At 38.6% G+C, this 60,877-nt stretch overlaps 1 protein-coding gene and 3 pseudogenes across 1 annotated transcript; 3 read left to right on the forward strand and 1 right to left on the reverse strand.

The window, feature by feature from the left end:
• The first annotated feature begins 4,211 nt into the window (after positions 1 to 4,211).
• On the forward strand, positions 4,212 to 7,935 carry LOC115432593 (uncharacterized; annotated as a pseudogene).
• Positions 7,936 to 11,826: 3,891 nt separating this feature from the next.
• Positions 11,827 to 28,648, forward strand: LOC115432594 (von Willebrand factor A domain-containing protein 7-like). The gene is made up of 17 exons (XM_030153505.1): positions 11,827 to 12,177; positions 14,069 to 14,256; positions 14,343 to 14,618; positions 16,558 to 16,651; positions 16,729 to 16,866; positions 18,308 to 18,494; positions 18,576 to 18,745; positions 18,964 to 19,076; positions 19,166 to 19,282; positions 21,118 to 21,345; positions 21,436 to 21,571; positions 21,798 to 21,941; positions 22,041 to 22,133; positions 22,223 to 22,500; positions 23,609 to 23,902; positions 25,655 to 26,139; positions 28,642 to 28,648. Exons 2-17 carry the CDS (start codon positions 14,080 to 14,082, stop codon positions 28,646 to 28,648), a joined length of 2,937 nt encoding a protein of 978 aa, XP_030009365.1. The 5' UTR covers positions 11,827 to 12,177; positions 14,069 to 14,079.
• Positions 28,649 to 33,825: 5,177 nt separating this feature from the next.
• On the forward strand, positions 33,826 to 43,491 carry LOC115433453 (von Willebrand factor A domain-containing protein 7-like; annotated as a pseudogene).
• Positions 43,492 to 46,694: 3,203 nt separating this feature from the next.
• Positions 46,695 to 60,877, reverse strand: part of LOC115432595 (coronin-6-like) — a 16,336-nt pseudogene continuing 2,153 nt past the window's right edge.

Below are 60,877 nucleotides of genomic sequence, written 5' to 3' on the forward strand. Positions count from 1 at the left end.
GGTACAGAAAGGAGCAAACAACTCCTAATTTAGTAACGTGAACTTATCAGGGGTCAGCAGAACACTAGTGTCAGCAAATGTCACCAGACAGCAAAACTGGATTTAATCAGATATGATATAAGTGAAAAACCCCCTAGACACGAGAAGAGGAAGTACTGGCGGGAACGGTGTCACAATATAACTTTCTGTATTTCCACATGTATTCAGACCCTCGCTTGGCTGCTTACCAGGGGGACTGCGTTCCACTAGGCTTGGGTCTCCAAAGATCTTTGTTCAATAAACAAGTGTGTTTACTGGAAGAACGGCTTTTTCTTGACTCTCTTTGAATTTCATCAACAGACTCAGGGGAAGAAAAGGGTGTCTTCGACAGTTTTGGGGGCTCGTCCGGGATGAAATGAAAAGAGACTCATATTCGATCCTAAAGGCGTGCAGACAAGGGAAGCACAGAAACGGGTCGACCCAAAAATCAAGGTAAGCAGAACCTGTTAAATCAAACTCTGCATTAGATAGAATGTATTCTGTGTTTCCATAGTCTGAATGTTGACCAAATTTAAAAGCCATTCGTGTTGAAATAAGAAATAGAGAAAGGTAATAAGAGAAAAAGAAAAAGCGCAATAGTGACGTTCATAACCTGGGTGTGGCCAACCCCCACCATCGTCTGACAAGGCGCGGAGGAGAAATTAAGAGAATTTCTAAAAGCAGCAAAAGCTTAAAGTCCTGAGAGCCCAAATTCACTCTCAAAAGCAACAAAAAGAGGACAGGTGGGTTTCAGTCCCAAGAGACTGGGCGCCTCCTAAATTCTGCTGTGTTTGAGTCCCTGGGGTAAGTAGTTGCTCCTAAAAGTGACTGATATTACAGAACGGTGTAACTGTGTATCATGTCGTTCAGAAATTAGAGAAAGAACATCACTAAGAGGAACCAAAATACACCAGAAAAACACACCATACTCACCAAAGGAGAAGAAGGTAAAAACTAGAGATTTTAAATAAAACAGGTTGATTGCACGGGAGGTATAACATTGTCAGTGTCTCAATTCACGGTCATCAAACAGCGTCCCACTGAGAGAAAAGAAACAGACAGAGGAAACCTAACGGTGATAACGTAATCTGTCTGAGCTGCGGAAACCTTACAGTGTCAATGAAAGTGGCCTCTCAATGAATGGGTCAGTTGCTTGGCCTTATGCATACAAACTGACTGGCTGTGATCGTGAATTGATAGGACCAGTTACTCAGCCTTATGCATACAAACTGGTTGGCTGACAAGGGGAGAAAATAACATAGCAGAGCAAAAAGCAGAACAGAGACAGGATAGAAGAGACAGAGTAAGTGATAAGATGGAAGGGGAATTTGACAAAGAAATAGATGATGATGGGTGGGGCCCCAACGGTAAATGGGTTACCTTGGGTGCACAAATAGATACGTTAGTGAAAACACAAGGGGTAGCACAAGTCAGAAAATCAAGGAAAAGACAGAACAGACAACTAGAGAAGAATTAGAGGAGTTACTGAAAGGATTAGAGAAGAAGGGTACAGACCACAGTCCACTGGAGAAGTTGTTGTAGGATCAGGTCAAGAAGTACAGAAATGAGAAGGAGAGATCAGAGGTGGAAGAGAAAAAGGTGGGGGTTATGCAGAAGAGTAAATGGAAAAAAAACAAACAAACAGAGAAGCAGAGGTGAATAGGAACAGATGGTTTACACTGGCGGTAGTGTGGCAGGGTACTGTGCACCTTCACAAGAAAACAATCAACACTGAAGAGAAGACACAGCCACCGGCCAATCCACCACCTTACACTCCACCTCCATGTTCCACAGGCTCAACCGTGACTCCTCCCTCCGGCCTCTACCCAGTCCTCACTGTCCAATCAGGTCAAGTATATGTTAACTCCACTGACATGACAGGTGATATGCAACATAACAGTAGAGAAGGAACCACACACCCGTGCACCCCACCTAGACCATTTGAAGACAGACAGATGAGAGATAAACATCCCCAGAGGGATGAACCGAGAGACAGAAGCACCTCTACACCCTATACAGGAAGAGACAAAGGCGAAGTGAGGTTCAAGGTATCAAGAGAATGGGAAGAAACCCTGGAACAGGAAGAAGAAAGGGAGAGAGAGAGAGAGAGAGAGAGAGAGAGAGAGAGAGAGAGAGAGAGAGAGAGAGAGACAAAGAGAAAGGAATGACAGAAGGCAATGAGAGGAGGACTATGACCAAGGGGTAGTATTATCAGATAGGTTTATCCAGTCTCTGACTGAGATAAGCACAAGGCTGGACAAGATGCGAGAGGACAACAGAAGGGCTGTTGAGGCAGTGAGACAGAGATATCACCTTAGGTCACAGGATAAAGCTAAAGCGCAGGGAGAGAAAAAAGGACTAGTAGAGGATGAACCAAAACCAGACCCAGAGGAAGAGGAGGAAAGTGAAGAGGGACATAAGGTTAAGGCCCATCAGTATCCTCTCCTCACCACACCTCTAGGTGATAGATATAAGCTGTTTTCATTTGGCGACATCACAGGTACAGGGTGGGGAAGCAAAATTTACAATGAACATTTAGTTGTTTTTTTTTCAGCAGGCACTATGTCAGTTGTTTTGAAACCAAACATATATTGATGTCATAATCATACATAACACTATTATCCATACCTTTTCAGAAACTTTTGCCCATATGAGTAATCAGGAAAGCAAACGTCAAAGAGTGTGTGATTTGCTGAATGCACTCGTCACACCAAAGGAGATTTCAAAAATAGTTGGAGTGTCCATAAAAACTGTTTATAATGTAAAGAAGAGAATGACTATGAGCAAAACTATTACGAGAAAGTCTGGAAGATACTATTAAAGAAGAATGGGAGAAGTTGTCACCCGAGTATTTGAGGAACACTTGCGCAAGTTTCAGGAAGCGTGTGAAGGCAGTTATTGAGAAAGAAGGAGGACACACAGAATAAAAACATTTTCCATTATGTAAATTTTCTTGTGGCAAAAAAATTCTCATGACTTTCAATAAACTAATTGATCATACACTGTCTTTCAATCCCTGCCTCAAAATATTGTAAATTTTGCTTCCCCACCCTGTATAATAGAAAAGATGCCGCCAATCACAGATGGAGGTGGTCTCTGGCTTGGCAAACTGGACGATCTGACAGCGGGACAAAATTTAGCCTTAGGGGACTACAGAGCAATCATGGCCAGATGCATAAGCAGTACAGAGTGTAGAAATATTGAAATTGAAGCCGAAACTAACAGACTACCGGACGACGTTCCCTTTACCTGGGTAGCTACCACTATTGGGAATGCCCTCCGGACTCGATGTCCTCTGCCTCCGCAGACCGCAATTCCAAAATTCACGTGGTCACATACCCAGAATCCAAGACAGTGGTTGACAGAGTGCATTGATTGGTGGGTAAGACACACAGGGCAGCATCCAGGAAATCAGGGGGTGCAGAGGGAGTGGTATGGAACAGCTGTGTTAGAAGGACTCCCTGCCAGTGTTAGTAGAACCATCAAGGATAATCCAGATTTACCGGGAGCAGACAATGCAGTCTGGGAGAGACATGTGTTACATCACCTCACAAAAGCAAAAGATGATAATGACAAAGAGAAAAAAAGAGGAGGAAGAACGTAAAACACAACTGTTAAAATTGCAACTCAGTGAGGCCAGACAGAAGGCAAGAAATAAAAGAAAAAATGACAAAACCACAGTTAAAAACATGGTAGCAAATGATTCGCCAGACCTTTACCCCATCCCACCATGGGAATCACAATATAGAGGGGGACCTCCTGGCTGTAATTTTTGCCCAGGTGCACCAGGGGGAGTCAGAGGTCAATGGAGAGGAGGACCAGGTCAAATGCCACCTAACAATACTAATGTGTGCTACTTCTGTGAGGAGCAGGGCCACTGGGTACGAGACTGTCCGCATTACAGGTGTCAGCAACAGTCCAAAGAAAGAGGGCATGGCCAGGGTCCGGCCAGACCGCCTCACAGAGCACCCAACCTGAGAGCGGCTCCAGCAGGACAGTACTACCATGAAGCCTGGGAGGAGGGAGACGCCAATCAGCAATGACACACCCCATCGAGACACCCGCGCAGCAGGAGCACGGCAGATCCAATGCTGCAAGTGACGGTTTGTGGAGAGACTGCCTTTTCTCGTTGACACAGGGGCAACACAATCAACCATGAGAGACACACCTCGTGGTGCCAGCCTGTCAGCAAAATGGCCACCATCACCGGGTTCTCAGGGGAAAGCCAGACACTGCCACTCACCCAATCGCTGTCCACTAAGGTGGGGTCACAGTCTGTGACTCATCCATACATCATCTCACCCACAGTCCTAGTCAGCCTACTGGGGAGGGACATCTTGGTGAAGCTGGGAGCCTCCATCCTTTGTAGCGCCGATGGACTCATGGTGACCCTCAAGAATGGTACTGTTTTGACATGTAATAGCACATCACATGATGGTCAATATCTCATTAGTGAACTACCTACACCCATGGCAGACATTTACTGGATATTGCTGCATCCTGAGCACACTAGTGACAATGGGATAATGTCAACATACCAACAATGGCGACCTTGGCTCGACCTCCTAGCACCTTATGTTCCTCCCCCTGATCCACCACACATGACTCTTTTTTATGACAGACAACAGGATGAATGCTATTTAGAAGAATTTCAGAATCAACTGGAGGGACATTACTGGTCAGTACATGTATCAGACATTTACATAGGAAAGGAAGGAGTTGCTGCAGAAGTTTTACTTACACCCACACAGGAGCAGTGGTATAGAATGAGGCCTGAAGCAGTCCCACACATCTCACTAGGCTTACATCCCAAACACCAAGCAAAAGAATTAGGGGAAATGGTAAAAAGGGGAACTGAAACCGCTGACTGGGTACAAACACAGCTATCTGCAGTGACATACTCACCTTCTACTAACATGTACAGAATCCATCATTCATCCACCTCAACAGGCACAGCAGAACACAATCTGACTGACAGACACCATGGTAGGGAAACAACAGACCATCCGGAAGCACAACCACTGATTGACTCGATGTCTGCATACCTGTGGTCAGAGTCTCCCACTGGTGTTGGCTTGGTAGATGTTGACCCAATTGAGTTTGTAATACGCACTGAACAACCAATTTGGATAAGGCAATATCCACACAAGCCTCAAGCCGAAGAAGGCATTAGTGACATAGTGTATGGGTTACTTGATGCAGGGGTATTAGAACCGTCTCACTCAGAATGGAACACCCCTATTTTGCCTGTGGAGAAAAAGAACACAGGCAAATACAGAATGGCTCATGATCTAAGAGCCTTCAATGACGTGCTGGTCACTCCAACTGTGCCGGTTCCAAACCCATACACTGCTCTCACTAGCCTAACATCTAAACAAACATAGTTTACTTGCATCAACTTGGCTAATGCATTTTTCTGCCTCCCCTTAGTTGACAGATGTTGAGACATCTTCTCGTTCACATTTAAAGGTCATCAGTTGAGATACACTCGCCTACCACAAGGGTTCTCCCTATCACCGGGCTTATTTAATCAAGTTCTCAAACAGCTGTTAACAGATTGCCCATTGCCAGAAGGAACTACCCTGATCCAGTATGTGGATGACCTGTTGTTGGCAGCAGAAACACAGGAGGACTGTCTTAGAGCCACAGCAACCCTCCTTGAACATCTGGCCACAAAAGGGTTCAAGGTCAGTAAATCTAAATTACAGGTCTGCCGCAAACAGGTGACCTTCCTGGGACGAGTAATCTCTCCACAGGGCGCAGGGATGTCAGCAGAACACAGGACATCCATTCTGCATTACCCCAAACCAATCAAAGTCAAAGACATGCTATCATTTTTAGGGCTCACAGGGTACAGTAGGAACTACATCCCCAACTACACCAGTGTCACACAACCACTAAGAGCAATGGTGAGAGCACAGGGCATGCGCAATCTGCAGGCAACCCTGGATTGGACGCTGGAAGCGGAGGAAACTTTCATAAAACTTAAACAGTCCTTATCCACGGCCACAACACTCGCACTCCCCGACTACTCATCACCATTCTTTTTGGATGTTTCTGATGCAGACAGCGTTACTAACGCTGTACTGTATCACACATAACCTACACACATGAGGGAGTCAACATGGCAGATGGAATGGGTATAGGAGAGCCACATGAATGCGAAGAGGTAATAACCAGAACAGGTAAAATTAGATCAGACTTACAAGCAGACCCCATCGCAGGAGCAAAACAGATTTTTACTGATGGGTGCTGCTACAGGACAGATAAAGGAGAACTGAGATCGGCCTATGCAGTAATAGAAGACAAAGAGGGAAGTTTAGTCACTCTAGAGGCCGAACCAATTACATCAGGACCACAATCAGCACAGAGAGCAGAAATCAAAGGACTTACCAGGGCACTTGAGCTAAGCAAGGGTCAAAAAGTCAACATTTACACAGACTCAGCATATGGAGCCAACGCGGTACACATAGAATTGCCACAATGGCAGAGAGCAGGATCTCTCACGGCTTCTAACAAGCCAATCAAACACGAGACAGACATCAAACAGCTAGCTGAAGCTATCATACTACCACAACAGGTAGCAGTGATAAAATGTAAGGGACATGACACTGCACAGACACCTATAGCGAAAGGTAATCGAGCTGCAGATATAGCGGCAAAAGAAGCCGCAGGATACACTCAGAAAACAGTATGCAGAGAGGGAGATGAAGATGACAACCACACTTCACTAACTCTAAAACACATAGTTCAAGAACAGGATAAAGCTTCTCCACAGGAAAACTCAGTCTGGAAAACTAGAGGAGGCACACACATGGAGGGACTGTGGAGGGGGCTGGACGGACGACCTATTCTCCCACCGGGGCTCCGGCGGGGACTGATGGAAGAGGCACATGGTGTGGGACATGTCGGCATGATCCAAACCATGAGAAACCTGGGTAATTGGTGGCATCCATATTTGAAGGACATGTGAATTGTGCATTCAGTACGATGTCAGACCAACTTTGAAACCCGAAATAGGCAGATATCCACTTGAAGGTAAAGAAAGGTAAAGAAATAGTCATTGATTATACAGATATGGTGCAGATAGTCAGGGGATACAGGTGCATACTGATGTGCATCGATACTTACACAGGATGGCCGGAAGTGTGGCCGACTAAAAAGGAAGATAGTGCGTCACTACAAAAATTCTTGATCAACCATTACATCCCCAGACACGGGTTTCCAGGGAAAATAAGATCAGATAACAGGACACATTTCAAAAACAAAGACCTGCAGAAAGTAGAAACACTTTTAGGTCTTAAACATTCATTTGGCACCGTCTATCACCCTCAGTCTCAAGGTAAAGTGGAAAGAATGAATCAGACGATCAAATAAAGATTGGCTAAAATCTGTGCACAGACAAAAATGAACTGACTTGACGCACTCCCATTAGCACTGATGTCTATCAGAACGACAGTAAATCAAAGGACGGGGTTTACCCTACATGAACTACAGACTGGTTGACTCTTCCCTGGACCAACCTCCAGACCAGTGGGAGGTGGGGAAGGACAGGAAATGACAGACAAAACCTATTTTAAAGAACTGCAAAGTCTTGTCTCAGCTTACACCCTACAGGTAGAGAACCAGTGACCGCCAGAGGAGAAACAGGAACCTCCAGTCACTGAGTGGGTCCTCCTCTGGGTCAGCAAAAGAAAGTGGTCAGAACCAAGGTGGACAGGACCATACAGAGTCGTCGAACGCACCTCACATGCAGTCCAACTCCAAGGGAAGGGGGACACCTGGTTCCATCTGACACAGTGTGCAGCAGCTGAGGAGCCCAGCAGACCACTAAAGGGGGTGGTACGAGACTTGGCAGAAAAAAGTCCTAAACCGGCTGGTTCAGAGAAAAGAGTGTCACTCCCTGAGGCAGAATAATCCCCTGACACTCTTGGGAAATTGGGTAGTCGACCTCAATTTCTGAAGAAAGAAGAGAAGACGCTCTTATCAAGCAAGTGGGGGAAGGTGAAAAGGCGCTTCCCTCCATCAAGTGGCGTGCCAAGCCACCAACCAACGAATGTGGAGGTGCTTGGACCAATCACGGGAAGAGCAGATCTATCTGTGTCTGTCTCATCACCTCAACTATCGAAGTATCGAAAAGAAAGACACAAGGGTACACCCCCCACAGTACATGATGCCCCTTATGGCAGAAAATGGCAGCTTGGCTGGAGATGAATGGACAGAGATAGAACAGGCATTTTAAGGTGATCTCTTAACAGAGATCAAAAGGGGGAATTGTGATAAAATGTATTAGTTAAAACATGATTCATATTACATTTCTATACTTCTATATTATGGTTTTACATTACTGATCTGCTGCACATGCACATGACTGCGGTATGCCTTCCTGTCAGTACTTTTTCACTTGGGTACAGAAAGGAGAAAACAACTCCTAATTTAGTAACGTGAACTTATCAGGGGTCAGCAGAACACTAGTGTCAGCAAATGTCACCAGACAGCAAAACTGGATTTAATCAGATATGATATAAGTGAAAAACCCCCTAGACACGAGAAGAGGAAGTACTGGCGGGAACAGTGTCACAGTATAACTTGCTGTATTTCCACATGTATTCAGACCCTCGCTTGGCTGCTTACCAGGTGGACTGCGTTCCACTAGGCTTGGGTCTCCAAAGATCTTTGTTCAATAAACGAGTGTGTTTACTAGAAGAACGGCTTTTTCTTGACTCTCTTTGAATTTCATCAACGGACTCGGGGGAAGACAAGGGTGTCTTCGACACTAGCCATAAGCCTGACCCTAACCCTAGCCATAACTCTAATCCTAACCCTACCCCTAACCCTAAACAAACCCTACCCCTAATCAAAACCCTGACACTTACCTTGTAAATACAAAACTAACCCTAAAACTAACCCTAACCCTAAAACTAACCATAACCCTACCCCGAACCCTAACCTAACCTAACCTAACCCTAATCCTACCCCTAGCCCTAACACAAAACTAACCCTAACCCTAATCCAAACCTTGACACTTACTTACCTTGTAAAGACACAAAAAATAAACATGCAATAAAGAATTAATGAACATGTAATAAATGTGTTATAAACATGCAATATATGTGTAATAAACATGTAATAAATGTGTTGTTAACATGTAATAAATTTGTTATTAACATGTAATTAATGTGGAATAAATGTGTAATAAACATGTAATAAATGTGTTATTGACATGTAATTAATGTGTCATAAACTTGTAATAAATGTGTAATAAACATGTAATAAGTGTGTTATTAACATGTAATAAATGTGTTATTAACATGTAAAAAAGTGTAATAAACATGTAATACACATATAATAAACATGCTATGAATGTTATTAACATATTTACATGTTATGAAAGTAAAAGAATTAATGTTAATATTAACACTTACCATGTTAATAACCCTAGCCATAACCCCAACCCTAGCCCTAGCCATAAGCCTAACCCTAGCCATAACCCTAACCCTAACCATAACCCTACCCCTCGCCATAACCCTGACCCTTACCATAACCCCAACGCTAAAACTAACCCTAGCCATAACCCTAGCCATAACCCAAACCTGAACCCTACCCTGAACACTAACCCGAGCCCTAACCCTAACCCTAGCTATAACCCTAACCCTAGCCATAACCCTAGCCCTAACCCTAACCTTAGCTCTAACCCTAAAACTAACCATAAGCATAACCCTAACCCTACCCCGAACTCAAATCCTAACCCTAGCCATAACACCAAAACTAACCCTAGCAATAACCCTAACCCCCGTCATAACCTTAACCCTACCCCTAGCCATAACCCTAACCCTAGCCCTACCCATAAGCCTAACCATAACCTTAACCCTAGCCCAAACTTAACCTTAACTCTAGCCATAAACCTAACCCTAACCCTGTTCCTAACCTAACCTAAACCCTAACCCTATCCCTAACCTAACCCAAACCCTATCTCTAGCCATAACCCTTAAACTAGCCCTAAACCTAGTCCTATCCCTAACCCTAACCCTCGAACCCTAACCCTAGCCCTAACCTTAACCTTGACCCTAACTCTAACCCTAACCCTAGCCATAACACTAACCCTAGCCCTAACCCTAAAACTAACCATAACCCTAACCCTATCCCGAACCCTAACACTAACCCCAGCCATAACACTAAAACTAACCCCAGGCATAACCCTAACCCTAGTCATAACCTTAACCCTACCCCTAGCCATAACCCTAACCTTAGCCCTACCCATAAACCTAACCCTAACTCTAACCCTGCCCATAACCCAAACCCGAACCCTACCCTGAACACTAACCCGAACACTAACCCGAGCCCTAACCCTAACCCTAGCTATAATCCTAACCCTAGCCATAACCCTAGCCCTAACCCTAACCTTAGCTCTAACCCTAAAACTAACCATAAGCATAACCCTAACCCTACCCCGAACTCAAATCCTAACCCTAGCCATAACACCAAAACTAACCCTAGCAATAACCCTAACCCCCGTCATAACCTTAACCCTACCCCTAGCCATAACCCTAACCCTAGCCCTACCCATAAGCCTAACCATAACCTTAACCCTAGCCCAAACTTAACCTTAACCCTAGCCATAAACCTAACCCCAACCCTGTTCCTAACCTAACCTAAACCCTAACCCTAACCCTATCCCTAACCTAACCCTAACCCAAACCCTATCTCTAGCCATAACCCTTAAACTAGCCCTAAACCTAGTCCTGTCCCTAACCCTAACCCTAACCCTAACCTTCGAACCCTAACCCTAGCCCTAACCTTAACCTTAACCCTAACTCTAACCCTAACCCTAGCCATAACACTAACCCTAGTCCTAACCCTAAAACTAACAATAACCCTATCCCGAACCCTAACACTAACCCCAGCCATAACACTAAAACTAACCCTAGGCATAACCCTAACCCTAGTCATAACCCTAACCCTACCCCTAGCCATAACCCTAACCTTAGCCCTACCCATAAACCTAACCCTAACTCTAACCCTGCCCTAACCCAAACCCAAATCCTACCCTTAACCTTAACCCTAGCCCTAACCCTAAAGCTGTCTTCTCTAGAAAAGTACTCGGAGAGCGCAGACCTCCACCAAGGCCGATCAGTGGGGCCCCCCTGTGGGCCCACCCCCAATCACCACCAAAATTTAATCATTTCTTCCTTGTGCCAGTATCAACATTTTCTGAAAATTTCATGAAAATCCATCCATAATTTTTTGAGTTATGTTGTAAACAAACAAACACACACGCACGTATGCAAAGCAAAGAGATCACAATACCTCCTGGCGGAGGTAATTACAGTAACACTGAGTTACTATAGAAGTGAAATACAGTAAGATTACTCTAAGTACAGTAACTTACTGGCAACACTGTTGCCAATAAAAACCCTCTTAAATGTCTAACAGTGTACATGAACCAAAGTAAGAGGATATGCTGAGGTCGGCAGTGGTTCTCAGGTGTTGTCTGCTAATTCTCCAAGAAAAAACAATGCACATGTCTATTTCCCAGAGTTATCAGCCAAATCATCAACAAATAAACAAGGAAAGCCCTCGGAGGGTGCAGACCTCTTCCAAGGCAGATCAGTGGCCCCCCATGGCCCCCCCCCACCCCCGAGCGACACCAAAATTTAATCATTTTTTCCTTGTGCCAGTATCAACATTTCCTGAAAATTTCATGAAAATCCGTCCATAACTTTTTGAGTTATCTTGCAAACACGCATGCACGCAAACACACAAAGCAAAGCGATCACAATACCTCCTGGTGGAGGTAACTAGAACATGGGTATCAGATAGCAGATGTGTTCAGATTTTTCCAGGCTTGCTGGAGCGATATATATAAAAAAACAGACCAAGTCAAACCACAACAGGAGGATCCTCACAGGTTATAAAGCAGAGGTGCACAGCCCAAAATATCCACTTCAGTATCAACACCATCCTCAGACAAGTATATTTTCTTTTTAATTAACTCTTTTTGCATTCATTTCTGACAGTTTCAGCTGATTTTTAACGACTTCAGTCAGTTCTTCCCAGGTGATTTCCAGGACTTTTTAGTCCATTTTGGTGACGTAACATTTGGGGGAAATGTGTACCTGGACAGAACTTGCAGCAGACAGTGTCCTTCAAAACTAAAAGGTAATCAAACACTTTTGTCCCTGCATGTAATACATTACTTTTATAGCACACTTTATAGTGGTGGTTGGATGGGTGTCTTATCTGGAACCTTAACACAGACGATACAAGGGAATAAAAGGTAAACACACCTGTTTAATGTACCTGATACCAGAAAACAAAATTGCAGGTATTTATTAACCTATAAAGACCAAGTGTTCCTTTCTTTTTTTTTTTTTTATACAGTTCCCAAAAGAATTAGCCTCTTTCAGATTTTTTAAGTGATTTATCATCATTTATTACAATATTATCCTCTGTCTTTAACATTTTTTCAGTGAAAATCAGGCATTTTCTTGTACTTAATTCACAGATCATGTAGATGTTCATTAAAGCTCAGATTAAAGTTGAGAGTTATTATATCAGAAACATAGAAAACTGAAGAAAAAGTGACATTTTCAGCCAAATACATTATTAACTAAACATAAAACAAGTGTCTCCATCCGTGGTCATTGATCCAACTCCATGGGTTTTACTGGTGAATCAGTGTTGTTGAAGATGACGATGTTTCCATGTTTACTACGGAGCCTCTGAACGTCCAAATGGGTCACATCTGCTGACCATGAAAAGACAATAAACTGCATTTTACACCAATTATTCACATGTATTGATAGGATTAGTGGGTCAACAGATATTCAACAGTTTAGATCAGTAGATGGTTTTAGTTGCCAGTGACTGTTCTGGTCTTTATGGGTTAAACATCATCCTTAAAAGAAATTTCAAGAATTTCAAGATTTAATTACACCTATTAAAAAAAAAAAACACTAGCAGATCTGAATTTATTTATTTACATTTTTTTCTTTTTCAAATCCACGTTAATAAATTAAGACAACAGTGAATTACACGTTTAGCTTCTGCATACTGTATGTAAAACTCATGATTTTTTACTAAGTTAACTTTTTAACATTTCTAACAGAATCAAATAAAACTGATTAAAACTGGAATGAGTCCTGGAAAAAATATTGTCATAGTGGGACCATTTTTGCTAAATAGAATAAAATAAAAGTTAGTTATTCCCACATATCAATATGTCCTTTCTGTACATGAAGGCTGCAAGGGAAGAGAAATATCCATACTGTGAAAGTATAACATACATAAAATACGACAAAATTATATTTACCCAGATGGAGTATTTAATCTTTCAGACACATTTCTGATCCAGTCAGTGAAAAAAACTAGCAAGAAGTGATAAGATTAACCCATAAAGACCCAAACATCCACCAACAAATAAAAGCATATACTGATCTCAAATGTTCAATAGCTGTTGATTCACTAATCCTATCAATGTGTTCAAATAATTCAGGTAAAAAGCAGCTTGTCATTTTTTCATGGTCATCAGCTATGACCCATTTGGACGTTCAGAGGCTCTGTAGTGAATGTAGAAACACCGTCATCTTCTACAACATTGATTCACCAGTAAAACCCATGGAGTTGGATCAGTGACAGTGGATGGAGATGCTTGTTTTTACATTCAGTTATTGATATTTTTGCTGATAGTCATTTTTTCTTCATTATTCTCTGTTTCTGATATAATACTCAACTTTAATCTTTTATGAACATCTACAAGATTGATAAATTAAACATCAGAAAATACCTAATTTTCACTGAAAAAAACATGAAATGCAGAGGACAATATGATAATGAATGGTGATAAAACACTTGAGAAAGGTTAAAATAGAAAGGAAACATCATTTGGCAACTGCCTCAAAAGTAGCACAAGGTCTTTACTGGTTAATTTCAGCATTGGTTCAACTTAACTGTGTCTGGTGTGTGTTCCTTATGCTCAGTCATGTCAGATAAACAGTGGTGAGAGTTGGTATTAATTGTCTGTCTTTCTGTTTCATTGTTGGTCAGACAGGTTGAAGAACGATGTTTGGCTCGGCTGTGTTGAGTTTCCTGCTCCTGCAGACTGGAGTCCATGCGTTTCATGTAGATAAAGATGACTCTTTGAATCATCAGGAAATTACTGAGAGTGCAATCCTAAGTGTCACTTTGCAGGCGTGCCGTTCACTGGCCCTTTCAGAGGGTCGAGACTTCAGTTTTCCAGTAAGAATGAAATTTGACCAAATGCATTTATTCCATTCTGAATGTAGTTGTACATTGTGAATAAATAAATATGTTTGTTTATACAGCCACAGCCTTATGAAGCAGCGTCTGTAGCTCAGGCCTGCAGACCTGGAATATCATCCAAGAGTTTCGCCGAAGTCATTGAGTTAATCCAAGATAAAAACGTACAAGTGGATAAAAGTCTCACATTCTTCTCCGCAAAACATCACTTTGATAATGAGCTGTTTAATGAGGGAAGGGCTCTCATCATAGAAGGATTAGGAGCTGTGAAGGCCAGTAACCGGGAGGGGAACTTTCAAGCAGCAAGAAAAAGACTGGGAAAAATCCTCCACTCTCTACAGGTACTGTATTGTTGCTTAAACTCATTTCAGGAGTTTCTAGTACAGTTGTTGCACTTGGAAACTCAATAGTCTTATTTTTCCACACTGAAAAGTCACAGTTAGAGTGACCAGGTGTTGAACTTTGGCTGAGACCACAGAGCATTTTTTTTTTAACTTTATTTTTATTTGTTTTATCAACAGACAATACAACACAGAAACTAGGGGTCACTGGTTGAACACAAAAGGTTTAAATGACATACAGTAGTAATTATGCTTTATTTTATTTATAGTCCAGCCATTTTCTCCAGCATTTTATGACGATATGTTCCTTGAGCTGTAGGTAATAAGTCAATCTTTCCACGGAGTAGATTTCCTCTATTATAGCTAGCCGAGACCACAGAGCATTTTAATTCTTGTCTCGTGTCCCCCATTTTTTTCAGAATGATTTTACCTGATTTGTTTTATAGTGTTATAATTGCTCTGTCATTTTAGAGTTGCAGAGTACTTTGCATAAATGTGATTTATATGCCAATAAGAATCTTAAAAATCAAAAAATACTGGGAAAAAAAACTTATTTGTATTCCAGTAAACAAATCAAACCTCTCTTGTGTGCAAGAGGTAGTCACAAAGCCTTGACAACTGAGGCAAAAAATGCAAAAGAAGACGTCACATAGAAAGACAGATGCTATTTTCAGTGAGTAGTTACAGCTCAGAGGTTGTTTTGTGATGTATCAAAAGAGATGTGGAAAACAGTCACATGCAGATAATGGAAGGGAGGAGGATGCCAACTCACAGTTACTCTGTGAATGTTCACCCTGTGAGTCAGATTAACCCATAAAGACCCAAATATCCACTGGCAACAAAACCATCTACTGATCTAAACTGTTTAATACCTGCTGATCCATTAATCCTATCAATACATGTGAATAATTGGTGTAAAATACAGTTTGTCATCTTTTCAGCAACAAAATATGTGATGTAACATCAGGACCCGGCAGGTCTACCTCTTAAATTCAGAATTTATGTGAACAAAGCGAAAAACCAACTTCAGTCTCCAGCTCATCATCGACACGGGTACCTCCATTGAATTTGAGATTCAATGGAGATCAGAGATAGATAGATTAGAAAGAAGAAACAACTTGGATTTTCACTAGTGTATTAACCCATAGAGACCCAAACAGCCACCGGTGACATGAACCATCTACTGATCTAAACTGTATAATACCTGTTGGATCCATTAATCCTATCAATACATGTAAATAATTGGTGTAAAATGCAGTTTGTCATCTTTTCATGGTCATCAAATATGACCCATTTGGATGTTCAGAGGCTGTGTAGTTACCATGGAAACACCATCGTCTTCTACAAGATTGATTCACCAGTAAAACCCATGGAGCTGGATCAATGACAGTGCATGGGGGTGCTTGATTTATGTTCAGTCAATGATATCTTTGCTGAAAAAGTTACTTTTTCTTAATTTTTCTCTGTTTCTGATGTAATAACCTTTGAATTGACTGAGTGTTCATGAATATCTACATTTAATATAGGACATTAAATACAGGAAAATACATTATTTATGGTGAAAAATGCAAAATGCAGAGGATAATATTATAAGTAATGGTGAAAAACCACTTTAGAAAGATTAAATAGAGAGAAAAATTCATTTGGGAATTGGCACCAAAGTAGCACTGGGTCCTTGTGGGTTAAGTGGATGGAAGCATAACTGTCACATTATATGACTGAGTGTGTCATTACCCCCTTAACTAGAAAGAGACAAAGCAAACACTGGCTCTGAGGAGGGTGTTTGGTGTCTTTAGCAGACACCAGACTGGAGGTCAAACATGAGCTTTAACCAGAGTCAATGCATGTTCAGTAAGTCTTATGTAGTCTTCCATTATGTGGTAAGACCATTTAGTGTGTGCTGTAAATATTCAACTTGTACCATTTTTGAAACCTTAAGGACTTCTACAGTCACAGCAACTGGATTGAGATGGGAAACGAACGCCCAAACACCAATCTGCTCAGAGGAGGCACCAGTATCGGTAACATAGCAGGTGAAGACTTCATATGATGTCAGTGTCATTCTGCATGAGATTAAACTGATTTCACAGAACAAAATACTTCATTTTAGATAGAGCAAGAGCGACCTGCCGGAGCTGTGATGGTGACGACTGCACAAATAACATTTTGGAAGATATCCTACGTGACAAAATCCTGACCTCAGGGTATTTTAAACTTTGGACGTTTTTTCCCAGATCGAAACCAGCAGGTAAATGTCTTTAGACTTTTCCTTTTTTCTTTATTTTAAAATTTTAGATTTTAGAAATTATTAGATAGTGGATTGCGGAAAAAATTAGCAAACAAGACCAGACAGATAAAGGGAACAGTTTTATATTGTACACTGTTATTGTTGTAGTTCTGCTTCTGTCAGCTTTTTCATTTTCTTAATCTTATAACAACCCCAAAATATTAGGACACTGTGTAAAATGTCAGTAAAAATAGAATGCAGTACAAATAGCCATATTAAACAAGTCATATTTTACTCATAATAGAACATAGAAAACATATCAAATGGTTTTTGGGTGGGAAAAGTACCATTTTAAAGAGTAAAATGAGGTAACTTTGAATTTACTGAAAGCAACACATTTCCGAAAAATATGGGACAGAGCTTTTACCACATGTGTAACAATAGTCTACAAACATCCGGGAGCTGAGGACACCACATGAATATTATCACATTCTTAAATCACACATTTCTTTTATTATTCATTTCATGATGCTCCAGATGATTTCAATCGGTGAAAGGTCTGGACTGCAGACTACTTTAGCACCTGGACTCTTCTACTACAAAACCATGTGGTTGTAATACATGTGGTTTAGCATCGTAATACACAAGGCCTTCCCCAAAAAACACATTGTCTGGATGGGAGCATGTGTGACTCTAAAACCACACATATAGTTTCCAGCAGTTTTTCCAGATGTACAAGCTGCCAGGTCCATAGGTACTAATGCACCCCCATTCCATGAAAGATGCAGGCTTTTGACCTGGATACTTAATACAGTGTCACCTGTCTGCCTGAGGAGTTCTAGAATCTGATATTCATGCTCACTGTTGTCCCCTTACTCACAGGGAGTTCTCCAGATTCTCTGAATCTGTTGATTATATGTACTGTACTGTATGTACTTGATGATATGTTCAAAGACCTTAAAGTTTTGTAGTATATATCCTAAATTGCTCCATAATTACTCACCACTTACAAATTAACCTAATTATTGCAAAATGTTCATTAGGTATTCTTTTTTTTTTTTTTTTTACTGTAACATTGTTTTCAATCTTTTGTTGCCCTTGTCCCAACTTATCCAATTTATTTCTTAAAATGGTACATTTTCTTAGTTGAAACTTTTGATGTGTTTTCAATGATCTATTGTGAAGAAAATATGGGTTTGTGAGATTTGCAAATCATTGTATTTATTTAGTTACATTTCACACAGTGTCCCAGCTTTGTGGAATTGTGTGTTGTGTATCAATAATTAGTAGTAGTAGTAAATAATTACTTTCCATGTCTGTCTACATATTACAGATTTGTCTGAACATATTTGTATGTACAAATATATAAATTAATTTTCCTACCTTATCTTTGTGTATTATCAAAACATTAACACAGAGAAAAGAAGACATCTTCTATTTTCAAGTGTCTAATGTTGAACAGGAAAATGCAGTCATGGAGGTTTTTTTGATGGAACAAGCAGAACTGAGCCCAAAGGTGGAATCAACAAGGACAAGGTGGACTCCAGCCATGGACACCTCCACTTTAAAGCAGCAGACGTGGCTATAGCTGCCACCAGTGAGCTGTTGGAGGATGTCCGAAGAGCTGCTGGAGACAGAGTGTTCCTAGAGTATGAAACATACCCTGCCTGTTCCAGTGAAGCACAGTTTTCTCTCCTGTTTGTCACTGTCTTTCTCTTCTTGTCCCTCAGGATGATGGGGATTTCCACAGGTAAACCTCTCTGTTTCTGCATCGACACAACAGGAAGTATGTGGAATGACATCGATGCAGTGAAGAATGTCACTTCCTCTATAATTAACAGTAAAGCAGGAACAGCTGAAGAGCCCTCAGTTTACATCCTTGTGCCTTTTAATGACCCAGGTAAAACATCCCATAATCCACTCTTCCTCTCATTCTACTAAACAAAATAGCAGATTACTATTTATTACTCTTGTTGTGTGTACTTAGTGGACTAATGTAATTATAATGTAAATATTCCAAATATAGTTTCAGCTATGACTTAAACCATCTTAATAACATGAAACAGAAGATAAAGAATTAAAAAAGTGTCCTTTCTCCTTTCTCCATATACATGTCAGACTTTGGTCCACTGATCAGAACTACAAATCCAACTGAATTCAAGACAAAAATTAATGCGCTAACAGCAATTGGAGGAGGAGATGCTCCAGAAATGGCTCTGTCAGGACTTCAGGTGATGTCTGTGAGGCTTCTTCAAAATCCATCCAGTAAAACACAATTACATCATAATGTTTAAAACTATCTCCACTGGTCTTCATGCAGCTGGCTCTGACTGGTGCCCCTCCCAATTCTGAGATCTTCCTCTTCACTGATGCTCCTGCTAAAGACAGACACCTGTTAAACACTGTGAATGCACTTATAGAGCGAACGAAGACAGTGGTGAGCAATGTAGCTACAGCTGATGAAGCTTAAAGAATCAGTGAATAGAAAGGAAGTGTAGTGTGATGGCACTGTGTGAAGTGTCACATTACATGTATGAGTGCAGACCAGAGTTTACACTAAGAAGCAGTTTATGTGAAACAGGACCACAAATATTCCTACCAAATATAGATAAAAGATCACCAGGACAGTTTTGCATGTTTTAGCTACAGGTGAGCTGACTAGAAGAGGGTCACTGGCCTCTGAATCTGTAAGGTTCTATTACATTACTGCATGGTTTTGTACTAACATGGAGTTTGTGCTGAAGTACTGGTTGGATTTTTATGTTAGACAGTGATCATTCTTTGACATTAGCCAACTCCATTGCATTAGTAATTATGACCCACAGATCAAAAAAATAGGACAATGTTTCATGTTTGAGTAAATCTTCTCAAATGTGGAATTAAAATAAGTAACACATGATAAGATGAACTATAAACATGGAAGACAAGAACATAGACTAACTTCACATGGCAACATGTGTGTCTTTATTAGGGCTACAGCCAACTTAGCCTAATCAGACTCATCCATTCAGTATGACTGATTCCCATTTATTCATGCATTTTTTAATAAGTGGAAATCTGAATTTCCTTTTGTGTGAATTTCAGCGATGATTTCACTTTTAATGACATGTTTTTTTTGTTTTTTGTTTTGTTTATAAAGTTAGCTACATGAGTGATGCACTCCTGTCACTAACAGCTCTGCTTTCAAACCAAAGCCTCATCCTCAACCAATTTACAGGGTTTACAATAAAGTGAATTAAGACCTGTATCACTATGGTATCAATAGGTGGAGAAGGGATTCTGATCTATAGTAGGTCCATAGAGCTCATCTTATAACAGCTGCCTTTTGGCTGACCACTCAGTTTACTTTGCCTTGTCAGTGTGAGCAAAAAAAAGTCAGCCACACTTGAGTGTTTTCTGTCAAATGGATGTGTTTTATGGCTGCAGGGACACAGTACTGCAGCACAGTGATTCCAAAGTACTGAACATAAGAGGAACAGATACATGTTTGAGACCAAATCCAATGTGGACTATTAAATAAATGAAACAGAAGACAGATGTTAAGATTCTTAAGTGTTCTGTTCAGGTCAAACCCTCCCACATTATGTTTCCTAAAACAAAACATGGTCACAGTTATGAAAGCTCCTGCTTAAAGAAAAGAAGGAAAGTCTGTTTGAGGTGAATGTTTTCTTATCTAGACTTTCCTTTCCAAAATCTACTCAATAGTACACAACACCCTCCATCCTCTCCCTTATACATAAAAATGACAATTTAGTGTAGCAAAATAACCAAATGTGCATCTCAAGTTTGGACATTGAAAAATGTGTGTAAAAAGAAAAAAGAGAAAACCAGTAAAGCACTCAGAGAGTGCAGACCTCCGCCAAGGCAGATCAGCAGCAGCACCCCCCCCCCCCCCCCCCCGTTCACCACCAAAATATAATCATTAGTTCCTTGTGCCAGTATCAACATTTCCTGAAATTGAATGAAAATCTGTCCATAACTTTCTGATTTCTCTTGCTAACAAACAAACAAACAAACCCCAATGAAACCATAACCTCCTGGTGGAAGTAATGATTCTTAAGTCATAAATTCATCCTATTTAAAGCAACTTAATGTCCGAAGAAAGGACAAACAAAACATTGGCTCTATGTTTTTATCAGGATCTTGAGGTGAGAAGTATTCAGATGGTTTCTGAAATATGAAATGTCACCACTTGACACTAAATATTACACATTGAGCCTTGATGGTGTATGGCTTATGGATCAAATCCTTGCTCATCTGTTTTCTGTCCAGGTAAATATCATGTTGACTGTTCCTATTGGCTTACGTGGACGGAGATCGACAAACCAGTATCCAACAAACCGACAAACCAGCCAGTATCGGTGGAGTCGCATGCTGTTATCGGACGACCAGCTGTTCAGAGACCTGGCTGAGGCTTCAGAAGGCCTGGCTATAGAAGTTAGCAAGAGTCAGCTCCTGGAGGCCACTAGTATTGTAGTAGAGTCTTCCAGCTCCACTTTGGTATTACTGAAATACTGTCACCGTCTATGTTTCTTTTTCTTTTCTAATTCATAAATGTTCATGTGTCACTACTCTTATTTCATCTTCTAGGTGACACTTCTGAAGGTGGCCAGGAGTTCAGGAGGAGAGTCGGGCAATTTTACATTCACAGTGGACGACTCTGTTAAAAACCCCACAATTTACATCACTGGGGGAATTGACAAGTTAACTCTCACTAGCCCCTCAGGTTATACCCTCATTAAAATGTGATATAAGTAATAGTTCAGAAGTTAATGACAAGTATTTTAAACTCAGATTCTGCTGTTACTCTGACAAACATCTCTGTGGCTTAGATGTCAAATGATGCTCTGGACATTTAATTTGCTTGCACTGACCATAATATTTGATTAGTTATGATTATTACAATAAGGTTAAATAATGGGACTCATCTCTTGACATGGCTTTCTTTAAAGGTGTGTCTCAGGAAGGTACAACAGGCCCATTAGTCACTTCATCCCAGTTTGTGGGAAACTTTCACACCCTCAGGCTGATAATGCAAGTGGGACTTTGGAAAATGACATTGGTGTCAGCAAATGCATACACTCTAAAGGTCGTAGGTGAGAGAGTCATGACTGAAAACAAAAAAATTATACATTTTGTTGTCTAACCCTAACCCTCATTCGTTGATTTTCCATCTCTAAAACTTTCTTTTTTAGGTCAGAGTCCCATCGACTTTTTCTTTACATTTGTGGAGCCATCACGAGGTCTGTTTGGGGGTTATGACACTCTAGACAACCGTCCCAGAGCAGGTGAATAAACACATATTTTATGATACAATAGTTCCATGGCATCTGACATCTGCTATGAATGTTTTTTTTTTTTTTTCTTTTTCCTGAAGGTGTCAACGGTACTCTGATGGTAACAGTAACGGGGAGTAACTCTGCCATTGTGACAGACGTCGTTCTGGTCGAATCATCAGGGCCAGGGGAGGTTAACGGCAGTGTGGAAAATCAGGACGGTAAAAAGTTCTTAGTCCATTTTGACAGGATCCCATCACAGGCGTTTGTTGTGCTTGTGAAGGGACAGATTGGGAATAGTTCTTCCAGACTGTCTTCAGTGGGATTCCAAAGACAATCAACCACCAGCCTCAAAGCATCTTCTCTGTCAATTACTGCTGTAAGCACTCACACCAAACCACCCCATTCTACTCATGCTGGGCTTACATTGAGGGGTGCACAAACCATAACACTAAGAAATAATTTATGCTGTAAGATATCAGTGACAGGACCTTCTGTGTGGAGTTTGCATGTTCTCCCCATGTTTGTGTGGGTTCTTTCTGGCTTCCTCCCACCATCCAAAGACATGCACTAATAGTTTAACCCTAACCCTAACCCTACCCCTAACACCACCTTTAACCCTAGCACTAACCTTTAACCCCAATCCTAACCGTAACCTTTAACCATAACCCTAACCCTAGACCTAGCCCTAGCCCTAACACTACCTTTAACCCTAACCCTAGATCTAACCCTACCCCTAACCCTACCCAAACCCTAACTCTCACCCTAAACCTAACCCTAGGCCTAACTCTAGCACTAACCCTACCTTTAACCCTACCCCTACCCCTAACCCTACCTTTAACCCTAACCCTTGATCTAACCCTACCCTTACCCCTAGCCTTAGCCCTAACCCTAGCACTAACCTTTACCCTAGCCATAGCCCTATCCCTAATCCTAACCCTAACTCTAGCTCTAACCCCTGATCAAATAAGTCCCATTCAGTATTGTCCAGTCTAGTCCTGTAGCTGAGACAGACCACCCTTAGACCAAGTTGAGATGATTTTCATGTTTGGCTGTGACGTTGCTCTGTGGAGAGTGTATGAGAGAACAGTAGCAAAACCAAGTCATCTGATTGGCCCAGATGGTTCTTTTGAAATTAACTGGACTCAAATAGCACTTGCCTGTTTTAATTAGTTTTGTCTTCCTCCATGGAATCCTCATTGTCATGCAACCTCCTCCACTGTGTCATTTATGCATAAAAATTAAATAATCTAGTGTTACTCTAATGACTAATTCAAACCAAACTACCATCCTATGATACAGACATCTGTTACTGTAACAGTATACATGTATATTTACTCTAGTCACACTGAGTACCACTCTGCTTGGAGGTCATGTTATTGGATTGTTAAAATAATTTTTGAGGGCTGAGAAGATGAAAATATCCTATAATGTCCTTCCTGTGCTTATTGAAAACTGAATATTTTCTGTTTTTGATCTCTGTTTAGGATGAATCAGATGGTATCATGGAACCAGGAACTACGTTTTCAGTGCCTTTCTCTGTCAGAGCCAGCGGGGCAGGAGGAACCGTCAACATCCAGGCTGTTAATGACCAGGGTTTCACTTCAACTTTCCCATCCACTTTAGTTTTGGAAAGTGGAGGCAGTACTAATGGCACAGTAAACATCACAGCTCCTGTTAACACCACATCTGGTACAGAAGTCACCCTGACCATAGAGGCCCAGACTTCTGATGGTTCAGATGCCAACTATGTTGTGTTGAGTCTCAGTGTCCTTAAAACGGTAAATACCACATACAAAAAATACAAATCTTTATTGGTATAAATGCTGGTGAAACACAAAATCCTGGGCCCTGCAGAACATGGATACAAATGTGCTAGAACTCCTTGACACATGAAATGGAGGACTTGAATGCATGACTCACATAAATTGAAGATTTTAACAAAGTATTTTAATAATGAAAAAGTGATTAACAAAAAGCGCTCTCAAGGAGGATATATCAAACTACAAACAAATCTCTAGGCTGAACAAAAAACTCTTACAGAAAAACTTGAAGCATAAACCTGATGAACATGGAAAAACCTGGTTGGCCGCTTGACATGAAGACACTGACAAATTCAGACAAACTGGCACAAGACAAAGAGAGACAGGACTATTTATACATGAGGTAGGGAACACAGGTGACAACAATCAGGGGTGGGGCTAACAATCACACTGGTGGGAAAACACACAAAGGGAGGAAGTCAGGGTCTGAAACGAGGGAAGAGATGTGTACAAAATAAAACAGGAAGTACAAGACAGGACAAAATGTGAAACTCTAACTTAACATAAAATGACTAATCAAACAAAGACAAAACACTGAAAACCAAAGACGAGACATGAAACACTAAACATTAACATGATTAACAATTTGACGAGACATGACAGTATGTTGTGAGGAACAACACTTAGAACATACAAGTAATAGGTAGTTCATCTTATTGAGCTTTGTATTGTAGAATTTACAGATGTGCATTTTCTTTAAGATAAGCTAAGACTTTATTGATCCCACCATGGGAAAATTTCACAACATTAGGACATTATTCTTACAAATGTACTTAGATTTATTTTATTTTATATTATTTGTTTAGTTTAACAAATATTACTATAGAAGATTTTTCTGATATATAATGTCTTCTCCAGACGGCCACAGATTCTCAAAAAGCTGTCACATTTTAGGTTATATCTGACACAGGAGGTTATATGTCAATACCTACTATTACTCCACTCAGTAATGTTGTTAACAAATATATTTGACAGGGCACAGAAAATTCAATTTTATAGCTGTTGTCTTGACCGGTTGTGAAATAAAAATCTTTCTTGTCTGAGACCTAGACAGGAATAATACACTGGAAAAAATTTTAAATCTTCTCAAGTGTATTTTTCTTATTTCTACTCAAAATATCTCATCAGAGTAACTTTTCAGTGAGATATAAGAACTTATTTTTAAACAACAGATCTTGAAAATCTTATTTCAGGAAATCTTACCAAGGTAATTTTCACTTGTTTCATTGGCAGATTTTTTGGCTTGAATTAAGCCAAAAAAAAAAAAAAAAAAAAAAAATCTTGAATTAAGCCCAAAAAAATCTGCCAATGGAACAAGTGAAAATTACCTTGGTAAAATTTCCTGAAATAAGATTTTCAAGATCTATTGTCTAAAGATAAGTTCTTATATCTCACTGAAAGGTTACTCTTTAGGCGATTATGTCTTATTTTAAGTGTGATGAGATATTTTGTGTAGAAATGAGAAAAATACAGTTGGTAAGATTTACATGTTTCCAGTGGATGAGACCAGGACTTCAAAAAGTGGTCTGAAGAGGGTCCTCAGGGGCTTCCACTTGGATAACAAGTTGTTCACACAACTGATTTATTCATCCAGTTTTAACTATGACACTGTCTACTTAGAAATGAAACAACAAGATAAAACAAATACTTAAGATGCAGGTATCCGTCACATTCTCTGTCAGTGGGAGTGAACTCTTCCCTCTCTCATAGGTGACTGATTTCACTCCTCCGGTTTGCAAGCTGCTCACTCTACAGTCCAACTGCTCTGACGGCTACAACTCATCCATGTGGGCGCTCACCCTCCAGGTCACAGATGGGATTAACGGTACAGGTGTGGACCGCATCAGCCTCAGACAGGGCAACGGCACCCTGAATACCACCCTGTCCCCTGGAGACAACAACACCATCGCTGTGTCTTATACTGCGTCCTGCTCTTCGCCTACGGTGGAGCTGGTGGTTGTGGATCAGGTGGGGAATGTAGACACCTGTATTTACAGTGTCATAGTCACAACCACAACCCCCATGACCACCAAACCACTGACTACAACGTCACAATCACAGACTACGACGTCACAATCACAGACTACGACGTCACAATCACAGACTACAACATCACAATCACTGACTACAACATTACAATCACAGACTACAGCATCACAATCACTGACTACAACATCACAATCACAGACTACGACGTCACAATCACAGACTACAACATCACAGTCACAGACTACAACGTCACAATCACTGACTACAACATCACAATCACAGACTACAACGTCACAATCACAGACTACAACATCACAATCACTGACTACAACGTCACAATCACTAACTACACATCATAATCACTGACTACAACATCACAATCACTGACTACAACGTCACAGTCAACCACATCTTTTTCTTCAAGGGTTGTTCAGTCATCCCTTCTTTGTTTCACCATTATGATTCTTGGTCTTGGGTTTAATTTGCCAGGTTAAGTCAGACTCCACAGAGTGTAATGTTAATGTAGGGAGGTGTTCACAGATCCAAATAGCATACATTTATATTAGTGTGAGTAAAAGGGACTAAGGTTAGACTAAGTTAACAGTAATCATTATTTAACCAAAAAACATATTTCTCATTTTTCTTTGAACTCTCATTCATTGTATGTGGGGCTATACTGCAGCCGCTATAGTATATCTTATAGTCCAGTATATCTATACATAAATCAGTATTCAGGCATATTTGGCATTTTGATCAAATACACAGGGTTCTGTATGCTAATCAAACTTTAACAAAATTTAACATTAGTTTATTTTAACTTTGAATTTTTGCTTTTCAGCTATGGGCTCTACTCAACAACTGCATACATTATTACTGATATGTTTGATGTAGTTAAATGATAAATAACATAATTGTAATAAAACCTCACAATAAATCATAAAGAAAAAGTCCAATGCATATTTACCTCCGCCAAGGAGGTTATGTTTTTGCTGGTGTTGGTTTGTCTGTCTGTCTGTCTGTCTGTCTGTGTGCAAGAAAACTCAAGAAGTTATGGACGGATTTGGATGAAAATTTCAGGAAATGTTGATACTGGCACAAGGAACAAATTATTAAAATTTGGTGGTGATGGGGGGGCACTGATCTGCCTTGGTGGAGGTCTGCGATCACCGAATGCTTCTAGTTATAAATGCTTTCTTGTACTGTTAAAATGTATTGTACTACTGAGAGATGTTTTTCATATAAGGTCTATTCTGGGTTACATAAAGGTTTGAGTCATGTTATATAATATAAATAATTTTCTATATGTGTTTCTTGGAGCTTTTATAAAATTTTAACAAATTTTTTATTATTTATTTTGTTACAGGACAGTGTGTATTGGCATTAGTTACAAAGAACAAGATGCATGCTCCAGATTTAGCAGAGAAGCCAATTTCCATGTGTTGTCCTGGACAAATGACTAACATAACAAACATCACTTAGATTACAAAGTCATAATGTACTGGAAGAAAACCATTAAACATGGCAGATATAAGAAAATCTGCTCAGATTGGATGGCTTCATCCAAATACATAGAATGGGGCTTACATTTAAAAATACACTAACTTCCCAGAACAAGAATAAGATATAAAAGACAGAACAAGAAGGAGAGAAGAACAGAAAGAGAAAAAAAAGAGCAAGAATAATAAATAGATAAATAAGCTAATCGTCCAGTTTGCAAACCTGACATAGAAAAAAGAACAAGTAAAAACTATTGAGCTAAAAACTTCAGTAGATCTAACCAAGACAGTTTATACAATACATGTGTGCACACATTTGTACAGTACTGGATTTGTTTGACCAGACTGGAGTCTTTGCCATAGACACTAGAATGCATATTAGTGTTGGCAATGCATAAAGATATAATACATTTGCTAAAGATAAAGGTGATAAAAGACATAACTGTCAGTACATCACTGAATATAAAATAAAAGAATAAGCACTCAAAAGCTGATAAAGACTTAACCCGAGCAGTGGAATCACAACTACACTTCACTTCAGTTGTGTGAATCAAGGAAAAACATGTTTCCTAAATAAAGTCCAGTCACATTTAAAGTGTTGTGACTTACCTCAAAACATTATACTGTTTATAGTGCACATATACAAATATATATTATCAACAGTGAAAACTGCTGATCCAGAAAATATGACTTTTGGTTTTCCTAAGTGTCTGTATAAGAGTTAGGCAGTGTAATGTTTGCTCATAACATAGTCAAACCTGCTGATAAAGTGTATTTTCATTTTTTTCATTTTATTATTCATTTAGACAGGGACAACGCACAAACATACATTAACCTTAAAAAGGAGAGATGTAGTGTGCCAGGTTCTGGTACTAGTGCTAATTTCCACTTGGCGTACCTGGGCAGGCTGATGTTATCATTAAAAAAACAGACGTTAATTTAAACTAAAACATTAAAAACAGTAAAAAAATAATAAAAATAAAAATGCATATTTATAACCCCATCTATGTAAAATATTCATTCACATCCAACCATTCACTCTTCTGTCCCACTGTAGTCTGTCACACACACTCTAAACATGAAGTTAGCACAGTTCAGTTTGATTGTATTTGTCATCTTTTTAATGTGCTTTTTAAAGCTTAGATTTGGGTCAAGTGTAACACCTAAATATTTAAATTCAGCTACATTCTTAATTTTTTGTCCTTCTATCAGGATGTGAGAAAAATGCTTGGGTTTATTGTGGTTTGTAAAAAACTTCGACACAGTGTAGTTCATAGATGTTTAGTAAGTAAGTGAAGTAAGTAAGTAACAGGGTATTTATACAGTGCATTTAAACCTAAGTTACAAAGTGCTGTACATGAGGGAAAAACAAGAAACAAACAAGAAGAGATCACAAAACATGCAGAGTGAGCAAGCACTTAAAATTAAAGCATAAACACTTGGGGAAAAAAAAGGAAAAAAAAGTTTAAAATGACAATTTCTAATTAATGTGAAGCTGTAGCATTGGTAATGTACTTTGATTCCTAATGCCGGTGTTTTGAGTGTTGGGATTTTTTTTTTTTTTTTTTCAACTAAATTCCTCTACATTTTAATTACGTTGTCAGTAAATGGTTCAACACTTTACCGAGGACAACTCAATGCACATGATCAAAAGGTTATATTTCCCCCTTGACCATATCCGCTTTATAGAATTTGGAAATGAAAAAGTGACTGAAAAATGTGTAGAGTAGATGAATATCTTTACAAAGAAAGTGATCTTGCTGCCAGTGCAGTTAATGATCATGTTAGTGATGATATTCTTCACCAACGACATAAAATGCATAGGACATTATAAAGTAAAGCCCTGCAGGATTTCCATTTTGTCATCTTTGGCGTCATCTATGGCATAAGGGGAAACTGCAGGTTTGTATTCTTTAATAAATACAGAAAATATATGCATACCACAGCCATGCAACCGGGGAGATGACATGGGATATTGAGTAGACAAGCTTTTCACAAATAAGAATCTTTATCAAATATTTTGTGGATTTTTAACATTCTCCAGGAATTTGTTTGTTTTTTGTTTTGCAGGTTATAAAGGAATATGAATATGCATAAATTTGGTCAGTTAAACATTCCCTCAGACCAGTTCATTTTACATAAGAGCACATACAGTCTTCTGAAGTCATTTTGTACTCATTAAAAATATCACAACATTAATACATAACCAAAGACTATGTGACAAAGACATGAACTCTGGTGCTCTTTTGACAGCAGCTTTGCAGTCCAACATGTTAATTTCCAGTGAAACAATGATCACTGACGTCACCATTTCACCAGTTTTCCAGACAGATCATTTTGCACACCATTTCAAACATTTTCTTACACATACAGTCTATGATTTAACCTGCAATAAAGACACAATAATAATTAATATTCAGTTTACACTGCATTTCCCAGAAATCCAGTGTCCTTCCTCTCATGTGACATCAGCATATGATAACTACCACTACATTATCAGAGTTTGCACATGATGTCGCAATTGTCCAATGCCCAGGATCAATTGTTTGGAAAATTTTCAGTGCTGTTTAACTATTTACAATCCTGTGTGAGCACAGATAGCACAGAAGAGAGAAAAAACATCATAATGAAGAAAGTAAGATTAATAATTTTTTTTTGTGATTAATATATGGAACAGTCATCCTAAATTTACTGAGAGTAAATCACACAGTGAAATAGAAATATCCTGGAGTTAAGTGATAGACACATGAAAACTGAGTTTCAATTTCAGTTTATTTGTAGAGCCCAATTTCACAACAAGGTTTCCTCACAGGGCTTTACAGAATTTGTTGAACATGAAAATAAGCAACAGTCAAATAAACAATCGATGAAGCAAATGGATTAGTGTCTTGGGCATCCCCCATCCTTAGACCCTCCTTCTCTACAAGGGAAAACTCAAAAAACCCAGAGGGAAAAGTTTTTGTTGGATTTAAAAATACTGACATTTAAGATACATGCAAATGAACTATACTTCATGTTGCAGCAGGACACCTGAAGGCCGCGTCCCCTTTATCTTGCGTTTGTAAATGTATTTTCCAGTTTTCTATGAATCCTACAGTCATGTGGTGTCATGTGAAACTGATCCACTGCTTTTTGGGTGGGACCTTTTTCTACTCTTGTTACTCTGTTCCATTTATGGAGGAGTTAACCTGAAGTATGGACGCTTGTTCTTTCATGTCTTCAAAGTAAAAGTCTTGGAAGTGACCGTTAAGGAGGGATCCTAGAGACTGAGAGAGTTTGAGTCCTTGGAAGGACCCTGGGCCTTGGAACAGTCCTCTGGCACATCCTGGTGATGGCAGCTTTATGTAAAGGAGTTCTTAAAGGATCCTGAGTTAACATGGAGTATGTTAAACCTGTGTGCAGCACGTGCCTGGTGAAGGAGAAAAGCTGTTATCCATGGAGCTAAGAGATGGTGATTCACCAGGTAATGGCACCAGGTAAACAAAAGGCAGAGCTGCCATGTTGTTTTAGTTCAGCTGGAAATATGTGCAGCAAGATATGAAAGTGTTTATGGACAATGGTCTTAAAACAGCATCTGTAAGAGAGGACTTACGTAATGTATGTCATTCATTCATACCACAGATTCCCACAGTAGATTTTCAATTATTATCTTATTCATCTTATTTATTTATTATCTGATATTAATCTGATGCAGAATGCATCAAAAAGTAATGATAACCACAGTTTATGGTAAAAAAATTAATATATCAGAGGCATGCAGCTGGTGGACTTTTAAAGATACTAACTCAAACTGCAATCACTACTTGCTTTGAAATATTTACATCACCCTGTTACTATAACAACACATAAGTTGTCATTCCAAGTTGGAATATATATTTTTTACCTCTTCTTATGAAATTATTTTGACAATGTGATTTGTTCTTGATACTTACAGTATGTATTCATTGTAGCTGGTAAGATGTTTTTACAGATGTACATAAATAGGAACAAAAAAAGAGGTATGAGTCTGAAAACAAAATTATTCCAACTTTATGGACAATATTATGTGTGTGACAAGTTTACAGCTGTCTGAACATACAGGTCACATTGTTGGCCTTGTTAAATAAAAAAAAAGTCCACTCACCAGAAAGAATGAAAACATACAGATTTTATGCAATGCTGACACATAATTATTATTCACCATTTATTATAATGACACATTTAAAATGAAAGGCACAATTTTCTACTTTGCGCTGCTGAAAAGTCACAATGATCTCCCTCTTGTGTGAATCTGTACCTTGAATACGTTGAATATTGTCATATCGTTCATATAAATGAAAGAAGAAACTCAGGGTTGTTGAAGAAAACCATCCATGGAGCAGGTTTCACAGAGTAACTTCCTGCAGTCACTGAGTTAACTGAACTTGTGTTCCGTGTTTCCCTTATTTCTGGGTTAACAAACTCAGAGTTTACACTAAACCTGAACAGCACCAACACATGTGTGTGTTTTCTGTTTTAGAGAGCATCATTACTGTCTGGAAAGGCCCCAACAAATAAAAATGGAGACAACAACTGCAATGCAAAATAATTCTAAAATAACTACTTAATGAACAAAAGCCACATTAAACTTCAACTAAACTTACACACAGAGATGAGGGTGAGGTCAGGGGTGTGACTGAGTGTGAGTGGTGGATGTGATGTGTGTTGAACCAGAATGCATCAAAGAATAAAGGACCAGGTGCTCTATGTGAGCCTAAGAGGAGGCTCCACCCACCAACCACAGACATGGACTCAAAATGTCCACTGTGACAAAGTGAAGTGAACATATCCTCTGGTAATTATGACACATTGGATTTGTTGTGCTGGATTAGAGCATTGTTCTTTTTCTAAATTTGTTATTTAAAATATTTATTCATCTGTCTACATATCTTGGGTTTTGTAAGAAGCAGAAAGGGCCTGTAAGTAGAACAACTAAACACTAACACTACAGCTTCAGAGTAGAATCAGATTTGTCTTGAGTTGTTTTGTTCTTTTTCTAGCTCCTGCTGGTCTGACTTGAGCTTTAGAAAGAATGCAGGGTGGCAACTAAATCGCATGCAAAGAACCAGCAGGTTTTCCTTTTGTTTTGTGTCCATGGGGGTGATCTGTATCTGTCTCTTGAGTACAAACCCAAAACAAATTCACAAGTTAAAAAAAAAAAAAAAAAAAAAAAAAATGTCACAGTTCCACATGACCATAAAGACAACAAACTGACAGATACTAAGAGCTGGTGTTCATTTTTATAGTTAAAAGTGTAGTTTGTAAGGATGTTATCCTGCCAGTGTCATCAATCTCATCTTCATCTTATTAATTCATACCAAGACAACAGGTAGAACAAGTCCAGTGTGACACACCCATAAAGCACTGCACAGGAAAATGTTGGGGCAATAAGGCAGCAGGACGCAGCAGGACGCACGGTACAGTAAAAGTTAACTTGATTTTACTCCTAATAGATTTTTTTAAATGGGAAAACATGGTCTTTCTGGTGTAAAATGATAGTTTGTCTTAATAAGCAAAGTGAAATAAACCATTGTCACTACTTCCATCAATGTGAACACATTAGCCAGAGGCAGACGGAAAACACTTGCACTGGATTTCTCATTTGAGTCTTTATAGACTGCTTTGCCTTCCTGTGTTTACTGAAGATACCTTAGGCATACTGATATAAAACATAACATAAGTATAAAAGAGTTGTTTTAGCTTCATGTTTTGTATTGTTCATCAGACATATACGAGGGCTGTTCAATAAGTTCATGGCCTCACCCAGAAATACTGAGTAAAAATCAAATGCATTGGTCCGTGTCAATGGTGATGGGATAGTGATGCTTGAACATCGATGGACCAAGTGCATTGCTGTAAATGGAGATTATGTTGAAAAACAAAATATAAATTATCAGTCCTGTGTTGTTCTGTTTTGGGTGAGGCCATGAACTTATTGAACAGCCCTCGTAGAGTGTACATGGTTTTTTACTCTTCAGGTAGAAATTCATTTAGAAAATGTCTGCTTCGAAAAATAATGATTAGACTGAATCTTGTCTGAAAATGGTGAAGGTGTTTTTAAGATGAGCATTGTCAAAGTCAGTGCAAATCTTCGCCCCTGTAGCGGTAATGATGGGCATCCTGTTCATTCCAACTCTTTCTAATTTCAAAGGTGACATGTCTTCATTCTTGTTAATAGACTCCAGCGATCTCACCAGACTGCTGAAGAACATCATCATCATGCATTATTGATACAGTGATGAAGCACATTTTATTTTTTGTTTCTTGGTGTGACAGGATGATGAACGATGGCTCTGGTTCTTTGTGCTCTACTGTGTGTTGTGCTCTTTGACACTGGAGCTCTGGGGTTTGGAATTTGCCAGGGGAATCTCAGAGTCACCAGGAGATCACAGAGCAAGCCATCTTAAATGCAACTGTTACGCGTGCCGCCATCTGGCACAGGCTGATGGGACAGTCTTCAACTTTCCTGTAAGAATGTTATTGCAGCTACTGAAAACAGCTACATCTTTTTTAGAACTGTTTCATAAATGAAGCTGCTTTTCATGTGCCTGTTTGTGTAGCCACGGCCCTTTTACTGCTTCAGCTGTTGCTGCAGCCTGTGGAGCTTCATCATCATCAAAAAGTTTCCGTCAAGCCATCATAGCCATCACCTTCACAAATGTCAGGGTAGACATTCGTCATGCCCTCAATGCCAGCTTCCACTTTGATGACGAAATGTTTGTGGGTGGAAGGAAAATCATCACAGAGGGGATTTTGGCTGTCAAAGCCAGTAACAAGCAGGGAAACTATGAGGCAGCGAGAGAAAAGCTCGGAGAGATCCTCCATCCATTACAGGTGATTATCATTGTCTTTCTACAGACAGATTGTTCAACAGGATGCATGTTTAACTCCTGGTTACTGGTCATTTTCCTGGTTACTTAAAGGACTTCTACAGCCATAGTAACTGGGTGGAACTAGGAAAGTCTCTCCCAAATGCCAATCTGATCAGATCAGACACCAACGTCGGTAACATAGCAGGTACAGATATTTTGATGTGATGTCTGTCTGCTGTGTTTTTCTTTGTCGGAAGTCTAAGCTAATTCAAATGCCTTCTGGTTTCCAATGTTGTAGCTGAAAGCAGGGCAACAATGCCGCAACTGTGATGGAGATGACTGCAGGAACAATATTTTGGACGACATCATAAATGAGGAGGTGTTGACCTCTGGGTACTTTGGCATTGTACCTGTTGTTTCAAACCAAACCAAAAGGTGAATGTCTTCCTCATCTCCAACTAAAGTAATCACACAAAGGTTTAAGACTCTGAATTCACCAATGTTTTTAAATATGGTGGAAAAAGTACTTTGGTAAGAAGAGGTATGGAATAATAATAGCAGAGGTTGTCATTTCAGTGAGAAATGTATGCGTTATTATTCCCACACAGCGATGACAGTCATGTCCTGAGGTATTATGTTTTCAAATGTCAGTCCCACTCTTGTTAATGCAATGTCTTGAGGAGATTCCTTTCACATGCACTTTGACTCAGATGAACAAAGACTTTGGAATGAATATTCAAAAGAATAAAATCACATTGACCCAACACACATTTTTAGCGAAATCATATGAGTTATAAATAACTTCATTAAGTTAATTTTGCCATGACTGACATTTCATTATGCTGTTCCGCTACATTAACTGTCATTCAGATACAACAACAAAACCTCCTGATATTATAATTTGATTAACACAACGTTCTGTGGCAATATTAACCCTCCGATATCCTGTCACCAAGGCCCGTGCCTGAGCACCAAGTGTGCCTTTTGGCACACTTGTGGAATAATGTTAAAAAAAAAAAAAAATCATACAGTTTGTTTTTAATTCTTTTACACTTTTTCTACTTCATCAACTTGAGCCATAAATAAAAATATCAATACTCAATAATTATCATCACATTTTTTAACCCTTTAAATGCCGTGTTTGTAATGTAAAAAAACCATTTTTTTGGATGCAAAAAACAAAAAAAAAAACAAAAAAAATTTTTTTTTCAATATACTACATAAAAGTGGATCACATATTATTTGATTTTTGCAGCCTGACATATGGTCAATGATTGACAGCAACATTGGTTAATTTGCATTATTATTTTTGGCACTAGGTCAAATGTTCAAAATACTAGCATCTGTCACCAAGTGTGCCAAAAGGCACACCTATAAATCAAACTATTAAATATATATATGATTTATTTTTCTGCTATAATTTGATTTTATTTTTGTAAATCAAGGTCAGCCCTAATCATACATATCAAATGGAAGAAATAGTGCGTTTTAGGCACACTTGGGAGACAGATGCTAGTCTTGTAATTTTCTTTTGTTTACCATGTGCAAATTTTAGTTGGTGGCCAGAATTTTAAAGATCATGGAAAAATGAACAACTTTTGAATTCTAACCTTATTTAAATTGTGAAAAATAATATGAAGTTTTTTAAAACAAAGTGCAAAGTGTGCCTAAAAGGTGCACCCGGATACCGGAGGGTTAATAACAAAAAATCCTTACATCAGAGAGTATTGTCCTTAAAAGCAAAATGCAAAACAAATTGCACTCTTTTGCTGCTTCTAATGTTGAACAGGAAAATGCAGCCACGGTGGAGGTGTTGATCAGACGAGCACCATCGAACCTAAAGGTGGCATCAACAAAGACACATTCAAGTCTAGTCATGGACATCTGCACCACCACAGCAGCAAATATGGCAGTAGCTGCAACCAGTCAGCTACTGGAGGACATTCGAGCGGCTGCAGACGACAGACCATTTCTAGAGTAAGAAATCCATCCTGCATGTTTAAGTGATTGTTAAATAATAATTTTCTGAACCTCTTTTTGTTTCTGTTCCTCTTTCAGGATGATGGGAATCTCCAAAGGTTCCAGTAAAGCTCTCTGTTTGGTGATTGACACAACAGAAAGTATGAGGGATGACATCGATGCAGTGAAATCTGTCACTTCGACTATAATCAACAGTGAAGTGGGAACAGAAGACGAGCCCTCACTTTACATTCTCGTACCTTTCAATGATCCAGGTACAGGGTTAAACGTGTGGATCTTTGTCCTAATGTCATTATTTTTTTTTAAATGTGGAGATTTCTATGTGGAATTCAAGAACACAAACACATTTCTTTCTGTGATTTACAGATGTCGGGCCACTGATAAGGACCAAGGATCCAGAAAACTTCAAGAAAGCTATTGATTTACTGTCGCCATCTGGAGGAGGAGACGAGGCAGAGATGAGTCTTTCAGGGCTTGAGGTATTGTTTTCTGCATACTTGTTAGTGTTGAATGAAGCTAAAATTGTTCTGAATTTTAAAGCACTCCCTTCCTTCTTCCCTGTGTAGCTGGCTTTAACAGTTGCCCCATTTAACTCTGAGATCTTCCTCTTCACTGATTCATCTGCAAAAGACACATATCTGAAAACCACAGTGATGGCACTCATAGAGCGGACCCAGTGTGTGGTAAGTGATACAGCTACAGGGTTTTTTTTAACCCTCCCAGACCCAAACATCCACCATTGAACAAAATCATCTATATAAACCGTATAATCCCTGTTGACCCACTAATCCATGTAAATAATTGGTGTAAAATGTAGTTTGTCATCTTTTCATGGTCATCCCAGTGCTACTTTTGTGGCACTTCGAAATTATTTTTTTTTGTCTATATTTGACTTAAGTTATTTATCATCATTTATTAAAATATTATCCTCTGTATTTTGTGTTTTTTCAGTGTAAATCATGTATTTTCTGTATTTAATTCAGTGACACTGTAGATATTCCTAAAGCTCAGATTACAGTTGATGGTTATTCTATCAAAAACAGAGAAAACAGAGAAAAAGTGACTTTTTCAGTAAAATCTATCACTACCTGAATGTAAACCATGTGTTTCCATCCACTGTCATTGATCCAACTCCATGGGTTTTACTGGTGAATCAATGTTGTAGAAGATGACGGTGTTTCCAATGTTCACTACGGAGCCTCTGAACATCCAAATGGGTCATATCTGATGACCATGAAAGATGATAAACTGCATTTCACACCAATTATTTACATGGATTGATAGGTTTAGTGGATCAACAGGGATTAAGCTGTTACATCAGTAGATGGTTTAGGGCGCTGGTGGATGTTTGGGTCTTTATGGGCTACTTTTATTTATTTATTTTTCTTTCCAGGTGAACTTCTTGATTACTGACACATCAACAACCAATCGTGCCCACTGGTCCAACAGGAGACTGCTTTCAGACAGGTTGGCAGCTGCTGATGCTCAGGTGTACAGAGACGTGGCTCAGGATTCAGGAGGCCAGTTTATCGAAGTCACAAAGTCTGAGCTTCCAACGGCTACCAGCATCATTATAGAGTCCTCCAGCTCCTCTCTGGTAAGTCAAACAATATTATCGACAACAACTAGATTAGAAAACTCCAAGATTTCAGCTGTGTAAAGTATTTAATGTTCCCTAACAGGTCACTATCCTGCAGACAGCTAGGAAAGGAACCACAGATGATTTCCCTTTTATAATTGATGAAACTGTAACTAAACTTAGGATCTACATCACTGGGCGCTCGTACAGCTTCACTCTCACCAGTCCCTCAGGTGATAAAGTATTATGGAAACATTAGACTCCTGCTATGAATGAATGAATGAATGAATTTAACCCTTTCATGCATGAATTATGAGAACCTTGATCAAGATTTTTTTCGGAGTGTTTCTATTCCTCTTTAGGCATGAAAGAAAAAACATGATTGAAATTTTTTTTTATGAACCTATGTTTCATGGAGTTGCAAAACTGTCCACTCAGCTGGACACCATGCATTTAATTTATGAAGCAAAAAACATGTATTTACTGATATACTGTGTGAAAACTATGAAATAAAAACCTTTTTAACGCTGCTAATCTTATTTATTCTCTTATATTAACATACTCTAATACTAGTTATTACTCATTTCATGGAGATAATATGCAAAAAACCCTAAAACTTTTTGCTTAAAAATAAACTGTTAATTTCAGTCTAATAACAATTAGCAATTGATTTACACTAAACCATGTTAGTGCAATCAGGTTTATCAAGAACAGCAAAGTTACAGTAATTGTATGAATTGCAGTGTTTGGGATGATGCATAAGCTCCACTATGTTGGCTGACAACAAAACCCATGAATAAACAATAGAACAGCTGTAGAATAGTTGTCCACTGTAGTGACCACTGTGCATGAAAGGGTTAAAGGAAGAATTGAGCCTACTCACTGTTTACTCAGTTCAAACAAGAAGTTATAATCATAATGTGTTATTTTTATGCATGTTTTTTGCAGGTGAGACTCAGAAAAGCACAGACGCGACAGGAACATTAATCACATCTTCTCAATTAGTGGGAAACTTTCAGAGTCTGCAGCTGAAGATCCAAAAGGGCCAATGGAAACTGACTATGTCATCAACAAATCCTTACACTGTTAAAATCATAGGTAATACATCACAACTGTTCGATTTAACTTGATAACAGTGGCTCACTCTTGGCTTTGTGGCAGCTATTTGAGTTGCCTGTCAGAGTCATCTTTAGCATATTAGTAAATCTGAACTTTTCCTTTTGTCTCCCCATCTCATGTAGGTCAGAGTCCCATTGACTTCCTGCTTGACTTTGTGGTGGCATCACAAGGCCCATTCTCAGGATTTGACACTCTTCAGACACGTCCGAAAGCCGGTAAAGAGAGTTGTTAAGTTGTAACTTGATGCTGATGTAATATATCAGGGGTGTCAAACTCATTTTAGTTCACCGGCCAGATTCAGCCAAATTTCATCCGAAGTGGGCCGAACCAGAAAAATAATAACATAATAATATACAAAAAATTTCAACTCCAAACTTTTCTCTGTGTTTTAGAGCGAAAAAAGTGAATTTACATTATGAAAAGGTTTACATCTACAAACTACCCTTTCAAAAGATGTGAATAACATGAACAAACTGAAAAAAAGTAAGTATAATTTGAACAATATTCTGCCTCAGTTTATCATTTACACATGTACATTATAACTTACAGATAATCAGTGGATCTACGAACACACAAAACATTGAGTAAAAGGCAGAATATTGTTAAGATTGTACTTACTTATCTTAAGACATTTCAGGTTATTCACATTTTTTCCAAAATACTTTGTTTAAGTGTAAATACATGAAAAATTTACATTTACAAAGAGAAACATTTGGAGTTGTCATTATTTATATGTTACTATGATAGTATTTTACTGGTCCTGCCCACTTGAGATTTAATTGTTCTAATGTTGAACCTGAACTAAAAGGATTGTTAATATTTTAGTGTCATTTTTGCATTTCTCAAATTCCTCCCAAGGGCCAGACCGGACCCTTTGGCAGGCCGGATTTGGCCCCCGGGCCGCATGTTTGACACCTGTGTAATATATGATCATTTCAGACATACAAAAATGGACTCGCCCTTTACATTGTCTTTTTTTGACCAGACTTTACAAAAATAAATGTCAAAGTGAAATACATTTCTACAAAATAATATCAGTTAGTTAAAGAATAATGTAAAATAAATGATTGTGTAAATATTCAGGCTCCTTGAAAGTGACTGACCCAGTCCAACAGAGGTCCAACCAGTTGGTGCCAGTCCCACAACGGGTGTAATGGAGATCACCTGAGTTCAGTGAATGCATCTCGTATATATTATAAAGATATCTACAGTATGTGTGGAAGGTCCAGTCATTGGTTTATCAATATTCCTGGCTACAGTTATACAATAAAGACAAAAGAGCAGTCCACGCAGTTCAGAGAAAAGGTTATTGAGAAGTATAAGTGAGGGGATGGATACAAGTTGCTGAACATCCCCTAGAGTTCAGTTTCATCTATTAATAAGAAATTCTTGTCAAAAAAAAAAGAAGAAGTTATATTAGCTATAATTCCATTTAAATAAGAAAACACCCAAGAGGGTAAATACTTTTTATGTGCATTGTACTAATTCTAACTGCTGATATTTGTAGGTGTTCAGGGGAACCTGATTGTGACGCTAACTGGGAGTGACACGGCCACAGTTACAGAAGTGGCTCTGGTTCAACCATCAGGATCAGGTGAAGTTAAAGGAACAGTGGAGCCACAAGAAGAAGGGAAGTTCTTAGTTTCAGTGGACAGGATGCCAACAGAGTTTGTAGTGCGAGTAAAAGGGTCGGATTCAGGTACAAGTACAGCTACAGCCTCATCCTTCCAAAGGCAGTCATCGACCATCTTCAGAGCCTCTAATGTGACCATTAGTGTAAGTGTTCCTCAGTTATTACACCAGAAATGAGAATCCAAAAGGAGTCCATGAGCACTGACTGGGTTTGTTGTGTTTAGGCTGATTCAAACAGTCTTTTAACACCAGGAACACCCCTCGTTGTGCCCTTCACTGTGACGACCGATGGAGACGGAGGAAACTTTACCATCCGAGCCACCAATAACAGACGTTATGAGTCCACTTTTCCGACCAGCTTATTTGTGGAAACGGGCCGCAGTAGTAATGGAACAGTGACGCTGTCAGCTCCTCGTACCACCCCATCTGGTACTGACGTCACTCTCACCATAGAAGCAGAGGCTCCTGGGGGACAAGACACAAACTATGTGATGCTACGGATTTCCGTCCTTAACACGGTAACACTAACTAATCTTTGTTTTTTGGATGTTATATTTTCCCTTTGAGAATAATATAATTTGTCTGAATTGTTGAAAAATCTATATTCGTGTGCTTAATTAAATCCTTTACTTCCTGGTAACAAAAAATACTTTTATTTTTTGCATTTTGAGCTGACCAGATGTGAAAATAGTATCTCAGACATTTATATGCACTAAAAACAAAGAAACAAAACTAAATCTGCCCATTTGAGAAGGTGTAGCCTGAAAAATGCTGTCATTTTTGCTTTTTAATCAAAAAAGTCCAACTCTTTCATTGTTTCAAATCATATAGTTCTTTTCATAAAACTTCTAAGTAACCTGTAACAGACATGGGTTGAACATGAAACGAGCCTCTAATGCTACATTTACTTTGCCAAGAACTAATGCACTCAAAAACACATTTATATACTGAGCCATCTCATATATGTTATATATGTTACCTCCGGAAATGATGTTAATAAGTAATCATGTTGTTTTTAAAACAAATCTTAAGAAATCTGTAATCAGTAATGAAACAATGCTAAATTAATGTAACTATGTTTTTTGGTTTTTTTTTCCTGTCTATGTGCTTTGTAAATATATAAATTGTATTACTTTTTTACTGGGAATGGACCCCAGGAAGAATAGCCTCTACTTTGGTAGAGACTAATGGGAATCCTTAAATAAAGAAATAAAGTAACTATAGAGACAGGGGTTACACCAGTATTAGATATTATTTTACACTGATATACAAATGCAAATAAAATCTATTTTCCTTTTTGGATAGAAGTAGGCCTATATATTAGTATCAGCTTGGAGCTTTGGCATATGGACCAAACCATGTTGAAATAAGGACCCCCCATTATTTCAAGTGGGGGAGGCGGGGGGCAGAGGCCGACTGGATTTTATTAAATTTTTTGCTCAAAACAAAACTAATCCAAAGAACTAATATGTTCATTGCGCCTTAAACAAACATCATTTTATATTGATAGGTGAATAATTTTGTCATGGGCCCTTAAAATTGTCATCACTTTTCTCCTCCTTACGGTACCCCTGACAACAGATATTTACAATGTGCTACAACTCACTCTTTTACTGATTCCATCATCAATTGATCTGCTTAACATAAATGTCAGTTATAATTAATACCATAGTCATAAATTTAGTTTTTCAGATGTTTCAACTAAAATTGTGAAAAACAATGTAAAGTCTATACATTTCAGAAGCTGTGCCTTGCAAGGATTTAGCACACAGGTGTCAAACATGCGGCCCGGGGGCCAAATCCGGCCCGGCAAAGGGTCCAGTCTGGCCCTTAGGATGAATTTGTGAAATGCAAAAATTACACTAAAATATTAACAATCCTTTTAGTTCAGGTTTCACATTCAGACCAATTCAGTCTCCAGTAGGCGGGACCAGTAAAATATGATCATAATAACATAGAAATAATGACAACTACAAATGTCTCTCTTTGTAAATGTAAATATTTTCATGTATTTCCACTAAAACAAAGTATAATTTCGCAAAAAATGTGAATAACCTGAACAAATTTGACCAACCTGAAATTTCTTAAGAGAAATGTGTAATTTTAACAATATTCTTCCTGTTATTAAATGTTTTGTGTGTTTTATCAGTTATAATGTGCATGTGTAAATGATAAACTGAGGCAGAATATTGTTAAAATTACACTTATTTTTTTCATGTTATTCACATCTTTTGAAAGGATAGTTTGTAGATGTAAACCCTTTCATAATGTAAATGTACTCTTTTCATTCTAAAACATAAAGAAAAGTTTGGAGTTGACATTATTTATATTATTATGTTATTATTTTACTGGTTCGGCCTACTTCAGATCAAATTTAGGTGAATGTGGCCCCTGAACGAAAATGAGTTTGACACCCCTGATTTAGCACTTTTGCTTAAAAAATGAATCAGCTACTTCCTCAGTTGTCAAGTTTGTGAGTGATAAATGCTTTTTTCCTTGTCTCACAGGTGACTGATTTCAAACAGCCTGAGTGCAAAGTGCTCAGTCACCAGTCCAACTGCTCTGGAAACTGCAGCTCAGACATGTGGGAGATGAGGATCCAAGTGACTGACGGCTCAGATGGGACGGGAGTCGACCGTGTCAGCCTCAGACAGGGAAACGGTACCATGAACGTCAGCACAGATTCTGCAAACGACAAGAACAAAGTGGTGTCGTACGTTTCACCCTGTTCACAGATGATGGAGCTGGTGGTTGTGGATGGAGTTGGAAACGTGGGCTCCTGTTCCTTCTCCAGGGACGGTTCAACGGCTGCTCTCTCTGCATCCACCAGAATCACCGTCGGCCTTTCTGTGTCTAATGAGCATGCTGACACTCGGCCTCCATGTCCTCAGTCAACATCTAACATGAAGACCAGACTAATTAAGATGACTTCATATAATGTGTGAAAAACTAATCCTATTGTTCTTTAGTACAGCATGTATTCCAAAAAAGTTGGGACAATGGAACATTTTGAAAATCTTATGAATCCACATTTTATTCATATATTAATATAGAAAAAACTATATGGAAGTAAATCTGTCTCATCAGATTTGGAATTATAAAAGCCATTGAATTTCTAGCACTGAATTTTTTTGCACTGAAATTAAGTATCGGAATTTTTTTTTGCACTGAAATTAAGTATCGGAATTTTTTGTCTCTCAATTTAACTATGTTCATAAATTCAGAATAAAAAAAAATTCAAATGCAAAAAATTCAGAAGCAAAAATTTCAGATGCAAAAAATTTAGATGCAAAACATTCAGATGCAAAAAATTCAGATGCAAAAAATTCAGAAGCAAAAAATTCAAATGCAAAAAAATTCAGACGCAAAAAATTTAGATTTCACATCCGGGACACCACGGATAAGCAATCGATTCTATCTCAAGTCGAACCGTCAGCCAACCAACCAACCAACCAGTTACGTTAGGTTGGTCATGTGACACCAATGCAGGAAGACAGTCAGCGCGGATGTGTGATCTGAATTTTTTGCTTTTGAATTTTTTTGCTTCTGAATTTTTAGCATCTGAATTTTTTGCATCTGAATTTTTTGCCACTGAATTTTTTGCTTCTGAATTTTTAGCATCTGAACTTTTCGCCACTGATTTTTTTGCATCTGAATTTTTTTGCTTCAGAATTTTTGCATCTCAATTTTTTGCTTCTGAATTTTATGCATCTCAATTTTTGCATCTGATTTTTTGCATCTCAGTTTTCTTTTATTCTAAATTATGAACATAGTTGAATTCAGAGACAAAAAAATCAGATAATTTCAGTGCAAAAAAATTCAGTACTAGAAATTCAATGGCTTTTATAATTCAAAATCTGATGAGACAGATTTACTTCCATAAAAGTACAATTAAAAAAAATCTCTAAATTCCAAAATGTAACTTTTGTATGTCTTTTAATTTTATTTGCTAACATGTGACTGTAGGAGCCTGGTATGAACACATCCATGGCTATGTATAAAGCTATAACAAAATTATAATTTTCGACTGGGTTTGGCATTTTGAAGTATTTTAGATTCAGCCAAATCCCTCCTAAGGTATTTCACATGTCTGCTTCTCACATGGGTGCTGCTAGTCTCTAGTGGTGTAGTGGTAAGGTTATACTCTATGAAAATGGCAATTTTAGACTTAAGGTTTTCATGCATGTTCATAAAATCTTTGAGATAATGGATAAGTCAGCCCAGAGTTGCATTAGGTTATTTCTGTGACTGTTTTAACATGGTTGTGTTACGACCCCAGGGTTTGGTGTGTGTTGTCTTTCAGTGTTGCTGCCAGTATCTGGTTGGGTGGAGCTGAATGACATCTGGATAATGGAGATGGATGTCCTCCTGGATGCATAAAATGCATTATTTGACTCCTTTAGAAACACATCTTGTCACGTTGGAGCGTTGATTTAATTGTACGGTTTTGTTTGACTTTCTGCAGCATGACTCCCTGACATTTTATTGGTAGATATCTTTTGGGTAATTTTGCTAAACTAATGACTTTCAATGAATAAATTCCTCTTTGTTAAGTCAGATCTTCATGTGTGATTCTTTGATTTGTTATGTTCAGAGAGCTGGGCCATAACCGTGGAAGTAAGGGTAAAAAGGCTATACCACGTGCTTCAGAAGTTTATTTTGGTATTAAAATGTTAAATATTCCCAGAAATATTTTGGGTTGTTACTTTTTTGGTTCATTTTTATTCATCCATTGGTGAGGTAAGTATATAAACAAACCATGACTATGCACTATTTGTTCATTTTGGACAGGTTTGGATATTTCTGAGGTGTTTGAGATCAGCAGTTCCCAAACTCTTTCAACTCAAGACCCAAAATATACATAGGTGTCAACTCAAACCCAACGAACTCATCACAAACTGATGTAACTGCTGTAATCTACATGTATTGGTAGATCTGAATTGGTGTGAAATGACAAAATGTGCTGGTTAGCTGATGTTTTCAGTGTATGATGAAGTGTTACTACACATATTAGTTTCTGTACATTTATACAATAGGTTGATAAATGTTCCAGTACAAAGAACCTGTGAAGTGAATGTATTGTAATGTACAGACAGTGTTTCGAAGTAGATCTGGTGGCTCTGACATAAATATTCCTTTTGAGTAGAACCCATCCTCAGAATTTCACATTTTGACCAACTATATCACAGGTGTCAAACATGCGGCCCGGGGGCCAAATCCGACTTGCCAAAGGGTCAAATCCGGCCCCGTAGGATGAATTTGTAAAATGTAAAGATTACACTGAATATTAACAGTCAATCCTTTTGCTTTAAGGGCCGTATAAAGCCCTACTTTAGTCTCAAGTGGGTCAGATCAGTAAAATACTACCATAAAAACCTAAAAATAATGACAATTCCAAATTTTTCCTTTGTTTAAGTGTAAAAAGTTAAATTACATGAAACTCTGTACATTTACAAACTAGCCTTTCACGAAAAATATGAAAACTAGAAATGTCCTAAGAGAAGTAAGTGCAATTTTACTAATATTCTGCCAGTTACTAAAACATTTTGTAAATTTGCAGATCCATCATGATCTGTAAGTTGTAATGCACTTTTACAAATAATAAGCAGTGGCAAAATATAATTAAAATTGCACTCATTTTTCTTAATAAATTTCAGTTTTTTCATGGTTGTTCATGTTTTTAAAAGGACAGTTTATAGATGTAAACATTTCTATAATGTAATTTTACTTTTTTCATTATAAAACACATTGAAATGTTTGGAGTTGGCATTATTTATACATTATTATGTTATTAATTTACTGGTCCGGCCCACTTCAGATCATATTGGAAGGATGTGGCCCCTGTACTGAAGTGAGTTTGACACCCCTGAACTATATCTTATATCATGGAAACTACATCCAACAAACTTTTTTTTTTTTTTTTCATTAGTGACTCCAATTTGGTAAAGTTCCACGACTCTTTTCAGGAGGTATTCTACTTGCAGATCAGTGTAGTCAGAGTAATGCTGTGACATCAGTTAACAGAGACAGACATTTTTAAAAAACACTTTTTTATTGTTGTCAATGTGTGTAATGTATAATCCTTTACAGAACACAAAACGTTTTGCTTTTAACAATTTTGCTACAAGTTCAACAGTTTTTCCTCCCACCTCCTTTTTCACTATTTACACTTTGAAAAGTTTTCAGAGACTTATCTAAATAAACTGGTCGGTGGTGATATGTCGTGTGGGAGACAGGGCAAATATGTGTTTGTGCATTTTTCCAAATTTGTAATTGTTGTATTTTAAGTACTAGAGGTCTTTTTTTGGCATTTTAGTTTGAGTTTTTTTCCCAATAATATCAAAAGGCGATAATGCTGTGGGCTTTTCCTCCCAACATGCACATGTCCTTCAAATGTACATCCCCTCACTCCTTCACCATCACTTTCACACTCCTCTCATCCTTTAAAAATCACTGTCAAGGTGTGAATAGATCCACACTTTTTCCACAGCGTTAATGCAGAAATGCATAATATAGAACCAACCAAAAGGCAGTTACACTGATGTGGGTGTAGAGTTTGTTTTGAACCCACCTTTAATCAAATTGCATCAGTCACAGTATGATTCTACATTTTGCACATTCATAATCTTACATAAAGCTCCTGTTGATGAGGGAGAGCAAGTCCTTGTCTATGCAAGGGAAACGTTTGTTAATAATAATCTGACATTCAGACCAGTTCTTCAGAGGGTGTGTTTATCTGCACATTAGGCTGTGCCATTGGTGTACTGGGAAAGCTTATTCTCCAGGTCACAGATTCTCTTCTCCTGAGACAAAACTGTGGCCTTCAGATTCTGAATCTCCTCCAGCAACCTCTCAAGCAGCTGAGGCTGAACGGGAGAGGGGAAAAGAGTGGATAGAGAGGGAGGAAAAAAAGAAGAAAAGGGAGGAAATGTCGTACAAGGAAGGGGAATAAATAAGATGAGGAAAAGGAGAAAACAGAAAAATAGGTCAAGGACAGTAAGCTACAGGAAACAGAAGTAAAGAGGGAGATGTAAAAAAGATGAGAGCAGCTACAAATAGAAAAGAGCTGAACAGAAAGGGGTTTAACAAAGACAGTGTAGCATTCAGATTAAAGGGTTCAAAGCTACAAAGTATGAATATGAAAGTGAGAAAGGTAAAAATACACACAACTTACCGGCAGACTATTGGTGTCGCAGGTGGACATGCTACGCCGGGTGGTGGGTCTGGACTCCAGGACGTTCTTCTTTGCCACTTTGAGCTCTCGGCTCTTCGGCGGCATGTAGCCCTCCTTCATGGAGATCAGAATCGGGTCTTCATCCCGGCCATCCAGCCACTCTTCGGGCTCCATGGCGGGCTCAGGCCCCGCTGTGTCTGGGTACAGGTCGTCCTGGAACAGGTCTGACTGTGTGAGGGGAAAAACACAGAAATTTCCGCAGTTACAGGTTTCTTTCAAATGGGTTGAACGGAAGAGAAAAGTTTCAAACAGTTATTGCCCTGAGGAATGTGTTGAAGGAACGTTTAGATGGGCGGTGGTTCTTACTTTTCGTGGCACTGTCATTGTGATGGGTTCACACTTCTTATCATGGAGCTTGAATAACCTAAGAAGAACAAACCCGTCAGTTGCTGGTATTTGGATAGTCCACCCAGCAGAGTTTAGAGTATATGACAATGGCTGGGACTCAACAAATCAGCTGTTTCAGGGTCAAAACACAGTAATGTCAGATCAGGGAGCGAACTTTAATTGATTGCCATTCCAACATTTATTTCAATATAAAGTAGCTCCTTGTTTTGGATAATCCCTTATGGTCCAACTAAAGCAAAAATTAATTTAAAAGTAAAAATGTGGGTCATTTAGCAACACTAATCTGTCTAATTGTCTCTAAAATGTCCCATCAGAGAGATTTTGAATACTGTGTTTTGACCCTTCATGTTTTCTGAAGAACTGTCACGGGTCGACTGATAATGCATTTTTAAAAACCAATAGAATACCAATAGTTTGTGGCAGGAAAAAGTCAATGAATTATTAATTATGTAATACCAGTAGTGCAGCTGAAAAATCTTTAACTTGTTAGTATCTCTAACTTCAGCAGAAAATGGACAAATCAAATAGTAATAAATAAATCTGGATCCCTGAACATTAAAAACAAAGTATTTAACTTACAAATGTGTAATATATTCATATGTAGTTGTTATTCTCTTTGGAGTTGGGATAATAGTTTCCAAAACAATACAGACTGACTGGCAAATCACATGAACTGACTGATCAGTCTGTCTCTTCTATTCAGAGATAATCTGTTGAATATCTTTGTCTTTTTCACCCTTTCATGCATGATATATGAGAAAAATTTGACATTTTAGTCAGTTTTTATAAATCCTTTCTTCTTAACCCTAAAGACCCAGTGGTGCTTTTGTGTCAGTTCCCAAATGATTTTTTTTTTCTATATTTAACCTTTTTTAAGTGATTTATCACCATTTATTGTAATACTATCCTCTTTATTTTGATTTTTTTTTTCAGTAGAAATCATGTTTTTTCCTCTACTAGTGGCATTGTACCTGTAGCTAAAATGCCCTCCTGTGGTGCAACAGTGGCATTGCACCCAAACACCCTCTTGTGTCCCGTGTTGCAACAACGATCGGAGGGAGGGACATTGATGGGACGTACACGGGGTGGGGCCGAAACGTGCATTATATAGTAGGATTTAACTTACTGATTGTGTAGATGTTCATAAAAGCTCATAGTAATTCCAAAGGTTATCATATTAAAACAGAGAAAACTGAAGAAAAAAGTGACTTTTTAGCAAAATATATCATTAACTGAACGTCAGAACAAGTGTCCCCATCCACTATCATTTGTCAAACTCCATGGATTTCACCGGTGAATCAATGTTGTAGAGAATGACTGTGTTTAGCCTCTGAACGTCCAAATGAGTCATATTTGATGACCATGAAAAGATGACAAACTGCATTTTACACAATTATTTACATGTATCGACAGGATTAGTGTATCAACAGGTATTAACCCTTTCATGCATGAATTATGAGAACCTTCGTCAAGATTTTTTGTCTAGAGTGTTTTTATTCCTCCTTAGACATGAAAAAAACAACGTGATCGAGTTTTTTTTTTTTTTTGTCATGTAGTTACAAAAATGTCCATTCAGCTACACCATGCATTTAATTTTTGAAGCAAAGAAAGATATATTTAAAACCCCATAAGGTCAAAGCACAGTAATGTCCCGTCAGAGAGCGAACTTTAATTGATTGCCATTCCAACATTTCTGTCAGTATAAAGTGGCTCCTTGTTTTGGATAATCCGTTATGGTCCCACTAAAGCAAAATTAATCTAAAAGCAAAGATGTGGGTCATTTAGCAACACTAATCTGTCAAATTGTCTCTAAAATGTCCCATCAGAGAGATTTTGAATACCGTGTTTTGACCCAATAGCAGAAAGTGATATGAAAAGAATGAAATTAAAACATTGTTAACTGCTGCTAATGTGATGTTTTCTCACATTTTAACATATTCTAATACTAGTTATTACTCACTTCATGGAGGTAATATGCAAAAAAAACCTTTTTGTTTAAAAAAAAAAAAAAAAAAAAAAATGGTAATTGCAGTCTAACAACTAACAATTGATTTACACTCAAACATGTTACTGCAGATCAGGTTTATCAAGAACAGCAAAGTTATAGTAACGGTATGAATTGCAGTGTATGAGATGATGCATAAGTGGCTGATATGGAACTAAAACAACAAAACCCATGAAAATACAAGAGAACAGCTGTAGAATAACTGTCCACTGTAGTGACCGTGATGCATGAAAGGGTTAAACAGTTTACATCAGTAGATGGTTTAGGTCGTCAGTGGCTGTTTGGGTCTTTATGGGTTAAAATTACATATCAAATATTGAACAGCTGTTGGAGGACAGATATACTCTCTGAACTATCCAAATAGAATGTTTCCCAGTTTTTTTACATTTGTCTATGAAGTCCTCCTACTTGTATTAAGGATCGATAAACACATTGGAGTCAGTAGTGACAGAAGTCTGGTCCATGCTTTACCTGGCGATCTCACACTTGGTGACGTCCACACCTCTCTTTGGCATGAAGCCCATCCCTCTCTGTGGTTCCTTACTGCTGAAGGTGCTGAGGTAGTGGACGTACGGCGGCTCCTCCGTGATTTCAAAGTAACGAATACTGCTATCTCCCTAAAATACACACAAAAAGTCACGTAGAGCACCAAAACAACACGGGACCGTGTTATTATTAAAGGTTGGAAACACTGGATGCACACACTTTTGTTTGAAAAGAAATGGAGACAGGAAACCAAACATAAATAACATGTTGCAGTGATGTGGTACCTTTCCACAGAGGTAGACCATGTTTGCATCTGCATCATAATATGGTAACAACACTCCATTACTTGTGTCGAGCTCCAACAGTGCAATAGGCTCCTCAAAATTTGTCTGTGGACAATGGAGATAATGACATTTTTAAAAAGTTGACACAAATATGTACAGTATTTGTGTCCTGTTTGCTATGAGAACCTGTTAGAGTAAGTCTCGTACCGGGTCCCAGAGCCCCAGTTCTCTCTGACTCATTCTAGTGAATCCTGTGGTGAAGATGTTTCCGTCTCTGGTGAAGATGGCTCTCATCGGTCGGATCCCCTCATGAGGAGCCAGACGTTCCTGTTGGTCAGCAGAAAGACGTCACATCACAAAAACAGCTCAAGGTTAGATGTTCGGGGATCTCATCTCAGAGAACGGTCGACCTGAAGTAACCTGTGTCTTAATATGCAAGTATTATTTTAACATGTTGCTGTGGATTTTATAACTTGTTTAATATTCAAAGTAAATCTGGAAGAGTGTGACACACATCATTATGTTTTTCATATTAATTTTAATCTGTAAATTAATAAATAACTCTAGCTGTAAAATATTATACATGCAGTGAAGTTAAAAGTATACAGTAGCATAAAATCTAGTATTCTTTATCTTATTTAATTGTATTTCTTGAGCTGGAGGACATATGAACTTCAGCCTAATCTCTATTAGGGATTGATAATGTTAATATGTACATGTTATCTGTTGAAAATAGTGTGCAAGTTTACATCAAAATTTCAAAGAAAGCATTACACTTCACTTCTGCTTTTACATCAAGTATCCATCTTCTAGTAATGATTATGTTGGATCTATACTATAATCATATTTTTATTACCCCGCCCCCCCAAAGGGAGGCAAGGGGTATTGTTTTGGTTCGATCTGTTTGTTTGTTAACACTCTAGCAGCAGAACTGTTGGTTGAATTAATACCAAATTCGGTTTATAGATTGCCAGTGACCAAGAATAGATGTGGTTACATTTTGGGAAAAGTAAGTCTAAGTTAAAATTTTTCATGAATTTTTAAAATCATTTTTTACCCATTTACTTATAATGGGTGAAATTTCAAATGTCTATAAAACATAAGTTTTGTTTCAATTTACTTCAAATGTGGCACATATAAAAAGGCAATTAATATGTTGACATCAGCACACGCATAGATATGATGACATCAGCTGGATTAATGCCAAAATAAGATACAATACATGCAAGGGGCGGGGTTTGTTGTGCCCAGCACCACTTGTTTTATTTATTACAGCTGATTTTCATTCTTATACTTTTTCCCATTTAAGTAAGTACTTTGACTGAAGTACTATCCAAATTATAAATTTACAGTACGAATATGAGATTTCTTGCAGCTTCATACCTCTATTCCTATTCTATTTGTGTTTGTTAAATTGTACTGAATTTGGATGTTTATGACAAAGTGAAGGATTAAATGTTTTTTTCGGGTTGAGTTCTTCAAGTCAATATTATTTATCTTGAAAGTCTGTAAAATTCTCTTGTATTCAGTAGAAAAAGTTGAAAACAGGCTTAAGTAAAATAAATAAGTGCTACAGTAAAATCTACCAAACACATTAATTAATACTAGAAAAGCACTCGGAGAGCGCAGACCTCCGCCAAGGTTGATCAGTGGCCCCCCCCGTGGGCTCCCCCACGCCAAGGAGGTTATGTTTTTGCCAGGGTTTGTTTGTTTGTTTGCTGTCCGTTAGTGTGCAACATAACTCAAAAGTTATAGACAGATTTTGATGAAATTTTCAGGGTTTGTTGGAAATGGGATAAGGAAGAAATGATTAAATTTTGGTGGTGATCGGGGGTGGGGAAGCCCATGGGGGGGCTACTGATCAGCCCCCCACCCCCGATCACCACCAAAATTTAATCATTTCTTCCTTATCCCATTTCCAACAAACCCTGAAAATTTCATCAAAATCTGTCCATAACTTTTTGAGTTATGTTGCACACTAATGGACAGACAAACAAACAAACAAACCCTGGCAAAAACATAACCTCCTTGGCGGAGGTAATGAATCCCTAAGCATCATAAGAAGATGCTGGACCTTAACTTACTTTTACTCACCACATTAATGTATTAGGGTCTATCATGATACACTGTATATCATATAGTATGAACTGTGTCTGTTTTTTACCCACTCACCGCCACTACCTCCCTCTTTCTGGGGTCACAGACACGCAGACGTCGGTCCTTACAGGTGGTGCAAACAAGCTGCCGTTTCGGTTCCAGCTGATGCTATAGATGAGGTCTGGGTGGTCGTCCATGGAGATGAGGGGCTCACCTGTCCCCACGTTCCAGATGATGACTAGATTATCACTGCCTGGGGGGGGGGTCAGGGAGGGAAAACAAACATGGCTCAATCTAGATTTTCCATCAGCATTCATTTATCAACACACATATCCCTGTTACATAACATGTAAAAGAAAGGTCTCATGGAATTAAACATTACAGTGTCTTCTTGTGTGGGGGTTTTACCCGCAGTGAGGAGTATGTTGCGTGCAGTCGGGTGCCAGCTGACGATCCCGACCCGTTTGGAGTGACCCTCCAGGACTACAATAGGCTCTGAGATGGGGCGGGTCAGTGAATTATCCGGGATCTGCCAAACCTGGAAACATAACCCGCCAAAAAATATAAGTAAAACCAAGATATTATGCTACAATGAATGAATTTAGTGTAATTGTACAATGGTCCTGTAAGGTTATTTTCAGTCTGAGACACTGTCAGTGGTTTGGGATGGACCAACTACATAATACAGTTTGCTGTTAAGTTTCACCTTTTAATTTCTACAAACATCTACTCAGTGGTGTAGTGGTCCTGGAGATGAGGGTATACTCTCAATTGTTGCCTTTTTTATTTTATTTTTTTATTTTAAAAGGAGTCCAGAAAAACGCCCTGTTTTAGAAACAGTGACATATAAGCCTACTCTATTTAATTTACCCAAAAATCCATCAGTAGTATTTGTTCACTATTATAAAATGATCATGACTTGATCAGGAACAGTTTGTAGGTATTACTGGTCACACAAGCAGCTGCATGAATGTAAATGTATTCAACATGAGGCAAACATAGGATAACGTTAGCCTTTCATAACGTTAGCCTACTCACATAGTTGAACTACTAGTAACAAAATCTCTTCTCTAACTCTGCAGTCATATGACCAGTAGTTAAAAACAGTGACTCATTTGGAAACCACCTTAAAACTTATCACAGAATTATGTATTCCATGAAAGTAGGTTCTCTCGATATGTGTCACTCATTTGAAAGACGTTTTCTCTGCCTTCTCCTTCACATTTCCAACTAGAAAACTAGACCTCTGCCAAATCAGATCAGTCCCCCTGATCACCACCAAAATTTAATCATTTGTTCCTTGTGCCAGTATCAACATTTCCTGAAAATTTCATCAAAATCCATCCATAACTTTTTGAGTTATCTTGCTAACAGACAGACAAACAAACCCTGATGAAAAGATAACAATCGCACATCCTTCAACGAGACGTGCAGTGACCTGTCAATCAACTGGGGTGGCACTTGCACCTGAGGTGTCCAATCAGGTTCCTGAGGTGGCCAGCACTAGTCTAGTTGGCAATATTTTCCTTGACACGACCCGCCCTACTCTACCTCTGATTGGCTCTACCTCTGATCACTCCTCAATCAGTGAAAGTGCCGAGTACTAGCCAATTAGAGGCAGAGTAGGGCGGGTCATGGCTTCACCATCCTAGGGGAAACCATGGGCAACTTGACTCATAGATATTACTGAATGGTGCACATGGGGGGATTTAGAAGTGGGTATACACAATGCTGACTGAAAAATAAGTAGGTATACGGCGTATACCTACTACACCACTATACTGGACTACACTATTGCATCTACTGCAAACATCTAAAATATAGCAAAGAAATGGTTAGATTGCTAAACATGCAATTTGATGAAGTGATAGAAATGTGTTCCTTTCTGTTCTGCTCTGCATAGGCCTTACTGAGTGCATCTGTACATCTACAAGCACATACTGTATGTTTCACTCTACTGCTAAACTCAACACACTGTCACAGATTTAATTTTAATCAGTTCATAATTTACTGGAGCAAAGACTGCAGTTCCAAACACACATCTCTGATGCGTTTTGCTGAGGTGACAACTGATCACCCAACATGACAGCGTCCACACCAGTCTGTTATTACAAAATGAACACAAACTCACTATAGAAACTTTTTATACCTCAACTCATTTATTCTCTATCCTCTCTGGGGTTTTGAGACACTGAAATTAAAAATACTGAGGTTAGGACACCAACGTCCCTCTGCATCACTGGACACTAAAAATCTGACTAATTATTTGGTGTTTGATTAATGTCAAATTTTTAAGTTTAAGTAATAACATATATTTTTTCCATCTAATACACAACATAATCAGCCTTAACAAGGCATCCTCAGTTAATTTCATTGTATATATGATACAAAATCTTCCATTTGTTGTTAAATTCTCATGAAACATTGTAGATGACATCCCCTCTGTGCCTCTCAGCCACTATAAAGTAGTGACAATAGGCTAGAATTCCACAAACTGAATATAACTTAACCATGTAATGAAAATGCATACTGTCAGGAGGTACGAGTTGACTTGAAAATGTGCTAAATGTGTCCAATGTCCTTTTTTTATAAGGAGAAAAAAAATAAAGATGACAAATCTGATCAATGATGTCTCATCAGCGTCACTATCACAGTCAGAAAGTGACTTTAGTGTTTTTAGTCACAGCACACAGAGGGTGATGAGCTGATTCACATAAACACACACTCACACTGCTCTGTCCCTGTTGCCCCCCCCCCCCCCCCCCCCCCCCCCCCCCCCCCCCCCCCCCCCCCCCCCCCCCCCCCCCCCCCCCCCCCCCCCCCCCCCCCCCCCCCCCCCCCCCCCCCCCCCCACCACACACACACACACACACACACACACACTCTAATGATCCCTTTCAGATGATACAATGATCCTTCTCTGTGAAATGAAGAGAATGACATCACGGTTATGGCCTTTCTGTAGCTCTGAGACTGGACAGCTGCAACCGTCGACTGTGCGGTGGACCGGCCACTGACTTAACGCACACAATCAAAGCACACACACACACACAGGCAAATATGCAGCCCTCCAACAGCATCCCAGCAGCTGTTGCCATTGGAGAAGCAGCATTTCAGTCATTCGATTATGCAAAGATTCCTGCAACATCGTTGTGAACAAGTGTGAGAAAATCTGTCCTCTGACACATGTTCAGCTAACAGACGTGTTACACAAACAAAAAAAAGATATGCTGACCTACCATACGTACCGTGCACTCATACAGTACAAAACAATGATGCAGTAAGGCTGTATTTGATCCCTAACTTTATCTCTCGGTCAACTTGTGAAAATGTTCAACTTGTGTCTCATCCATCCACTGAGACACACAATCACTACCAAGAGCAACAGGCTACCTTCTGCGTTGTTTTGGCAGTGACACACATTTTATTTCGCGAGCTTTTTTTTTTTTTCGATTTTTTTTTCCTGACATACATGAATAACCATTACAAATTTTTTTTAGATTCAATTAGTCTTAATGGCAAATAAATCATGTGTATGCAAACGTCCATTTGTGTCACTGTCAAAACATTTGGCCTTGACATAATACAATGACCTGGCATGGGGTTGAGGCTCTACTATCAGATACAACCAATGGAAAGGCTATAATTTAACTCCCTGTCATCTCTTGTAATCTCTTGTGACAAGAACTGAGGATGTGTGATTCAATTTCTGTTCACAATAAATGTTTTAAACATAGTAAAGACATGGAAATTAACTTTGACTATTTTATTCATTTCTACTTTCTATAGGTAAATAGTTAACTATTAGATAGTTTTAGTTTCAGGGTTAATTTGACATTAAGTTACCGTAATAGGTACAAATGGCAGGTGTAAAAACTCTAGCTGCAGCCCCACATTTTCAGTCAGCATTGGCTTCTTCCATGTATTTGAGGTCTTGTCTTGTTGTAGATAATGTTTGTATTTTTAAAAAACAAAACAAAACAAACAAACAAAACAACTCAACAGAGACTGACATAACTGACTGAACTGGTCCAGATATCACAGTGACCCTGCTGATTGAACTCAGTCATGAACTGCAGAGACCAGCAGAACAGCTAAAGTTGCTTTTATCTCAGTCCAGAATCCAAACAAGGTGTTCATACTTTATTCATTATGAACTGTTTTCTTTCCTTTATACTCCAAAAGTCATGGCTACAGAGCAATGACCTGCTCTCCAAGTGAATGAAGGCACTGAAAATTAAAATGGTGTCACGATACAGTTTGTAAAGTGACATGATCATAACAAAATTTTCATGTGAGTATGAGACGACTACAAGATTCACCATAGAATAATGTTTTATCTATTGTGGCATGCTGTTTTTTCATACTCTTGTTAATCTGTGTTATAGACTACATACCTATGCACCAGTCAGCCTAAGCTACATTCAGCTCTAATGAAAGGATGCTTGATGGATATCAAACTGAAAAGAAAAGTGCTATTAAATAGAAAATGTCCAAGGTCTGGGTAAGATGTATCTCTGCAATAAAATAACACCAAAATGCAGGATTTAAAGGAAATAACCAGAGGTCAGATCTCTGGCATACAAACAAAAAACAGAGGTTCTATAACTACCATTCATCTAACTCTTAACAACACAAGAACAGGTTGGACTCAAAATACCGTCAAATGGTCAAGGAAAAATAACAGGTTGAAAAAAGATAGATGAAGCAGTGCAGGTAGAAACACTGGCAGACGAATAAACAGACGACACAAACTCACACTGTGACTGTTATGAGTCACTGAAAAACAAAACTCCTCTACATCTATTTTAAACTTTTACCAACTCTATGTTTTTTGTTTTTGTTCCTTTTCACAAACACTTTTTCCACTGTCATTACCATCGCAGTGCAGTCCTCTGAGCAGCTGGCCAGGATGTTGTCGTCATGGGGACACCAGTCGATGTCAAGGACAGGTCCGGAGTGGCCGATCACCAGCGGGTAATTTATCCACACGACTGTCTGCAAACACAGATGCAGAGACACAATCTGTTATCTCAGCTATATTGTCCACTGTTTCTCATGACAAGTGTTCGTATGCGTATCTGGAGGTCTCTTGTGCACCTGTAAGCACTTCAGTGACTTGCATGTAGGATCTGCATGCTACACTTCAAGTTTGTTTTATGTAATGACTGTCTCAAAGTATTGCCTAACTTTGTCAGATGTCCTTTCGAACATCAATCCACCAGCCTCTGTGTGTTTGTTGTGCTAATAAGATCCTATAACTATCCATATTATATTTACATATACCCATGAAGATGGGGATGTTTTTTACACTGTATATGTGATCAGTTGCCTTGTACAGGCACCAGTATAAACAGACTGGGAACAGGCCTGCGACTAAATGTCTGGACTCAATATATTACTTCTAATGAGTCCTGAATTATGTCTTTGCATTACATTTAATATATGGCTCACTTGGTACAAGTTAGATATTTCAATATAAGATAAAAGCTGTAAAACAAATCTTAAAATGAAAACATTACAAATGCAAAGAAAAGAGAGGAAGAAAACAAGTAAATGTTCACTGGGAAAACAATGAAATAAGATCAAACAAGTGGTGCCAGGCACAACAAACCCCGCCCCATGCACATGTTGAAGCTTATTTTGGCAGCGATCCACTCTTTCATCCATCTTCAATATTTACTAAATGTAAAAATTATATAGTGCCAAGTTTGAAGTAAACAAAACTGATGTTTTATAGACATTTGAAATTTTGCCCATTATAAGTAAATGGGAAAAGAAAAAGATTTAAAAATTGAACAAAAAATTTCAAAAAGAAGCTACCACTTAGACATTCTGCAGAGTGATGCATAAAATTAATCTCTATAGCTCTGCAACACTTTAAGTACATAGAGTTAAAACTGACTTTTTATAGCGATTTGAAATTTTGCCCAATAAGTAAATGGGGTAAAAAGATTTTAAAAATTCATAAAAAACTTGAACTTTGACCTACTTTTCCCATAATGTAATCACATATATTCTGGGTCACTGGCAATCTATAAACCCAATCTGGTATGAATTCAACCAATAGTTTTGCTGCTAGAGTAAGAAAAACACAAACAAACCGAACCAAAAACCCTTTGCCTTCCCTTCAGGGGGCGGGGTGATAAAATGTTAGTCCATGGATGATTTGAAGAAGGATGAGGGGCAAGTATCAAAATGCATCCTCACGTTAACAAAAACCGTGGCTGAAGTGAGACATGTGAAGATCTATATATGCTTTTCAAGACGGAAGATAACTGGTACTTGTAGAAGTTCTGGTTAAAGTGTCCTCAGTATTCAGACACATTCAGGTCAACATAATTCTGTGTAGGAGCTCATATACTTGAACATAGACTGTTGGTTTCATCATCTCAGCTCTCCTCCATTCTTGTAAATGATCAAAGCACTTCAGAAACATCCTCCCATAAGTCTTCATGTTCATGTTTCTATAGTGCATTTGATCATTTACAAGGACTGATGTACTTTGGATGATTATCATCAGTCTACAGTCACGCACACCAGCTACACAAACTTATCATTTTGGACTGGGTTTTGCATCTGATCTATAGAGGTTTGGATGTTTTATAAGGCTTTACTGAGGTGTGTAATATTTTTTGAAGACTCCAGGTGGTCACTGATGGCCCCTGGTGGTGGTGTAGACTGAATATATCAGCTGTGTCAATAAGTAGTTCATCACCAAAAGGGGGTACAGACTTTTTCAAAATGGTTTGCAAAGTGCGTAATTTAAAAAAAAATGGCTTTTTTGTTGCTTTAATTATGAGATCAGATGTTGGACTCTTATTTTGACAGATGTGTCACTATGGCAAAGCAAACATTTGACTGACAGATATTTATATGCTGAATATGGTGCAAACATCACCCTGAGTGTGTTAAATAAATACACACTGACAGTAAAAAGGGACTGAATCCAGAGTGTGAAACCTGTCAAAATAAAACATCAAAACTGAAATGTCACTGAGAACCAAAGAATACACTGTTTTCACTCAACGTGTGTAAAGTGCAGCTGGTTTTGTAAATCCAACTATTGTCATTTGAGAATTTTTTCCAACATTTACATATTATCTAAACATGTTTTCAACGACGTAACCATAAAGACCCAGTGCTACTTTTATGGCTGTTCCAAAGCATTTTTGTGTGATTTATCACCATTTATTATGATCCTCTCTGTATTTTGCGTTTTTTCAGTGAACATCAAGTATTTTCTATATTTAACACTGATCACGTAGATGTTCATATAAACTCAGATTAAAGTTGACGGTTTATCCATCACAAAAACACTGAAAACTTAAGAAAATGAACTTTTTCAGCAAAAAGATATCATTAACTACGGTGGCCGACAAGGGCCAAACACATCCAATGGCCCAAAGCGCCTCAGTTGAGAAAACAGCAGCAAGTACAGAAACGATGTAAATTCACAAACTCAAACTCAAGTTTAAACAAGGCACAAAACAAGGAAGGTGGTACAAATGAAAAAATGCACTGCAAGAAACAAAAACAAATACATAATCACCAAATACTCTGCAAATAAAGAACAATCCAAAGCACAAATTGATTCAACCAAGAAAACATCTGCAAACAAAAAATGCTGCAGAACCAGTCACTACAGCAGAAGTGTTCCAAACCTGCAGCCAGCCAGTGTTTACAGACAACAGACTAGTGTCAAATAGAATCAAATAAAAGTCACATTACCGCACTACGCCATAACTTCCATTTGTTCCCACTGTAGTTTGAAACACTGTCAGTCAGCTGTTCTCCGTCTCTCTCTCTCCATCTGTGTGTCGCTGCATGAGCTGTTCTGCTGACAGCGCCCCC

The sequence above is a fragment of the Sphaeramia orbicularis genome, chromosome 14, assembly GCF_902148855.1.
Source record: "Sphaeramia orbicularis chromosome 14, fSphaOr1.1, whole genome shotgun sequence".
Lineage (NCBI taxonomy): Eukaryota > Metazoa > Chordata > Actinopteri > Kurtiformes > Apogonidae > Sphaeramia > Sphaeramia orbicularis.

Bases quoted from the DNA above. Each gene is read 5' to 3' on its own strand.
- LOC115432594 (XM_030153505.1), top strand. From the start codon at position 14,080: ATGTTTGGCTCGGCTGTGTTGAGTTTCCTGCTCCTGCAGACTGGAGTC. The intron at 19,077-19,165 runs GTGATGTCTGTG...GTCTTCATGCAG, and splicing joins TGGCTCTGTCAGGACTTCAG to CTGGCTCTGACTGGTGCCCC. The intron at 22,501-23,608 runs GTAAGCACTCAC...ATCTCTGTTTAG, and splicing joins CTTCTCTGTCAATTACTGCT to GATGAATCAGATGGTATCAT.